Source organism: Solanum dulcamara, chromosome 6 (assembly GCF_947179165.1).
Source record: "Solanum dulcamara chromosome 6, daSolDulc1.2, whole genome shotgun sequence".
Lineage (NCBI taxonomy): Eukaryota > Viridiplantae > Streptophyta > Magnoliopsida > Solanales > Solanaceae > Solanum > Solanum dulcamara.
The window spans coordinates 27745182-27817270 of NC_077242.1; the positions used below are offsets into that span (position 1 = coordinate 27745182).

The window sequence follows — 72089 nt, forward strand, 5'->3', positions numbered from 1 at the left end:
GGTATTTTAACATTATTTTCTAGATCACATCTTTCTTTGATGAACTGTATCATCGATCTCAATCACACACATTCTCTACTTGCTTCATGAATTGCTATTATTTCAGCATGATTTGAAGAAGTAGCAACAATGGACTGTTTTGTAGATCGCCATGATATAGCAGTCCCTCCGTGTGTAAACAGATAACCTGTCTGAGATCGAGCTTTATGTGGGTTTGATAAATAACCTGCATCTGCATAACCAATAAGGTCTGCGCAACCTTTGTTAGTATAAAACAAACCCATATCAATAGTACCCTTCAGGTATCGCAAAATATGTTTGATACCGTTCCAATGCCTTCGCGTTGGGGATGAACTATACCTTGCTAGCAAATTAACAGAAAATGTTATGTCAGGTCTAGTTGCGTTAGCAAGGTACATAAGTGCACCAATAGCACTGAGATATGGTACTTCAGGACCAAGAATTTCTTCATCCTCTTCTGGAGGTCGAAATGGATCCTTTTCCACTTCAAGTGATCGAACAACCATTGGAGTACTTAATGGATGTGCTTTGTCCATGTAAAATCTTTTTAAGATTTTTTCAGTGTAGGCAGATTGATGGACAAAAACCCCGTCTGCTAAATGTTCAATTTGCAGACCTAGACAAAGTTTTGTCTTTCCAAGGTCTTTCATTTCAAATTCTTTCTTTAGATATTCAATTTCCTTTTGGACCTCTTCAGGGGTTCCAATGAGATTTATATCATCAACATAAACGGCGAGTATAACAAATTCTGATTCCGTTTTCTTAATAAAAACACATGGACAAATGACATCATTTATATAACCTTCATTTATTAAGTACTCACTAAGGCGATTATACCACATACGCCCTGATTGTTTCAGACCATATAATGATCTTTGTAGTTTTATTGAGTACATCTCTCGAGACTTATTACACGCTTCAAGCAATTTTAATCCTTCTGGAATTTTCATGTAAATTTCATTATCAAGTGAACCATAAAGGTAGGCTGTAACTACATCCATTAGATGTATATCAAGATTTCTATGTACAGCTAGACTGATGAGATATCGAAATGTTATTTCATCCATAACCGGTGAATATGTTTCTTCATAGTTGACTCCGGGTCTTTGAGAGAATCCTTGTGCAACAAGGCGTGCCTTATATCTTACAATTTCATTTCTCTCATTTCGTTTTCTAACAAAAACCCATTTATAGCCAACTGGTTTTACACCTTCAGGGGTTTGGACTACAGGTCCAAAAATCTCACGTTTAGCAAGTGAGTCTAATTCTGATTGAATTGCCTTTTGCCATTCTGGCCAATCACATCTACGTCGACATTCTTCGACGGATTTAGGCTCAAGATTTTCACTATCTTGCATGAGGTTAAGTGCAACATTATATGCAAAAACATTATCAACCGTGATTTTAGATCGATCTAAATTTATCTCATCACCGAAAGAATTTATTAAAAGTTCTTCATTTACTTGAGTCTCGGGTTCACTGATTTCTTCAGGAATATCAGGATTACTCAAATCTTGACCTTCTTCAGGAGGTTCTATTGTAGTATCATCTTTATTATTTTTCACGCTTCTTTTTCTAGGATTTTTATCCTTTGAACCCAACGGTCTACCACGCTTCTGGCGTGTTTGGGATTCAGAAGCTATGATACTTGTAGATGGTCCTTTTGGGACATCAATCCGGATAGGTACATTCACTGCAGGGATATGTGACTTAGTTATCCGTTTTAAATCAGTAAATGCATCTGGCATTTGATTTGCTATTTTCTGCAAGTGGATGATCTTCTGGACATCCTGTTCACATGTGCGGGTACGTGGATCAAAATGTGATAGTGATGAAACTTTCCACGCAATTTCTTTTTCTTTTTTGGGTTCCTTTTTCTCTCCCCCTAATGGCAGGAAAATTGTTTCATCAAACCGACAATCTGCAAATCGAGCAGTGAATAAGTCTCCAGTCAACGGTTCAAGGTATCGAATTATGGAGGGTGAGTCAAACCCAACATATATGCCCAACCTTCGTTGAGGGCCCATTTTTGTACGTTGTGGTGGTGCTACAGGCACATATACCGTACAACCAAAAATTCTTAAATAGGCTATATTTGGTTCATGACCAAATACTAATTGCGATGGAGAGTATTTATTATAATGTGTCGGTCTGAGACGGACAAGTGCTGCTGCATGTAAGATAGCATGACCCCAAACAGTAATTGGTAATTTTGTTTTCATTAGTAGAGGTCTTGCTATCAATTGTAGGCGCTTTATAAATGACTCTGCAAGGCCATTTTGAGTATGAACATGAGCAACAGGATGTTCAATTTTTATCCCAATTGATAAGCAATAATCATTAAATGCTTGGGATGTAAATTCTCCAGCATTATCAAGGCGAATGGCCTTAATTGGATAATCTGGGAATTGCGCTCTCAATCTTATTATTTGTGCTAACAACTTCGCAAACGCCAGGTTGCGAGATGATAACAGGCACACATGAGACCATCTAGATGATGCATCTATTAGGACCATAAAATATCTAAACAACCCACTAGGTGGATGAATAGGACCACATATATCTCCATGTATACGCTCTAAAAATCCAGGAGATTCGATGCCGATCTTCAGGGTCGATGGTCTGGCAATTAATTTGCCTTGATAACAAGCAGCACATGAAAATTCATTATTTGTAAGAATCTTCTGGTTCTTTAACGGATGTCCAGTTGAATTTTCAAGAATTCGTCTCATCATTATTGATCCAGGATGACCTATTCGATCATGCCATAGCACAAATATATTTGGATCAGTAAACTTCTGGTTTACGATCATATTTGCTTCAATTGCACTAATTTTTGCATAATATAGGCCAGATGACAGAGTTGGTAATTTTTCCAAAATATATTTCTGGCCTGAGACACTCTTGGTTATACCAAGATATTCAATATTCATTTCATTTAATGTCTCAACATGATATCCATTTCCGCGGATATCTTTAAAACTTAATAAGTTTCTTGGGGATTTAGAAGAAAATAGTGCATCTTCTATAACAATTTTTGTCCCCTTAGGCAGAATTATAGTAGCTCTTCCGGAGCCTTCTATCATTTTTGAATTACCAGAAATTGTAGTAACATTAGCTTTTCTTCTAAGTAAATCGGAAAAATATTTCTCGTCTTTAAATATAGCATGAGTTGTTCCACTATCAATTACACAAATATCCTCGTAATTTATCATTAATCCAAACAAGATTTGAGGCATTTTCATATTTTCTTCAATAAGAAATAAAATACGTATTAACACATGGTATATTACATAAATTTTTATTTATTTACATTGATTAGAAAAATACAAACATCATATTTAATACAGATAAAAAAAATATTTACATATTATTAGTCCTGTCAATATTCATATTTTCGTTTGGAAAATTAAAGAAATCAGCTACATCCAGATGCATAGGCTCAATATTATCTTCAGAGATAAAATTTGTCTCTAGATTATTTTCTGCCCTTTTTAATGATGTCTGATATAGCTGAACCAGACGTTTTGACGACCGGCAAATCCGCGACCAGTGCCCCACACCTCCACATCTATGACATATTGTTTCTGAATTATTCTTCGGTAAAGCTTCAGGCTTTTTACCCTACCTTTTATATTGCTGGTTATTTCTCGGTGCCAGTCGAGCATCATGATTAAAATTTCTTCTTTGACTACGACCACGACCACGACCACGACCACGACTGGGGCCATGGCCTCTTTCTCGTTGGTTATAATTTGCCTGATTCACTTCAGGGAGTGGCAAAGAACCAACTGGCCGACTATCATAATTTTTCATTAATAGTTCATTATGTCTTTCAGCAATAAGAAGGTGAGAAAGTAATTCAGAATATTTTTTAAATTCTTTTTCGCGATATTGCTGCTGCAGGAGCATATTCGCAGATGGAAATGTGGAGTATGTCTTTTCAAGTTTATCTTGCTCAGTGATCTCTTCTCCGCATAAATTTAACTGAGCTATAATTTTAAATAAAATAGAATTATATTCAGTTATATTTTTGAAATCCATTAATCTCAGATTTAGCCAATCATGACGAGCTTGTGGAAGCATGACCAACTTCAGGTGGTCATATCTTTCTTTTAAATTTTTCCACAATTTAAGGGGGTCTTTTAATGTAAGATATTGTAATTTTAGCCCCTCGTCAAGATGGTGACGGAGAAATATCATGGCTTTAGCACGGTCTTGATTGGATGCCATATTGTCATCTTTAATGGTGTCTGCTAGACCCATTGATTCTAAATGAATTTCAGCATCAAGTGCCCATGATGAGTAGCCTTTTCCAGAAATATCAAGAGCAGTAAATTCAATTTTGGAAATATTTGCCATTTTATAAAAATAAAATTAAATAAAACTCTTACCACTTTTGTTACCTTGAAAAATTAGCCGGAGCCTCGTGCTGATAACGTGTTTTAAATATACTACCTTGAACAAAATAAGGAAGAGAAAATAAGGGAAAGAGAGAGAAGGATAAATTGAAAGGATAATTGCCGTGTATTGTTTTTCTGTCTATCCATAATTCTTCACATCTTGCCTATATTTATAGGCATATAAAGAAGTAAATACCAAGTGGGCAAGTTGCCCACTTTGAGTGGGGCCCCACTTGGGATTAAGACATCCACCATATCCACTATAATTTAACAATAAGTACTTGCTTTTCATTTCCTTTTATTTGATTCTTATATTAAAAAATATTTTTTTTTCTTTTTTACTTATTCAATTTAACAAATCAAGAGAAATTTATCATTTTCTTTTAATACTATCCTTATCATTAAATGACATAAAATACTGATATTAAAGTTAAATTTTTAAAAGTATAATAAATGAAGTTAATTTAATAAAATAAATCTCTAATAAATATTTTTTTGACCAGAGTGAGTATATAATATTGTTCAAAGTACGTTATTGTATTTATAGAGTAAACTACTGCTAATATATGCAAGTAAAATAGTAGGATATATAAGATATACTACTAGGATGTTGCTTGTACTATGCACGAGTCTAACGTCTTAGCCTGTAAGTTGTATTATGCAAGGAAATGAAAATATGGATAAAGACACAAAAGAGAATAATCAAATACTAATCCTGATGAAAGCTATACATGTTGGAGATGATCATCATCGGTAACAAAAATGACCTATTTAATTAGCCTATAATTGTGATTGTAAAGATCCTATGAAAAGTACAGTAGCCAATATTACAATTTTAAATGGTTAACTTTTTCAATTTCAAGAAATTGAATATGTCAAAAAAGAGAACGACCTTTTTTTGGTATTAACTAGACTATTTAACTAAATATAATTGCAGAATGTGAAACCCATAATTTGTTGTATATAATGAATTTTGAAGAAAGAATATTCAGCAAAAGAACATATATGTTATAGCAATGTTCACAAGAAGGAAGAAATAATATTCAGAGTAAAGAACATATATGATATAGCATCATATTTTATAGCAAAGTAATAAAATAAAACAAATACATCATTAGCAACTCCAACAAATAAAACCCAAGAAAATATTCAAAACTTATTATATCAATCTTTACGTGCGAAACAATTAGATTAGTCAAAACACAATAACTATGGAGAAGTGTTACCCGTATTGCCAAGAAGTTTTCTTTAAAATTGGAAAGAACAAATTATATATCAATCAAGAAAAAAGATTTAAAAAATTGCAAAATTTTGTTGCATAAGAAAGGAATTGGGGGAGAAGAAAGATTAGGGAGCTGTGGACCAACAATTGATTTTGGAGTCTCAATTTGCTTCTCCAAATGACAGCAAATGCATAAATGCTAGTTTTACAATATTAATAAACCTTGACATGTTAGCACATTTCGTTTCACCAGAAACCACCAACTACAAACCGAACTAATGTGTTTCATGGACAATTTACACAATAGCACCAACTGGCTGTGTGTATGATATTCAAATAAAATCTTCTCTGTGTATCCAAGGAATAAAAAGATTGTGCTTTTATCAGCACATGACAATCAGGAGTATTGGTATAAAGATATACTCTTGTCATCAGATACACTGGCAAGGATACAAGACCTAACATCAATCCTTGATGGTGGTCCAAAAGCCACAGACCATACCTGGTCTGTGTGGTTAGTTAATGTCTGCGTAGCTGCTCTCATTTTAAGATCCCACAGCTTAACGGTCTTGTCACTTGAACCTGTTGCAATGGCTGCCCCATCTGGAGAAACATCCACACTCAAGACCCAACTCGCATGACCTGACAAAGATGTGAGCAAAGTCTTTCCCTCAGCATCATACACATGCACATGGCCATCATCTGATGCTGAGAAAAGTATCCTTGAATCATGGAGTGAAGGTGAAAACACAAGAGAGCGCACAGGCATGCAATGGCCTTCCAAGAAGTGGAGGAATTTCGCACGAGCTACATCAAAAACAGAGATTGTTCCATCAACCGAACCACATGCAAGAAGCCTACCATCAGGATTCCATGCAACCGAGAGGACAAATTTCTTGGTGCCACTTTTCTCAGATGGTTGCGAACCTCCTTGACGTGGAATTGACAATGTGGCAACGAGTTGCCACTGAGTGGTGTCCCATAGCTTGACTGATGAACTACCACCTCCAGCTGCTGCCAAAGTGCTACCCTGAAAAGTGTGGAGAACTATAATGCGTCTGCCTAAAATTGATCAGAGAAATGAAAAAGTAAAAATCTACAAAAATGTTTGTTGTATAACCTTGAGCACATGACAATGAGTCAAGTAGCACACCCAGGGAGAGAAAGAAATCCCTATTTATGATGAACACAAAACTGAAGACAAACAAGAGAAAAAAATAAGGAAATAGGATGAACGAAAAATATTTTGCGAGCCCCTTCATGAACCAAGGAAAAGAACCAATCACTGTAGCCGTTACACTACCAGAAAACATATTAAAACATAAAACAACAAATTTCTGCATCTTTCACTTCCAAGTAAATAAGTTACAAAGATCACAACAATTCATTATCAAGAAATATAAAATATTCCATAGGCAACATCAGTCTTACCTCTTCTCTCAGTGAAGTCTAACAACTATCATACACAATTGCATAAACGAATCAAAAAGATGATTATAATTCAGTACTGTTCCAAGTATGAACAAAATCTTAGGCACCTCACTACGTTGCAAAACCATATATCCAAAACCACCAAGATATTTTTAAAATACATTGATGACAAAACAGCACATCAACTCTTTGGTGAGAATTTTTATTAATATCTAGCACTTGATTTAATAGATATACTCTTCATTTCAACGTCAAGTGCTAGACCTGCACTATATTCATGCTAGGAAACCACTCTGAGAAGACTTCGATCAAACTGTTTTATGCTAAGTAACCTATTCTCAGGAAGGGCTTTGGTTCCTAGATCTTTTTAAGAGATCGAGCCTTTTTTAAAGGTAAGAGTTATCCAAGATACTTCATTTTAGTTCCATCCATGCAACTGACTATTCATAAAATATCGCATTTGCAGCAATGATGAATTTAGCAACCAGTGAGCCTCATTAGGTGATAAATTTAAGAACAGTTATTTCTATTCTAAAATCATGATAGTGAAGGAAAAATATATGATGTGATGTTGACTCCAGGTATTCTAAAGTGAAGGTGGCAAGGCATTCAACTATCAGACCTAACTTTTCACGCTAAATCCTCAACACAAGATCCTTGTAGCAATGCAAGATAGATGAAGTAAAACCATTAGCTACTAACTCTTCTAATCCCATCTGGTTGCTCCTAATGCCAAGTTATTATCATCTTTGTTTTGCAAATCAGTAAAAACAATTTCTAACTTCAACTAGTGAAAAGGATTTGATTTCGTTATATTATGAGTATGTTTGGTATGGAGGATAATATTTTCTAAGTTTTCCATGTTTGGTTGATCAAAATTTTTGAACATCATCTTCAGAAAATAATTTCCTTGAAAATGAGGAAAATGACATCCCTAGTGAAAGCAGGAAAAACAAATTCCATAAGTGGCCTGCCACTCCTCACACCCTACATCCCATCTCCCACATCCACAACTCCCACTTCCACACCCCTACCCCACACATCCACCTCTCCTACTCCCCTATCCCACCCACATAGTCTTTGCCTAGAACATATATATATACACTGTTGGGACAATTTTTTCAGCTTACCAAAATAAGTAAGAAAATAATTTATTTTTAAGGAAACCATTATTCTTCCTACCGAACACACCCTATATAACTAGTAACTTAACAAATTAACCTTTCAAGACAGTTGTTCATTGATTATTCATTTGCTAGGTATATTAATCACAACTCTAGAAGCCTATCCTTAGGAAAGAACAGAAGTTACAGAACCTTAAAACTCATTCCTTCCCCATAAACCAAAGCTATAATCCACTTTTACTGGTCATTTCTTACCAAATCTCAACTCCTCGGACAAACATTACTTGCTACTTAAAAAGCAAACCGTATTTCCTGACAAAAATAAAAATGAAAAAATTAAGGAAAATTATCCCGCTGCCAGTGAGAATTAAAGTAGACAAAATGTCCTAACTAAACAAGGTGAAGAATCAGAATATTATTGGGCTACACCTTGAAGATTCCACAAGTACAAAGAAAAAAGGAATTGGATCCATCTTCTTGCTTATTTGATTTTTCACTATATTAGCATTACCATTTGTAATATCATCATAGAGTTTAATCATAAAATATTTACTTCTATCTTCATCTACTTCTTCTTCTTTTTTATATGCATCTTAAGAGAATTTTTTCTGCCTCAATAGGATTAGAAAGGTAAGACCTAGTCCGCTTGTAGTACTCTTTACTTTGAGATTTACTTTTATTTGCTCCTCCTTCTGTCCCAATTAAGTGTCTTACATCCCTTTTTGGCCTGTAGAAGAAAGAGTGGCTTTTTTTTTCTTTATTTAGTAAGTTTTTCAATTCCAACCTTCTACATGGCAAGTTTATAAGACCACAACTTTATAGGATTTCTATAATTTAAGATTACAAGATTCAAAAGTTTCTCTTTGTTTCTTAAACTTCGTATCCAGTTAGTTAAATTGGAAAGGAGGGAGTAATAGAAAACTAGCCCTAGGAACTGGTACTGGATTCGCTCAAGAAAAATAAATAGAATGAACAGATTTGTTGAGCAAGATTCCAAATTTACAATAGAGAACAAGCTTCCAGTTTTCTGCCTCAGTATTCTAAATAAGACATAAATAGGTATATGGATAAAAGTTGAACAATTTGCCCACATTTATAGACAGCCGAAAAAGATTAAGCTTGTACTTCTTCTTTTGGTATGATCATGATATCTCTTTAACTCATTTACTAGACATAAAACAGCATCGCTATTAGAACGCAAAAACAATTTAATTTTTCAAAAAAAAGGAAATTTGTTCCTTACATCGGGACTAAATTGCAATTGCCAGACTTCAGATGGAGGAGCTTCGAGAGTGGCGATGGTGTTATTAGTATCAACCTCAAACACTCGAATGAAGCTGTCTATAGAAGCAGAGGCGGCAATTCTCTGATTCGGATGAGCAGTGACTGATACAACGCCGAGGCAATGACCGGTGTTTGTGTGAAGGCAGGTGAGTTTGGTGGGGTCCCATAACCTAACAGTTTCATCAAGTCCTCCGGTGAGAAGTAGCGCCGGTTTATCGCTGTCCGATCGGACCCACGTTGCTGTCCAAAGTGAGTCTTCGTGCGCGTTTTGGATACTGTCTAGTGAAGCTAGTTTCATGGTGATCCCCTATGATTAAACCCTAGAACATTGAAGGTCTCTGTTGTCACTTTCTCTGATAAGGGAAATCTATTTTGCGGAGGCACCCTTCAAATTTCAATAATTACATATTTCCTAAAAAATATTTTCTTCCAAAATAAATTGATTTTCCACTATTTATTTATAGCAGTTAATGTCTCTTTCTTTCCATACTATTCTACCATGACTTTCTCACTTTTGTTATTCTTTGTTTTTATCTTGTTTTCAATATGCTTGTCCCTATCTGACCTTTTATCTTGTTTTTCTCTCTTGAGCTGAGGATCTTTCGAAAACAGTCATCCTACCTTTCAAGGTGAGGGTTAGGTCTGAGTACACTCTACCTTCCTCAAACCCCACATGGTGGGATTATACTAAATTTGTTGTTGTTGTTGTTAGTGAGCGGAAAACATTTTTTAATGTTTGGTTGATGAGTAAGAAAATCTTTTTAGGAAAATAGATTCTTATGCTCTTCCACCCACTTCCCTCCACAAAATCCTAATATTTTTCTATGCTTCCCTCACCCGCCCAAATAGTAAGTTTTCCAAACGTATCATAATAATATAATTCTAAATACTTTTTCTCAACACTGCCTTGGGCATACAAAATTCTTGCAGTAAACTAATAGTATTAAGTCCTCTTGCAGTAAATTAATAGTAGTAGAAGATATACTATCTAGATATGTTCTTCCGCCCACTTGTGTATTCTATTTACGTTGCCGCTTGAATCATTCCAATCACACCTTACGGAGATTTTAATTTTCCGCCATGAATGCCTTAGTTAAAGAATCACTTTACACCAAATAATCAAAAGCATCACCTAAGAACTCTTCCTCATAACCTTCCATTGCCATAATTTCTTCGTACAACCTTGCTATATCAAAGCGACTATCAACTATTTTAGTTATTACCGCTGCCACTTCTCTAAGTTTTGTTGAAATATCACCGACTACATCTTGCACATCAGAAGAACGATTTCTTTTACGATTTGACTTGACTTGAGAAGTTTCACTCACATCTTGCACATCCTTCTCCTTGGATGGTCCTCCAATATCATCATCATTACCTTTCTTTAAACTACAATCCAAGTCTATATCTTCAAACGACTTGGCACAATCACCCCTAGATCAATCATTCCCACACACAAGAGACATTTCTTCAAACATATCAATCTTCTTATTGATGAATTTATCATGATTAGAATGTGCCTACAATATAAATGACAAAAAATGGTATTAAACAATAGCAACTTATAAAGTAAAAATGCTCGGATTATATGATTTGTTTGATGTTCAACCAATACTATGAATCTAGCTAGCAACCAATACTACGAAAGGGCAATATATTTACATGATCTTGATTTTCTACAATTTTTGCATCATCAGACATCAGCAAATGCTCACCCTTCAGAACTCTTCAAGCTTTGGATTTCTATTGGTTTATAAACTTCTCCTGAATCAAAAAACACTGGAGTTCTTCCTCTCATAAAGGTGGAGTCTTAATTAGGCTTGGAGTGTGTTTCTCCTTTCCAGATTCTGATGTCTAGTGACTGAGCCTCCAGATACCAAATGCTTTACACATACGTCTAGCATGAAAAGCTCTTAAGAATTACTAAAGTCTTGGACTAGTCATAAATAATGCTTTCTGAACCAAGACTGATGTGTACACAATTAACTATCTTTTTGAATGATTCTTCGAGTATGCATTGAAGTTTATGATGATTAGGAACAACTATTTCATTGAAAAGAAAAAAGTGACAATTTTAACAACCAATACTAAAACAAGACAAACCCAATATACAGAGCTCATCTACAAAGCATTTAGCGTTCCAGTGATGTGCGAAGAGATACATCCATAGAGAGTATCAAAGTTAAACAAGATAATATGGTGAATCCAAGAAATCAAATTCGAAACTTCTAAATTATTTTCACTATTTCAAACTAAAAGACTTCCTTCAAAGCATATAACCACAAAGTTTAACCATTACTTTGAGAATCTACTATTGAATTAGAGTTTGTGACAACTTTACCTGAATATGTATTAGCATACACTCTGGGACTGGCAGTAAACATCTTCAAGGCTTCATCCCATTCAAGACCACTTTTGTTTAATAGAGTTTGCACTTTATTTCATGTATTTCTTAGCGTTTTAAGATGGTTCTACACATGCTTAGGTGAACAATCCATTTCGAAACACGATTGAATGAGATAGTCTTAAACTAATTAGTTGATTTGTTTTCCTGCTTCACTTCATCAGCTAGGATCTCCAACATCAAATATTCCATTGCCTTTGACCACCTAAATTGCTTCTCTCCATTTATTCCATTATTTATTGTTACAGGAAACATTCAAACATAAGAAGGTTGACTTCACACAAGCATATAAGAGGTGAAATCATAACTAGGCAAGCCTCTTTGGAACACAATTAAACAACTAAGGCAAATAATGAAATAATAGTCGATTTAACAATAATTTGTAGTCCAAACAAGGTTTCCATTACTAGGATTAGATTCTTAATACACTAAATTGTCCTATTCCTCCTCTTGTCATAATTTGTGAACATAGCATGAGCAATGTCATCTCTTTTTGACGACCATTCTCTAGCTTCTTCACGTCTCACTCTTTGGAATTGATAGCTTTGACTCCCTTGAGAACTTTGAGTAATTTAAAGGTTGAATTTGTGGTTCCACATCTACTTCTTGAATTACCATGTCATTAAACTCCAAATCAATAATGTGATTATGTAAAATACATGTAATGACCTTGAGGATGATTTTTAAATTTTTTTGCAAAATACGCGTGAACAGTAACTTTTTGGGAAGAAAATGCCCCTTTCTTCCAATTTCAATATTTTCATCATTTGTTTGAGTTCTTAAACTCCTTGAGGTGATTTGAGAAGAAAATTTTAAGGCAAAGTGTTAGGTAAGTGATTTTTGACCTAAAACCTTTCCTTTTCATTAAGTTTTTGATGATTTTAACCCCTAAAGTTTAGTTTCAAACCCCAAAAATCTTTGTTTCTTCCCTAATTCAAATTTAAGGAAAATGGTGATTTCTAACTCGTTTTGAGCTCTATTTTTATGGATTTTTCAACCATGAGTTACTTATTACAAGTAGAATGTGATTGTTCAATAAATTTTCAGATTTGACCTTTTTGAGAAATAATTAATTTTTGGACCATTTTACCCCCGGTTCCGAAACCTATCAATATGGGTGTCATTGGACTCCTTGTAATGTGTATGTTTTATTGTTGATAGTGGATTGTCAGTCCGGGCATTGAATTCGAGAGTTGCTTGTTCGGTGGAGGTATTCGAGTATGGTTTCAGCAATTGAGATAGATTTGACTATCCTTCTTTGAGATTGAGATGGGGTAATTAGTCATTCATATGTTATAGACTTCGGGATGAGGTTTTAATATGAGTTGAGAATGTTATATATATATATATATTATGATGCCGTGTGAGGGCTTATTTATTAATGTGTTGCCGTGTGGGGGTTTATCTATATTACATAGCTTGTGTGGGGGCCTTATCTGTTATCTTATTTGTTTTGAGAGCATGTGATTCATGATTTGCCTAAGATAAAGGCTTGAGTATATTATTTGACTTGTGATGCCCGCCTGAGGGGTTGAGTTGGAGGTTTTGAGCATGCTTGAGTATTGAAATATTATTGAGAAATAGGTGAATATTTAAATGGAAGTATTTCCTTCCCATTACTATTTATTGAGGGTGAATATTATGTGTAGGTTAAGTTTTGAGAAGTTTGAACCTTGTACCACATATGAGTTGAATATTACTTCGATGCCATATGTGTTTTGATGCATTCATCCTCATTCATCATGTCATGAAATATGGAAAGTTGAGAAATATGGAAAAAAATTTTGAGAAAGAAAATGAAACACCTTTAAACCTTTGTATCTTGAGTTCGTGACTGAGGTAGTTTTCTGGCAGGGTAGTGGATGCATTGTGATCCCAACCTTTGTATCTTGAGTTCCTAATCGAAGCAGTTTTCCAGCAGGATAATGGATGCATTGTGATCCCTTGACCACGAGGAGGTGTCAAGGATAATGAGATATTGTGATTGAGGTATATGGTCTGCGAGACCCCCATGGGTCCTATTTGGTAGCACAGCTCGACAGATGTATACGACAGATTGTGCGACAGTCTTGATTCCACTGTACCACCATATTATTATATCATCATATTACATTGCATTGCATTGATATCTATGCTACTTGAATTATCTGATTAATTGTGATTATGAGCTGTTATTACGGGTCTACTTTACTCGCGCCATTATATATATAAACTAGCGGCACCGATGCCGAAGTGGGACTTTTTTGTATGCATATGGAAGCGTTCCTTAGTTTATTTTATATGTTTGATTAATTTCTTATACGCAGTCAGCTAAAACCTACTGAGTACATGCTAAAATCTACTGAGTACATGTGAATTGTACTCACCCCCACTTCTGTATCCCTTTTTGATGTAGATACTAGTTGGGGTACCTCACGTGGCAGTTGATATTCTAGCAGATTGTGTATTCTCAGATTAGTGGTGAGGTCCCAAAATTCGGATCGTCACTAGTTTATCCTTATTTTTCAATCTTTTGTATTATTTAGAGACTGATGTTGTATCTTTAGATTCGAACCTTGTATTAGATGCTCTTTATACTTATGATACCAGGTTTTGAGATAATTTTCTCTTTATTATTTTTCTTTTTATTTAAATTGTGGCATCACTTTCCTCTTTGGGAGTCTTGTATGAGTTTTATTTTTAGGGTTACACATCAGATTGGGTTTTGACATATGTGCCATAATGACCTCAATTTTTGGGTCATGACAAATTGGTATCAGAGCACTAGATTTATCGATCTCATAAGTTAAAGAGTAGGGTATCTAGTAGAGTCTTGTGGATCGGTACGTAGACGTCCATACTTATCTTTGAGAGGCTACAAGATACTTAATAGGAAGATTTCCTTCTTTTTACTCTATTCGTGTAATTTATTCATATCAAGTATTGTATACCTCTGATCTATTCCTTCTGTATAAATTGTAAGGACTAGAGCCACAATTACTTAGGGTGAGGCTGCACCTGCTGCCCGAGCCCTAGTACACGGGCGAGGTAGAGGACATGGTGGAGTCAGGGGATGAGGACGAGCGAGGGAAGCAACACCTGCTCATGGACGAGCTAGAGAGCCATCACTTGAGCCCATGTATGAGTATGAGGATGACTTAGAGTAGAAGAGTGAGGAACAGAGGCCATCCCAGCCTCTTATGGTTCCCGATAGTGCTCTGATGCTTCAGGAGCTACTGGTTCGATTATTGGCTAGACTGGATGGTGCTACTACCTCTGGTATTCTTCCTGGTACTGTAGGTTCTCCTATTATAGTTGGTGCTACACCACCAATTCAGGGGCCTAGTATAGGATTTCATACTCATGGTTCTTCTTTAGTGCCTTCTATTGCACCTCCGAGATTTGCAGCTCCGCCAGTTTCTGCTAGTGCTACCATGTTGATAGTTGAGCAGAAAAGCTTTTAGAGGTTTGTTCGATTGGTGCCTCCAAGGTTTGATGGTACAGCCGGAGAGAAAGCCTATGACTTTTTGACTGAGTGCCAAGACAGGTTGTTTAACCTAGGCATCTTAGAGGCACATGGAGTAGCTTACACTTCATATTAATTTGTGGGAGTAGCCAAGGAGTGGTGGAGGTCTGTTCTTGCCCGTGGACCTATTGGTTCTCCTATGATAAGTTGGGAACGGTTTATTGAGATATTCCTTGAGACATTTATGCCTTATAGCCTCCGTGATCAGCGCAAGGATGGGTTTGGCAGACTAGAGTAAGGCTCCCTATCTGTATCTGAGTACGAGACTCGCTTTTATGAGTTATCTCGTTATGCTATGTCGAGTATTCCCACTGAGTTCGAGCGGATTCGTAAGCTAGTGAAGGGATTCGTCGGTTATCTCTAGGAGGCTACAGCCTTTCTTGTACTATTTGGAGGTATATTTCAGAGTATAATTGATCATGCCAAGATGATAGAGAGTATCCGACGTGTTAGACAGGGCGGGGCCAAGAGGTTCCGTCAATAGGGTCAGTTCAACAGTCATTCCTCCTAGGGTAGAGAATATTCGGGTTCAAGAACCCATGGTTATCAGGGCAAACCGGTCTAAGCAGCTATTCAGGGTTCTTCGGGCTCCGGAGGCCATTTTAACACTTCTGGTTATCCCCTACGGGGTTCAGGTCCTCGAGATTGTTATGTGTGTGATGAGTTTGGGCATAAGGCCCAAGATTTCCCCAAACGTGCTCTTTCTACTAGACGGTCTAGGGCACCAGTTGTTCGTTCTACAGATGCTCCAGCTATTCGGGGTTCTTTGCAGAATACTAGAGGTGGCACCTATGGTGCTAAGGGTGGAGCACGAGGTGGTGCTCGAGGTGGTTCGCAGGCTAAAGGTGACCGTCAGTTATGCTATGCTATACCGGGTAGATATGAGGCAGAAGCCTCTGATGCAGTTATTACATGTATTGTTCCAGTTTGCCATCATTCTGCTTTAGTATTATTTGACCCAGGGTCTACCTATTCTTATGTGTCGACTTATTTCGATGTGGGTATTGATTATGTAAGTGAGTCCCTTATTGTGCCTATTACTATTTCTACCCCAGTAGGTGAATCTTTAGTGGTGGATCGAGTATACAAGGGATGTTTGGTGATATTTTCGGGTAGAGAGACCCGTGCAGACTTGATTGTATTAGACATGCTTGATTTTGATGTGATACTGGATATGGATTGGTTATCTCCTTATCATGCTATATTAGATTGTTATGCAAAGACCGTGACCTTAGCTTATCCCGGTTTACTTAGCATGGTATGAAAGGATAATCCGAGTTCGTATCCTAAGGGGGTGATATCTTATATTCGTGCTCGTTGCTTAATGGATAAGGGTTGTTTGTCTTATTTGGCTCATGTACATGATCTCACTACAGAGTCATCTCCTATAGAGACTATGAGGGTGGTGAGAGAGTTTATGGATGTATTTTCTACAAACTTGCTGGGAGTTCCTCCTGACCGTGATATCGATTTTGTGATTGATTTGGAGCCTAACACTAAACCCATCTTTATTTCTCCTTATCGGATGGCTCCGACAGAATTAAAAGAGTTAAAAGAATAATTGGAAGATTTATTGAAGAAGGGGTTTATTAGACCTAGTATATCACAGTGGCGTGCACTGGTTTTATTTGTGAAGAAGAAAGATGGTACTATGAGGATGTGTATTGACTATCGACAGTTGAACAAAGTCACTATAAAGAACAAGTATTCTCTCCCTCGCATAAATGATTTATTTGACTAACTTCAGGGTGCATCAGTGTTCTCAAAGATTGATTTGAGGTTGAGGTACCATCAGTTGAGAGTTCAGGAATCTGATATCCTGAAGACTGCATTCAGGACTCGTTATGGGCATTATGAGTTTGTGGTTATGTCCTTCGGGTTGACTAATGCCCCGGCTGCTTTTATGGAGTTGATAAACCAGGTATTTTAACCTTATTTGGACTCATTTGTGATCGTGTTTATTGATGACATCTTGGTTTATTCCAAGAATGAGGTGGTTCATGTTAGGCACCTGAGGACAGTCCTTCAGAGATTGAGAGAGGAGAAGTTATATGCAAAATTCTCTAAATATGAGTTTTGGCTTGAGTCCGTGACATTCTTGGGTCATATAGTGACCAAGGATGGTATTATGGTTGATCCAGCCAAAGTTGCAGTGGTTCGTGATTGGGTTAGGCCTACTTTGGTTACTGAGATTCGGAGTTTTATTGGGTTGGCAGGCTACTATCGTCAGTTTGTTCAAGGATTCTCTTCTATTGCAGCCCCATTGACTAGGCTAACTCAAAAGACCGTGGCATTTCTGTGGACTGATGAGTGTGAGGCGAGCTTTTAAAAGCTCAAGGAATTATTGACTTCAGCACCTATTCTAGCTTTACCCGAGGAGAGTGTGACATTTATTATGTTTTGTGATGCTTTGGAAGTCGGCTTGGGTGGTGTATTGATGCAAAAAGGTAGAGTTATAGCTTATGCTTCTCAACAGTTGAAGGTACATGAGAAGAACTATCCTACCCATGACTTAGAATTAGCAGCGGTGGTGTTTGTTCTGAAGTTGTGGAGGCATCATCTCTATGGAGTGCATTGTGAGGTCTATACTGACCACCGTAGCCTTAAGTATATCTTTTCTCAGCTGAATCTGAACATGCGGCAGCGTAGGTGGTTAGAGTTATTGAAAGACTATGATATCACCATACTTTATCATCTAGGCAAAGCTAATGTGGTAGTAGATGCCCTGAGTCGCAAATCAGTTAGCATGGGTAGTTTGGCCTTCCTTAAGGCTGTTGAGAGGCCTTTGGCGTTGGAGGTTCAGTCATTGGCTAGACAGTTGGTCCAACTTGATATTTCTACACATCATGGTATTTTGGCCTTTGTGGAGGCTAGGTCTACTTTGATGGACCAGATTCGTACACACCAGTTTAAAGATGACAAGTTGAGGGCCATTCGAGACAAAGTGTTGAGTGGTGAAGCAAAATCAGCCTCTCTTGATCCGGAAGGAGTTTTGAGGATTAATGGTCGCATTTGTGTGCCCAAGGTGAGTGAATGGGTACGTATGATATTAGAGGAGGCTTATTGTTCCAAATATTCGATTCACCCGAGAGTGGCAAAGATGTTTCATGACTTGAAACAACACTATTGGTGGTGTGGCATGAAGAGAGACATTATTGATTTTGTGGCTAAGTGTCTAAATTGCCAACAAGTGAAGTATGAGCATCAGAAACCGGGTGGTCCTATGCAAAGGATGCCTATTTCCGAGTGGAAATGGGAGCGTATCACTATGGACTTTGTGTCTGGATTACTCATGGCATTGGGTAAGTATGACTCTATTTGGGTGATTGTGGATCGATTGACCAAATCAACCCATTTCCTTCCGGTGAAGACTAGCTACAATGCGGATCAGTTAGCTAGGATCTATCTTCGTGAGATTGTTAGGCTGCATGGGGTGCCTATCTCTATTGTGTCAGATTGGGGTTTAGTGTTCACCTCTCACTTTTGGGAGGCATTACAGCGTGGTTTGGGTACGCGGATAGAGATGAGTTCAGCATTTTATCCCCAAACTGATGGTTAGTCCAAGCGGACTATTCAGGTGTTAGAGGATACGCTTAGGGCCTATGTGATTGATTTTGGTGCCCGATGGGACCAACACTTGCCCTTAGCAGAGTTTGCCCATAATAACAGTTATCACTCTAGCATTCAGATAGCACCATTTGAGGCATTGTATGGTCGTAGGTATCGATCACCCATTGGATGGTTTGATTCTGTTGCGGTTGATACATTGGATACTGACTTACTTAAGGATGATGTGGAGCGGGTACGTTTGATTCAGGGTCGACTATTGACAGCTCAGAGTCGTCAGAAGAGTTATGCTGACAAGAGGGTTCGTCCCTTAGAGTTTATGGTGGGTGATTGTGTGTGGCTTAAAATATCGCCCATTCTCTAGCTTTTTCACGTCTCACTCTTTGGAATTGATAGCTTTGACTCCCTTGAGAACTTTGAGTAATTTAAAGGTTGAATTTGTGGTTCCACATCTACTTCTTGAATTACCATGTCATTAAACTCCAAATCAATAATGTGATTATGTAAAATACATGTAATGACCTTGAGGATGATTTTTAAATTTTTTTGCAAAACACGCGTGAACAGTAACACGCGTGAACAGTAACTTTTTGGGAAGAAAATGCCCCTTTCTTCCAATTTCAATATTTTCATCATTTGTTTGAGTTCTTGAACTCCTTGAGATGATTTGAGAAGAGATTTTTAAGGCAAAGTGTTGGGTAAGTGATTTTTGACCTAAAATCTTTCCTTTTCATTAAGTTTTTGATGATTTTAACCCCTAAAGTTTAGTTTCAAACCCCAAAAATCTTTGTTTCTTTCCTAATTCGAATTTAAGGAAAATGGTGATTTCTAACTCGTTTTGAGCTCTGTTTTTATGGGTTTTTCAACCATGAGTTTCTTATTACAAGTAGAATGTGATTGTTCAATAAATTTCCAGATTTGACCTTTTTTGGAAATAATTAATTTTTGGACCATTTTACCCCGGTTTCAAAACCTATCAATATGGGTGTCATTGGACTCCTTGTGATATGTATGTTTTATTGTTGATAGTGGGTTGTCAGTCTGAGAATTAAATTCGAGAGTTGTTTGTTCGGTGGAGGTGTTCGAGTGCGGTTTCGGCAATTGAGGTAGGTTTGGCTATCCTTCTTTGAGATTGAGATGGGGTAATTAGTCATTCATATGTTATTGACTTCGAGATGGGGTTTTAGTATGAGTTGAGAATGTTATATATATATATTATGATGCCGTGTGAGGGCTTATTTATTAATATGTTGCCGTGTGGGGGTTTATCTATATTACATAGCCTGTGTGGGGGCCTTATTTGTTATCTTATTTGTTTTGAGAGCATGTGATTCATGATTTGCCTAAGATAAAGGCTTGAGTATATTATTTGACTTGTGATGCCCGCCTGAGGGGTTGAGTTGGGGGTTTTGAGCATGCTTGAGTATTGAAATATCATTGAGAAATGGGTGAATATTTAAATGGAAGTATTTCCTTCTCATTACTATTTATAAGGTGAATATCATGTGTAGATTAAGTTTTGAGAAGTTTGAACCTTGTACCACATATGAGTTGAATATTACTTCGATGCCATGTGTGTTTTGATGCATTCATCCTCATTCATCATGTCATGAAACATGGGAAGTTGAGAAATATGGAATCTTTTTTGAGAAAGAAAATGAAACACGTTTAAACCTTTGTATCTTGAGTCCCTGATCGATGTAGTTTTCCGGCAGGGTAGTGGATGCAATGTGATCCCAACCTTTGTATATTGAGTCCCTGAGCGAAGCGGTTTTCCGGCAGGGTAGTGGATGCATTGTGATCCCTTGACCACGAGGAGGTGTCAAGAATAATGAGATATTGTGATTGAGGTATATGGTCCGCGAGACCCCCATGGGTCCTGCTTGGTAGCACAGTTGGGCAGGTGTATACGACAGGCTGTGCGACAGTCTTGATTCCACCGTACCACCACATCATTGCATTATCATATTGCATTGCATTGCATTGATATCTGTGCTGCTTGAATTATCTGATTAATTGTGATTATGAGTTGTTATCACAGGTCTATTTTACTCGCGCCACTATATATATAAACTGGCGGCACCGATGCCGAAGTGGGACTTTTCTGTATGCATGTGAAAGCGTTCCTTAGTTTATTTTATAGGTTTGATTAATTTCTTATACCCAGTCAGCTAAAACCTATTGAGTACATGTGAATTGTACTCACCCCTACTTCTGTATCCTTTTTTGATGCAGATACTAGTCAGAGTACCTCACGTGGCAGTTTATATTCTAGCAGATTGTGTATTCTCAGATTAGTGGTGAGGTCCCAGAATTTGGATCGTCACTAGTTTATTCTTATTTTTCAGTCTTTTGTATCATTCAGAGACTTATGTTGTATCTTCAGATTCGAACCTTGTATTAGATTCTCTTTATACTTATGACACCAGGTTTTGAGGTAATTTTCTCTTTATTATTTTTCTTTTTATTTAAATTATGGCATCACTTTCCTCTTTGAGAATCTTGTATGAGTTTTATTTTTAGGGTTACACATCAAATTAGATTTTGAGATGTGTGCCATAATGACCTTGATTTTTGGATCATGACAATACATGACGCTAATACCACATTCACTTGAGTATTCAAGTCCCAAAAAGGTTCATTATCAATCGCACAAAATCATCTCTTGAGAATAGCAAAGGCATGTTCAACCGAGGATCTCAATGATGCATGACTAAGATTGAATAAATTTTTTTCATTTTGGAGAGGACGATCACTATACTCTTGTAAGTGATAGAGTACTCCGTGATAAAGAGGAATAAATCCCTAACAAAGTCTATATCTCCCATCTCTAAGATAATATTTATCTACAAAGCAAGAATAAAGTTAATTAATATACATTGTTCACCCACTTCTTTCGATAAATTATTTTAGATTGAATAAGATACCTTGAGGGATTTGCAACACCTGTGGTCTCTCCAATGCATCATTTAATATGCGAGAGTCATGTGCGGATCCTTCCCAACTAGCAAGTGCATAGGTGAATTTCAAATTAAAGTTGATGGCAACCAATACATTTTGTGTTGTTGTGCCTTTTCGACAACAAAATCTATTTTGTTGTTCAACAGGAACAAATGCAAGCACGTGATTGCTATCTATTGCTCCTACACAGTTCTATATACAACTTAAGACTATTTTTCATTAAATGAATTAATTTTAAACTTTTAGTATGTCACTTACAGCAAGCCATGGATAATACCAATAATTATTCCTCATCTCTGGTTGAATATTACCATCTGGTGATTTTATTAGGATTGGATAGAGCTTCAAAACTACTTGAAGTACCATGTGGAAGCATCGATGAGTAGACTCAATTGACCAATAGAAGTGTGATCCAATCTTGCGAAACTGTTCATTAAAACCAATGATCTCTAAAAGTATTAATACTTGTTCTTGAACAAACATATTTTTGATTGAACACAACAAATTATTTCTTCTAAGAGCATTGCATATTTCATAAAACACATGCTTGCTCATCCTTATCTGGCCTATACAATGAACATCACTTCTATTCAAAATACTATTCATGTAAAATTCTCTTTCTTGATCTTTATTAGTACAAGGTTCTCTAGGAATACTTCTTTGATTTTTGAGGCTACATTAATTCAACCCTGAATGTTAAAACGAATGCAGCTACAACTCCAACTATTGCATCATCTTCATCTTTGTTTAGCAAATTCATCTGTTGCAATGACTAATGTAATTACATTTATGATAAAACAAAGAAAAAGAACCTAATAAGAAAATCTGCCAAGGCATAAAATAATGGTTGATCAATTTTGAGGAAATCACTTAATTTTTTATGGCTGATCACTTCTTGATTTATGCCTCTTGATCCTTGCAAGGATGCTCCATCATATAAATCAATATTCAACTATAGCATTATCCATACCAAAACCAACTAAGAATGAGCATGCCTATCCTTCAAATTACCCAATTACTCTTTTCAATTTTCCCTTAAAATACACAAACTAAAAACTAAAATCCTATTTCAGATATGCATATCTCTGCCTCAATAATCAAAGAGTGAACAAATAACATTGCACACAGAGACAATCAAATATACTTAAGCCAAATTCCAGAAAAACATAGAACAATCGAAAGCAAAAGGCCACAATTTCGATAAGAAAAAGGTTGCAATTCATAGATTTACAAAAAGTAACAAAAATACTCAATAACAAATCAAATTCAAATCACATGAAAAAGAGATTCACAATAAAAAAAACTGCAAAACTATAATTATTGAAAGCATACCTTTGAAATTCTTGCCGAAATAGCAATGAGAACAACGATGGAAAACCCTAGAATTGGAGAGAAACAATGATGGCGAAAAGATGAAATTCAGAACTATTGAGCAAGGAGTTGCGTTTGAGGGTGGGCTAGGCCGGGGGAGGGGAGAGAGTAATATATTCTCTTCTGTAGCGCCTAGAATTATTGTCCAAAAAATATTTTTTTCGCGTCTATGACGCCTAGAATTTTAATTCGAAAAATATTTTTCCTTAACTCATTATGAAAGTCACTTTCCACTAGTTTTAGGAAAACAAATTGCTTTGAAAAATATTTTCTCAAAATTTTAGAACAACCAAATAAGAGAAAATAGGAAAATATTTTCCTCCATACAAAACACACCCTTATTCTTATTTTCTTAGTAATATGTTTTTAGGTGAAATGGTCTAGTGGACTCCTATACTTGTATGCTTTTTATATTTTTGAACTCTTTTCCTTAACCCCTTATCAATTGCACCCTTAAACTCATCCGAACACAATATTTAATTTTTTTGACTATCAGTTATTCGTGTACCACAAACATTAGCACATAATATTAAAAATAAGGAAAAGATTCAAAAATGTCCTTAATGTATTAGAAATGGTTCAGAATTGCCCTTCTTCCATCTATTGGATTAAATTTGTCCTTCCTTCCACCTTTTGGGTCAAAAATGTCATTAACATCTTAGAAATGGTTTAAAAATGTCCTTCTTCCACCTATTGGATCAAAAATGCCCTTATCCTATTAGTAATAGTTTAAATTTGTCCTTCCCTTTAACTATTAGATAAAAAATTCCCTTAACATATTATAAATGACTCAAAAATTTACTAATTCTAATTATATATGTCAATAATTTTTTTAATAGTACTTTGACAATTATTTAATTTTTTTTATTTGTATTTATTTTTGAAAAATTCTTGCTTATATGTCTTACCTAATAGAAGTCTTTGCTTCAAATAAAATATATGAACTAACGTGTGAATTAACCCGAATGTATATTGTATAAAAATGTTGTCTTAGTCACGGAGAAGAGGAGTTTCATTATGTATGCCCATAAAAAGATTTAAAAAATCCTGAGTGTAAATACAGTATCAGTTAACATAGTTTATACAAAAATTTCAACAGTTTTAAAAGACTAAAATTGTTAGACAATGGAAAAAATATATAATTAAGATGCTAATAGAAGTAAAATAAATTAAAAAGTTGAGTTTTAATTTGTTCAAATTTGAAGGCTAAAATAAATTTTTAAAAATATTTTGATGTTATAAAAATATTATATTTATTGATAAAATATATTAAGATCGCACGAAATGAGGGCATATTAAATAGTATTTAATATTTGATAAATATACTTTTAGAAGAATGGATAATTTGAATAATTTATAATAGGTTAAGGACATTTTTGATCCACTAGGTGGAAGGACATTTTTGATCCAATAGATGGAAGGACAGAATTTCTGAACCATTTTTAATACGTTAAGGATATTTTTGAACCTTTTCCATAAAAATAATTGTAAGATAACACATGAAAAATAATGTGGGTATAGTCTTAAAAAAACCAAAACATTTTCATATTCTCATTCTCTCATTGTTCATATAGACCCTCATACTCTTTCTTTTTCATTTTTTCTTCATTCCCATGAAATTATTTGAGTGTTCTTGTTAGTTTTCTTCTATTTTAACTTATTTATGCAAATATTTTCAACTTATTTTCATATTTAATTGTTGCTTAGTATGGATTTCATCTTCTATTTGTGTCGTTGTTTGATTTTGGATTTTAGTCGATTTATATTAATTTTAATGGAATTTTAAAAAGGTTTTGCTTTGTTTCATGCCTGATGTTAGTGTAAGAAGTTTTTGTAGTAGGAATTCAATAGCAAAGGGTTACGTACGAGGGTCCATAACACAAACTCATACAAGTATAAGAGTTCATTAGATCATTTCAATTATGTTTTCATATCTTTGTCCTTACCATCCAACTTTGGCACATATTTATCCACTCACATTCACATGGCACAAAATTGCATTACCAAGTCTAGACCATCAAGTATTATACTTTTAGCTTAAGTACAGTTATCACACCAATATACATTCAATGTCATGCACAAATCCTCAACAGTTAATATAATCACAGAAATGCCCATTCCACACAAAAATTTGGAGGGTCTCCCTTTTTCAAAATACATTATAGCTTATAGACTGTTGTGCGGACCTATTGTTCCTTTACAGGCACAAATAAGAAACAACATATTTATAAATAAACTAGACTAGAAATAATCTGAACATGTCAATTCTATTAGATAGAACATTTGAAGAAAAGGAAACACGACAATTGAAATCCTTAGTTAGTGTGACAGATCCAAATGTAACCCATCCCCACAAAAAAACATGTAATGTCCCCAAATGCTTCAAATAAACATATAATACTGAAGTAAGGTATAACTGTGAAGCCCTAATCTTTTGGGTCTAGAATGTGAACGAGCTTCAATAGCCCTAGGAACATCAATGGTGGTCGGTGGTAATTGGAACACATAAAATGGGGGCTTTATTATCCCCGATAATCTTAATGGTAGTAACCTCAACAAGTGGCGGTGGAGTGATGTCAATCCAGAGTCTATATTCTAGGCGTGGCCGTCACTCAAAACCATTGCTGGCTCGAGCGAATCGTTGGCCTGGCATACTATCACATTGAATACTGACTAATGTGGAAACTTTTAAAAGATGAGCATACAATGCAATAACTTAGAAAACAATTCAATATAATTTTATAGTTGAAAATCTGATAACTATGCATATATTTGTAAAATAATGGTGAAATCCATAATTCAACTGACTCGTCTATAAAGCCTCTAACATATTAAAAATAAATTATCAGGACAAAACCGCAGGTTACCTGAATACTCTACCAGTGAAATATACAAACTACTAATTCTCAAAATAAATTGGCAACCTACGAAAAGGAAGGGGGTCTCGCTAAAGCTGGAGAAAAGGGATCCAATGATGCATTTGTTGTCCATCTTGAATCCTGTATCTGCATCATTAAAAGATAAAATATTAAATAAAATCAATGCATGAAATGTGCAACATGTAAAATAGATGATAAATAAATTTGAAGATAGACTAAAATAAGTCAACTGAGAAGCTAAGACATGTTCTATATCACAACTCAAAAATGGGTGTGATGGAATTCATTTTATCCCACTAAAACAAGTCAGCATAAAATCCAATATAAATAGGAAATGCGGAAGTCAATAGAATGAAAGACTAAAATAGTTTCAATAATACGGATAACATAATATAACTCAAATATGACCTCCAAAATCTGGTTATCACGTGTACAAGTCTATAATGTAATATAATAGATTCAAAAGAAATATAAGTCTCAATGTCATTATTTCTACAACAAAACAAGAATATAATAAAGGAGTACGAGGCGTCTGTTGAGATGATAAGCAACTATATCAAAATCTTCCACAATAAGCCTCGGACGTAGTAGAAGAAAAGAAGGATTAATCACGATGACCCGAACTCATAACCTACACAAGTGTAGAAGCAAGTGAGTGAGTACCAAACAACATGATATTCAACAAGCAAACAACTAACTCTAAGTAAAGTAATATGGAACAGAAATACTCCCAACACTTCAATCAAACCTCCACAACTACAAACAACCCAACCAAATATTCCACAATTTATAAAGCACACAACATGTATGGTAACACTTCAGCATAAACAAGACATCAATACAAATATTTCATATTCATCAATCGCAAATTCCATGACAAGCACTCACAAAGATCTCAATGATGTGCAATGCAATGAAATGAGCTGTCAAAGACAGTGATGCATGTCTTTCATAACAATACACACCCGCTGAATATCAGGCTAGGAACTATGAGGAATCCACAAGGTCCTTGTACCCGTTGGAACCATTTTCTATCAACATATTCATCAATTGCCGAAATTATTTTCTATTGAAATCATCATCAAAATAGATATCATCACAATATTTCAAAACCAATGCTAATAGGCATGTTAACACAAATAGTGAGAAGATGACAAATTCCATAACAATATACAATTCATATCAACAAAATCTTGATATATCACTAATAAAGAGTCAAATATAACCATTTAAATCATCCACCATACATCACAAATCAATAAACCATCAGTTTTCTTTTCATTTCTCTTTTTCATCGTTAGAATCATTCAATATGAACATGTGACCACAATTATCAAACCCTTCACCAACTTCCATTACTCTCCAACACATACATAAGAAATATAAGGTTTTATATACTTACCAAAGGATCAAAAAGTACACTTGCTTTAAACACATAATCAATCAATCTGATACTTGAGCTTTTCCTCTCCGTTGAGTCTATAAATCAACACAATCTATTCAAAGATGGAATCACAACAAGAATTCAAACTAACAACATTCATATCAAAGATTTTAGAAATCAGGGCCAAATTGACCCAAAAACTCATTTCCAAAAAGTAGGGTTAATTTTGAAAATTTATGTAACATCATGTTATCTAAAGAATTTACAACTCACTAATAAAAACAACTCCAAAAATTGACTTGAAATCAGCACTCAATCACCACTTATTTCGAACCTAGAATTGTTGAAAAAATTTCCAAACTTTGAAGTTCAAAACCAATAAATTGAGGTTTAAAATCATAAATAATAAGCGGAAAATGAAGATTTAGGGTTATGAATACTTACACAAAAGATTTATCACAAAAAAAACCATTTGAAATGGCTTCCCAAGAGTTCTCAAAGCTCAAAAATGGTGAAATAGGGTTGAAACCCCAACTCAAACATAAAATATTTCTTGAAAAATATCTTACCAAAGGCATAAAAAAGTTCAGATATGAAATTTCATCGAAAATGGAGTTAACATCGACTTTAAAATTCTCAATTTATTAAATTTTAACTTTACCGAAAAAATCCCAAATTTTACGCAATTAATATGAGGAAAAATAATTGATGAATCAATATATTTATGCCAAAATCAGTTTATCCAAAACATAAGGATCCTAATTATATCTTTTTTTTTATCAAAAATACAATCCAAATCAATAGAACCCTAATTTTTCCATGAAATTCACGAATACAGAAAGACAATCAGATGAAGAAATCACGAGAGATAGTTAAATTGAAGATCATATACTAACTCCCATATTAAATCGAGAAGAAAGCAACAAGAATCACTCCATTCTAAGCTTTAGAACTCTCAATATGTTCAAAATACCAAATGAATAGTCTGGAATTTAAATACCTGAATAACAATGTTTTGCACCAGAAACCATCACTTTAATTTTTTTACTAAAAAGGCCGTAACTCCCTCATACGATAGCGAAATAACTCAATTCTTTTTCTCAAGAATTTCGAATCATAATACAGACCTACTCGATTAATCAAAGCTCAATTTCATGCTAGTTTACCTAGTCAAATATTATTTCTGCTTGGTAAATAAGTTTTTATATTTTTTGATAAAAGTCCATTCTCGACTTAGCAAAAATTCCCCAAACTTCGCAAATCATTCCTATAATTCATGCTCAAACTTTTAAAAGTTTTGAAGTAATTTTATGATCTTTAAATGTCACAAACCAAGCTAGGCCCTAGGGGTGATACGACGGTTAGAATTCTGAGGGATCCCAACCAATCCTCTTAGCATACATCGCATAGATAAGTTAAGTAAAAGACATCAATAAAAGCATAAGCGAAAGATAAGTCTCAAACTGAAATCTCGAATAGAAATAAAGCTCAAAACAATACGTCTAAATAATCGGAGTTACATACTCAATGAACATTTAAACATGCCTCTACTAGTCTAGATGGGGCATAGGACATGCTCCTAGCTCACTAACATGAAAGTAAAAGTCATAGGAATATAAGAAGTCATGAAGTGTCACGTCCTCGAAACATGAGGACTTACCAACAATGGAAGTAGTACTCAAACTCTAGCTACAAGTGGGACGTGCGTCATGGTTGTCGGAGCCTACATTATGATACAGTATAAGTAAAAAACATGCGTTAGTCATGGAATGCACTAAGTATATAAAAAGTATGCATGAACAATGATAATAGGACATAGACAATATGAACATGGGATGCATGACTAATATCTTGAAAACATGAGTAAAACTTGAAAACATTTGAATATCATAATCTGATTTGGCGTACTCTCATAGTCTTTGAGACTTTAGGTACTAAAGGTGTTTTAAGGTTGAGGAGGTTAGCTGTGCTTTTAGCCGGATGAGGAAGGGGAGAGTGACAAGGCCCGATGAGATTCCGATAGACTTTTGGAAGAACACTGACAAGGTAGATTTAGAGTGGTTGACTAAGTTATTTAATGTTATTTTAAAGACTGCTAAGATTCCTGATAAATGGAGGTGGAATACTATGGTTCCATTATACAAGAACAAGGGTGATATCCAAAACTGTAATAATTATAGGGGTATCAAACTTCTAAGCCATACTATGAAGATTTAGGAGAGAGTGGTGGAGATGAGGGTGAGGAGAGGAGTGTCAATCTCAGAGAACCAGTTTGGGTTCATGCCGGGGTGGTCGACTACTAAAGCAATCCATCTTATGCAGAGACTGATGGAGAAATTTAGAGAAAGAAAAAAAGATCTCCATATGGTGTTCATTGACCTTGAAAAGGCTTATGACAAAGTACCAAGAGATGTTCTCTGTAGGTGTATGGAGGTTAAATGTGTCCCAATAGTATATATTATGACGATAAAGGACATGTATGATGGAACCAAGACTCGGGTTAGGATGGTGGGAGGTGAGTAAGAGCATTTTCCTGTTGAGGTGGGACTATATTAGGGATTGGTGTTGAGCCCTTTTCTTTTTGCCTTGGTGATGGATGAGCTGACACGGTCTATTTAGGAGGAGGTTCCATAGTGTATGCTATTTGCGGACGATATAGTTGTGATTGATGATACTCGGGATGGAGTTAATGATAGGTTGGAGGTTTGGAGACAAATGCTGGAGTCCAAAGGGTTCAGATTGCGCAGGAACAAAATAGAATACTTGGAGTGCAAATTTAGTGTTGTGATGGAGGAAGAAGGCAGGGAAGTGAGGCTTTCCATCTGCCCTATCCCCAAGACAGAAAGCTTTAAATACCTTGGTTCCATCATCTAAAGTAGCGAAGACATTGATAATGATGTCACACACCGCATTGGGGTAACATGGTTGAAATGGAGACTAGCTTCTGGAGTCTTGTGTGATAGGAAGGTACTGCCTAAACTTAAATGTAAGTTCTATAGAATGGTGGTTAGACCAGCGTTGTTATATGGAGTGGAGTGCTAGCCAGTAAAGAACTCCCATATTCAGAAGATGCATGTTGCGGAGATCAGGATGCTGAGATGGATGTGTGAACACACTAGGAGTGATAAGATCAGAAATGAGGTTATTTTGGAGAAGGTGGGAGTGGCATCCATGGTTGACAAGATGAGAGAAGCGAGATTAAGATCATTTGGGCAGTGCAGAGAAGGGGTATCGATGCCCGAGTTAGGAGGTGTTAGCGGTTGGATTTGGGGGCTATGCGGAGGGGTAGGGGTAGACCAAAAAAATATTGGAGAGAGGTGATTAGACAAGATATGATAATACTCTATATCATCGAGGACATAACCTTAGATAGAAAATAGTGGAGGTCGCGGATTAGGGTAGAAGGCTAGTAGGGATATAATAGTGTCTTACCGTATATCGATTTAGGGTAGTCGTAGGTCTAAGCGTGCCTTTATAGTTGTGTTGCTATTGCCTTTGATTATTGCAGTACTTTGCTATAGTTATTGTTCTTGTCTTGTAAATTTTGCATTGCATTTTATTTTTATTTTTATTGTTATTTCTATTTTTACTATTTATTTATTTATTTTATTTTATTATTTTTTCTTTTTTTCTTTTTTCTTTATGCTATATATATTATTTTTTTCTCTCGTATTTGAAACTATGACCTTTAAGCTGAGGGAATTTCAGAAATAACCTCTCTATCTCTATGAGGTAGTGGTAAGGTCTGCGTACATCCAACCCTCCAGACCCCATTTGTGGGATTCCATTGGGTATGTTGTTGTTGTATTTGAATATCATAATCATATGCTCAATGCATTATAAACATCATGAGAGCTTATACCTTACATATACCTTTGTGGGATAGGACCTTAACCGACAGTTAAGACCATGCAAGCTATAACATGAAATCCGATGTAACTCTCACATCGAGAAGAGAAAGGCTACTTACCAAGGTAGACTTCGTGTGAACATCTTTAACTTTGAGCTACCTATAAATCCACTATCTAGGCCATAAAGTCAATCTATGCGGGCAACGTAGTTAGGGACTAGAGGTTGCTACTAGGGTTCTCTTGGGTCTCTACTTGAGCTTTTAGACCAAACCCCACCTCAATGTCTCTTTGGTGCATAGTCAATACCCTATGGAATTCATAAATCATAGTCATTAACATCATTAGGAAATGCTATAATTAATACCAATCCAGCATCATATGAAAGTCATAAGAGTAGCTCATTAAGATGATTGATTCATACAAGAAAACCTTTGGTCTTTATGAATCGGTGAGAGTGAGAAAATCATTCACCATATTTAAATGAGTGTGTGAGAAAAACCCATCACAATATTTATACTTGCTTGAAATATCATTGAAATCATAATTCATCATCATTCATTACTTTATGAGTCATTCATAATTCCTTGAGGATCATTCATAAATCGTTCATAAAAAATCTTTATCAATCATAATTATAATTCTTAAATTCATACTTGAAAATAGCACAAGGCATGGGCCTATGAAAATCAACTTGAAATAATGTAATAAAATTTAAATCATGGATAATTATATCAATGATAATGAAATAAAATACAATTGAATTGACCTAATGCAATTTCATAAGAATTAGGGCTAGAGATAATCATTAAAAAAACTTGAGAGAAAAGCCTTTGGGACTTCATGAATGGAAAGATCCATGGATGAATTCCCACATACCTTGATAAAGCCAAGTAAGAAATCTAGAAAAGGACACTTGAATTCTTGGAGTCCTACTTTGCCTTGAAGGTGGATCCTTGGGAGAGTATTTTAAAGAGAGAAATACCGTAACTAGTGATTAGAGAAGGAATGGAAAAATTGAAGGGTTTGGGTAGTTATAGTCTTTAGGAATAGGCTTTAAATGACGTAGTCTAGGAATTAAACAAGCAGAAAAGAATGAAAATATCCCTTTTAAAAATATCGAAGTCCCTTTTTGCGAGGTCGGTCGAGCCCGCCTTCTTAATCAGTGAGTCACCAACCTACCTACTTTTCTTGCAAAAGTGCCTCAAGAATCTGATCAGAAACCTTTGAATATTTTGGTAAGAAGACATGGCTCGCTGACCCATTCCTCGGGTCACCCTTTACTTCCTCGACTCGCCAACTTGTCCGGCATTATGATTAAGAATCTGTGATGTTTTTGGTGAGAGCATTCAGCTCGTTAAGTCTGTTCGGTGAGTCAATGATTTGATCACTTCCCTCTCTTAATTTCTCTTTACCCTGCCAACTTCTCTTAACATTTTGGCAAGGCTACTAAGCTCGTGAAGCCCGTTTGGTGAGTTGCTAATATTATCCCTATCCTCCTCGAAGTTTTCCTTTCTGAGTTAAAACTCTAAGGGACTTTTGGCTAGCTCTATGTTCATTTTGGTGACATAGCGAACCATTTCGACGAGTCCTCAAGTACTTTTGTGAACTTAAACAGCCAAATTTCACTGTTTTCCTCTTCCAACTCAAAGTTTTAACTTTTCAACTTCTAGAGCCTCATAATATCTCCCCCTTGAGAATATTTGTCCTTGAATATTATCAACTAGAATGAAAAGAGTAGGAAACGGAACATAACAGCCCAACATGAATGCAATAACATAATTAAAAATGCATAAACCATGAGAATTTTAATTTTAACATAAATCATAATTTAAAATCAACTTTATGAGCATGTATGCATATGAAAACATGAGAATGACTTAGACACTTGATTTTGAAGGAGTGACCATCAAAGAACTTAATACCTCAACTAGGACTAGAAGGAAAGAGATGAGGATATCGTGAAATCATATCAGCTTCGGCCTCCCATGTAGCACCTTTAACCTTTTGGTTTCTCCACAACCTGGATGAAACGTCTTTGTTCCTCAACCGTCTAACTTGCCAGTCTAGAATCTCAACCGGAACCTCCTTATAGGATAAACTCTCTTTCATATAAATGTTGTCCAAAGTCATAATAGAGCTAGCATCACCCACACACTTCCTCGATAATGACATATGAAACTATAGATGCATCAATGCTAAATTCGAGGGCAAATCCAACTCATATGCCACTTTGCCAATCCTTCTTAAAATCTAATATGGGCCTACATATTGGGGACTGAGCTTCCCCTTCTTGCCAAATATATCACACCCTTCATGGGTGAGAGTTTAAAATATACCCAATCATCTACCTCAAACTCAAGTTCCCTTCTTCTCATATATGAGTAAGACTTATGTCGGCTCTGCGTAATCTTCAATATTTCTCTAATAAGTCTCACCTTATCTATGGCCTCATGTACCAAATCATTCCCAATAAAAGCTATTTCAACCACTTCGAATCAACCAATTGGGGACCTAAATATCCTACCATATAAGGCCTCAAATGGAGCCTTTTGAATACTAGAATAGTAGTTATTGTTATAAGCAAACTCGATCAATGGCAAATGATCAGCTCAATTACCTTTAAAGTTAATTACACAAGCTCTCAACATATATTATAATATTTGAATAGTATGCTCAACTTGACCATCGGTTTGCGAGTGAAAAACCATACTAAGCTTAACTTGTGTGCCAAGACCCCTTTGGAAAGACCTACAAAATTGAAATGTAAATTGAGTTCCTCGATCCGAGATGATAGATAATAGAACATCATAAAACTTGACGAATATAAAGTTTAGCATAATCCTTAGCAGAATATGAAGTCTTAACAGAAGAAAATATGTCGACTTAGTCATTTGGTCAATAATCACCCAAATTGAATCATGTTGCCTACGGGTATGAGGCAAATCCGTAATTAAGTCCATATTCAAGTCTTTCCACTTTCAAGTAGGAATCTCAATGTCTGGAGCCAAACCTCCCAGTTTTTTATGCTCAAACCTTCACTTATTTATAAATCATACATTAGGCCACAAACTCTGCAATATCCCTTTTCATGTCATTCCACCAATACACTTTCCTCAAATTTTTATGCATTTTTGTGGAACCCAAATGAATAGAATACCGTGAACTATGAGCTTCGTAAAATATCATTTCCCTTAGGCCATGGACATAGGGAACACACAAATAGACTTTATATCACAACACACCATCCCCCTTGGGAGAAAGCCTCAAAGGCTTTTTTGGCAACCGCTTTCTCCAACTCAATCAAAGTTGGATAATTATCTTGATTTTCCTTAAATTTTGCCACAAGAAATGATTTAGAATCATTTTGAACCACAACGCCACCATCCTTCTAATCAACCTAGCGAATACTTAAATGAGCTAATCTATGAATATCACGAACCAAATCCTTTTTCTCATCCTTAATATGGGCAACACTATTTATGAACAATATACAAAGAGAATCAACAACCATATTTGCCTTACCTGAAGGGTACAACACACTCATATCGTAATCCTTCAATAACTCAAGCCATCTTTTTTTTTGAAGGTTCATATCCTTTTGGTTGAATACGTATTATAAGCTCTTATGATCGGTGAATACACCAACATGGACACCATAGAAATAGTGTTTCCAAATCTTTAAAGCAAACACAACCACCGTCAACTCCAAGTCATGAGTCGGATAGTTCTTTTCATGTACTTTAAGTTTCCTAGAAGCATAGGCTATCACCTTACCATTTTGCATCAAAACACAACCAAGACAAACTCTTGAAGCATCACAATATACTACAAACCCATCAGATCCTTTCGATAAAATCAACACTGGAGCGGAGGTAAGCCTATCTTTCAACTCTTGGAAACTTTCTTCACATGCCTCGGACCATTGAAATTTCACCTTCTTTTGAGTCAAAGTAGCCAAAGGCGATAAGATGGAAGAGAATACTTCCATGAACCATATATAATAACCGGCTAATCCCAAGAAACTATGAATATCAGAAGGAGACAAAGGTCTAGGCAAATTCTTAACCGCTTCGATTTTCTTAGGATCCACCATAATTCCTTCTCTCTAGATGATATGGCCAAGGAAAGCTACCTTAACCAAAACTTACACTAGCTAAACTACATACACAATTGATAATCGTTGAGAATTTGTAAGACAATCCTCAAATGATTGGCATGCTCCTCTTCATTGCAAGAATAGACCAAAATATCATCGACGAACACAATAACAAATATATTTAAATATTGCTTGAACACATTATTCATCAAATCCATAAAATCTTTAGGAGAATTCGTTAGTCTAAAATACATAACCAAGAATTCAAAGTAACCATACCAAATTCTAAAAGCCATCTTCGGAATGTCACATTCCCTTACTCGGAGTTGATGATAACCCGATCAAAGATCAATCTTTGAAAAGTAAGTTGTACCTTAAAGTTGATCGAATAAGTCATCAATCCTTGGAATGAGATACTTATTCTTAATCGTGACCTTGTTCAATTGCCAGTAGTCAATACACATATGGAACCATCTTTCTTTCTAACAAAGAGAACTTGGAGAGACACTCGATCTAATGAAACCCTTATCCAATAAATCCTTCAACTGATCCTTTAGCTCCTTAAGTTCTGCCAGGGCCATTCGGTAAGGAAGAATAAAGATAGGTTGGGTATTGGAAAGAAGATCAATACTAAAGTCTATTTCCCTTTTGGGAGGGATACCTAGGAAGTCATTGGGAAAAATTTTGAAAACTTGTTAACAATCGGAACTAACTCAAGAGTAGGAGCTTCAGAATTTGTATCCCTAAACTGGAAAAGATAATAGATGCAACCCTTGAAAATTATTTTTTGAGCTTTAAGGCATGAAATAAATTGACCTTCAAACACAAAATTACTACCTTTCTGTTCTAGGACTGGCTCATTAGGGAACTGAAACTTAACCACACAAGTTCTGCAACATATGGAAGCATAACATGCATGAAGCCAATCCCTACTAAGAATAACATCAAAATCGGTCATATAAAGCTCACAATATCAATTGAGGTGATTTTTATGAAAATATGAAACTGGATAATTCCTGTCGACTCTTTTAGCCACAACTGAATCACCAATAAGAGTGTATACCAAAAAAGGTTCTAACATGATCTTGGGACTAACAACAAATTTCATAGCAAGATAAGGAGTAATTAATGATAGAGTAGCACCTGAATTCAATAATGCATAAAAATAAATTTCAAATACTTTCAATGTACCTATCAAAAAATCAACCAAATACTCTAACTACTGGCGAGTTTACAAAGCATAAAAGTTGTTTTGGTGCTGATCGCCACCCGAAGTACTACCCTGCTAAATTGGATGGCCTGTAGCCTAAGTTTAAGCCTGGGATCGGGCACCATCTCTATAATTATTAGCATGATGACCCGTCTTACCACATCTTTAACATGCAACCAATCCTGCCAAGCATTCTCCTCTATGGTTTCTTCCATATTTCTTGCACGGGGGAATGACTTGGCCACTCAAAGCTCCTCCTTGAACCTTAGGGTTAGGCATCCTATCCTTATCAAACTTTTAATCCAAAGTGTTTGAAGAATTTTGAACAGAGTACTTTTGGAAAAATTTAGGATGACCACTATTTCTGGAATTACCATATAAGAACTCACCACCATCAGTTCAAGCCCTCTTGGACTCCCTTCTAGACCTCTCTTTTTCACAACCTGAACTAGGACCAAGACGCAACATAGCATTAGGATGTGAGGGAACCCAACTAATATACCTTAGCATTCATTGCATTCATAAGCTAAAGAACATGATAATAAGAAATAAACAGAAGTAATCAACTTAAGAGAGTAATACTAAGGGAAATCAACTCAATAGATGTCCAATATGGACTACATCATAACATCGTCTAAACATGCCTCTAAGTTAATCCTTGATGGGGGTTTAGGACAAGCTCCTAGATCACCCTAATAAATGAAGAAAGTCAAGTAAACAACAAGAGAAAAAGTCATGTCCTCCTTAGAATAAGGACTCACCAATTACTTATGAACATGGAGAAACTTTAGCCATGAATAGTATGGTTGTGAGTGTCATCTGTCCCTATTATGAGACAATGTAGGAAAAATATATGTTAGTACGTTTGAATGTAGTAAGTAAGTGAGGTATTCATAAACAGTAAAGGAACGTAAACAATATGCTATAATATGCATGGCCAATAATAATGAACATAAGTAAGGCTTAAAACATTTGAAATCATATGAAACTCATGGTCAATGCACATCATAAAACTTCATCATTAACTCATAAATTTAAACTTAACTTGTGTGGGATAAGACCTTTAACCGACATCTAAGACCATGTGAGCTATTATATGGAATCTGATGGAACCCTCATCGAGAAGGGGAGGCTACCTTCCCAGGGTATACTCCATCATGGTAATCATCTCAACTCAACTCAACTGTGCTATATGTGGATCCACTAGCTAGGCCATAAAGGCAACCTACATAGGTAATGTAGTTTGGGACTTTAGGTTACTACTAGGATTCCTTTGGATAACTATCAGCGTAATCAGACCAAACTCCACCTAGAAGCCCTCTCAGTGCTTAGTTAATATCCTAACGAAAAACTCATAAAACATGATCATAACATAATAGGAAAAGATAGCAACTACCTATCAATCCATTTTTATAATACATTAGGAATAGCTTATTAACTTAGTGATTAATAAGAATCCATAACTTCGGTGAGAATTGTACTTATCACCATATTTAACATGATTGTGTGAGAATTGGACTTATCAAACCATAATAACTTCTATGATATAAACTTTGATCATCATCATGACTTTCATCATAAAATTATAATCTCCACTTTAGATCATAAGAACTTTCATTGAAAATCATTAAAATCATGATCAACTCATAAAATCGTCTTTGTCTTTCATAATCATAACTTGAAAGTAGCTTTATGCATGGACATTCATATTTTAACTTTTTTATGAGTCGTAACATGGACTCGTCCTGCAGGTCTTGAATCCTGTATATTTGAGAGCCTCAGGACTTTGGTTACGAGTCTTTTCTATGACTCAAAATAATTCCTACAAGTCGTTATATCAAGTCATAGACTTGACTTTGAGGGACCTATGAAATATGGCCATTGATGCTGAGTTACAACTGGTTATTACCATCTGTAGACATGCCTACGACTCATCCTATTGAGTTATATAGTGTCACTTGAGTTTGCTTCTGAATGAACCCTTGGGACTCACTCTATGACTCACTCCTATGAGTTTTAAAAGGACTCGTAAATATGTGTCATTTAGATATTTTGAGAATTTTCTCTTTGTATTAAACTTTCTGACTTCTGGGTCTTACAATATCTCCCTCTTGGGAACATTCGTCCTCGAATGAGATTAACTTATCATAGGAAGGACACGGAAAGAGGACTAGCAACCCAATATGATATTAATGACATCTTAAAATGCATGGAGCATGAGAAATTCAACTTAACATAAAATCATGACTTTAAATTCAACTTTCATGAACATGCATGTATATGAATGACATAGGAGGAAATAAATACGTAAGAGTTCAATTAAATTTGAATAAGAGTAACTTACTACTTTAGGCTTGAGTAGAGGGAAAGAGGTACAAGTATCATTTCATCATATCTACCTTCGCCTCCCAAGTTGCACTTTCTACTTGTTGATTCCTCCATAATACTTTGACGGACATAACTTCCTTGTTCCTTAACTTCTTAACTTGCCGGTCTAATATCTCTACCGGAACTTCTTCATAAGTCAAATTCTTTTCAACACTTACATCTTTCAATGGAACAATGAAAGCTGGATCACCCACGAGCTTTCTCAACATAGATACATGAAACATCGGGTGAACCATAGCCAACTCAAGTGAAAAATCTAACTTATAAGCCACCTTGATAACACGTCTTAATATCTTATAAGGTACAATGTACCTAGGACTCAATTTTCCTTTCTTACCAAAATACATTACACCCTTCATGGGTGAAACCTTCAAATAAACCCAATCATCCACCTTAAATTTGAGCTCTCTTTTCCTAACATCTGAATAGGACTTTGGATGAATTTGTGCCATCTTCAACCTCTCCCTTATGAGTATTACCTTCTCCATAGCATCTATCACCAAATCTGGACCAATCAAGGCCATCTTACCTACTTTAAACCATCCCACCGGGGATCTACATCTTCTCTCATACAATGCTTCAAAAGGAGCCATTTGAATACTAGAGTGATAACTATTATTATAGGCAAACTCAATTAATAATAACTGTTATGTACGTCTTTATGCCATTCCATCAATACACTTCCCTCAAGTTACGATACATCTTGGTGGAACCTGGATGAATCGACTATTTGGAGCTATGGGACTCATTCAATATTAACTCTCTCAACCCATCAACATTAGGTGCACATAACCAACCTTGATAACGAAGCACACCATCTCCCTCTTGGGAGAAAGCCTCAATGGATTTTTGGCAACCGACTACTTCAACTTAACTAACATTGGATCTTGGTCTTGCTTAGCCTTAACATCCACTACAAGAGAGGATTCCAAACCATTATGCATAAGAACACCTCCATCATTAGAATCTACCAAACGCACACCTAAACATGCCAATTTATGAACATCATTGACCAATTCTTTCTTATCTTTCTCAACATATACAAAACTACTCAATTGTGCAATATGTAGATCTATTAGCTAGGCCATAAAGAAAACCTACGCAGCCAACGTAGTTTGGGATTTTAGGTTGCTACTAGAATTCCCTTAGGTAACTAACTGTGTTACCGAACTGAACCCCACCTAGAAGCCCTCTCGGTGCTTAGTCAATATCCCAACGGATAACTCATAAAACATGTTCATAATATAATAGGGAAAGATAGTAACTGCCTATCAATTAATCTTTATAAAATACTGGAATAGCTCATTAATTTAGTGATTCATAAGAATCCATAACTTCGGTGAGAATTGTACTTATCACCAACTTTAACATGATTGTGTGAGAATTGGACTTATCACACTATAATAACTTCTTTGATCTTAACTTTGATCATCATCATAACTTTTATTATAAAATCATAAACTCCATTTTAAATCATATACACTTTCATCAAAAATTATTAAACTCATGATCAACTCATAAAATCATCTTTCACTTTCATAATCCTAACTTGAAAGTAGTTTTATGCATGGGCATTCATGTTTCAACTTATAATCATGAAATTTATCTGAAAACATGTATTTAATGATCATATATAACATCTAAAAACAAAATTAAATTAGCCTAATACAATTCATCAAAACTAGAGTTCATAATCAATTGAAAATTGAAGAAAACTTGGAGATCCTTTGGACTCCATGGGTGAAAGAAACCCTAGGATCAATCCCCACATACCTTGAGTGGATTCACTTAGAATTGAAGCAAAAACCTTGTAGAAATCTGAAAACCCTAGCTTGAGCTTGAAGAGAAACCCTTGAGAGAATTGAGTTCATTGCCTTAGTGAAATGTTAGAAGAATGTCTTATGAATGAGGGAATTTAAAAAATTATGTAGATATAGGGTTTAACTTGGCCATAATTGTGTCTAGGTTCATGGAACAAACCTTTGGAAAAGACATAATTTCCCTTCATTAAATCCAAACTTTTGACCCTATGAAATGTCTTTATGAGTCATAACATAAAGGACGAGTCATCATGATGACTTATCTTGCTGGTCTGAGAAAAAGTCTGATTTTGAAGTCTCTAAAGTTTGCAAACGAGTCGTGTCTATGACCCATAAACTTATCTGCGAGTTGTAACATAGACTCATCCTGCAAGTCTTGAATTCTGTAGATGTGGGAGCCTCAGGACTTTGGTTATGAGTCATTTCTATGACTTGTAATAATTCCTACAAGTCATCCTATTAAGTCGTAGACTTAACCTTGAACGACCTCTGAAACATGGCCTTTGATGCTGGATTACGACTGGTTATTATGATCCGTAGAACCCCTAAGGCTCATCCTGTTGATTCGTAGGATTTCACCCAAGGTTGGTTCTGAACGAACCCTTGGGACTCACTTTATGACTCTTTGATAACATCTAAAAATGAAATTAAATCAACCCAATGTAATTCATCAAAACTAGAGTTCATAATCAATTGAAAATTAAAGAAAAACTTAAATAACCTTAGGACTCCATGGGTGAAAGGAACCCTAGGATTAATCCCCATATACCTTGAGTGGATTCACTTTGAATTGAGGAAGAAACCTTATAAAAATCTAGAAACCCTAGGTTGAGCTTCAAGGGAAACCCTTAAGAGAATTGAGTTCCTTGCCTTAGTGAAATGTTAGAAGAATGTGTTGTGAATGAGGAAATTTCAAAGAATTATATAGATATAGGATTGAACTTGGCCATAATTGTGTCTAGGTTCATTGAATAGAACTTAGAAAAAAATACAATTGTCCTTCATTAAATCAAAACTTTCGACTCGATGAGTCATAGAAGAGAGGACGAGTGGTAATCGTCTTGTAGGACAGGGAAAAAGTTTAATTTTGAAGTCTCTGAAGTTTGTAAATGAGTCATGTCTACGACCCATAAACTTGTCTACGAGTCGTAACATAGACTCGACCTGCAGGTCATGAATCCTGCAGATTTGAGAGCCTCAAGACTTTGGTTACGAGTCATTTCTATGAATCTTAATAATTCCTATGAGTCATCCTATCAAGTCGTAGACTTGACTTTGAAGAACCTCTAAAACTTGGCCTCTAATACTGGGTTATGGCTGGTTATTACGATTTGTAGACATGCCTACGACTCATCTTGTTGATTCGAAGGGTCTCACACGAGGTTGGTTCTGAACGAACCCTTGGGACTCACTCTAGGACTCTTTGATAACATCTAAAAATAAAATTAAATCAGCCCAATGCAATCATCAAACCTAGGGTTCATAATCAATTGAAAATTAAAGAAAAACTTGAATAACCTTGGGACACCATGGGTAAAACGACCCCTAGGATCAATACCTACATACCTTGAGTGGATTCACTTAGAATTGAAGATGAAACCTTGTAAAACTCTGGAAACCCTAGTTTGAGCTTGAAGAGAAACCCTTGAGAGAATTGAGTTCCTTGCCTTAGTAAAATGCTAGAAGAATGTCTTGTGAATGAGGGAATTTCAAAGAATTATGTAGATATATGGTTGAACTTGGCCATAATTGTGTGTAGGTTCATTGAATAGAACTTGTGAAAAAACACAATTGTCCTTCATTAAATCCAAACTTTCGACCCTATGAATTGACTCTATGAGTCGTAGAAGAGAGGATGAGTCATCATGACGACTCATCTTGTAGGTCTGAGAAAAATTCTGATGTTGAAGTTTTTGAAATTTGCAAATGAGTTGTGTGTATGACCCGTAAACTTATTTATGAGTCGTAACATGGACTCGTCTTATAGGTTTTGAATCCTACAGATTTGAGAGCCTCAAGACTTTGGTTACGAGTCATTTCTATGACTTATAATAATTCCTACGAGTCATCCTGTCAAGTCATAGACTTGACTTTGAGGGACCTCTAAAAAATAGTCTCTGATGTTGGGTTACGACTGGTTAGTATGATCTGTAGACACACCTAAGACACATTATGTTAATTCGTAGGGTATCAACCGAGGTTGGTTCTGAACTAACCCTTGGGGCTCACTCTACGATTCACTCCAATGAGTCGTAGAAGTCCTTACGATTCATAAAAGGACTAGTAAACAAGAGTCATTTAGAAATTTTTATAATTTTCTCCTTGGCTCCAACTTTTTGAATTCCTGGGTGTTACACTCTTTCAACTTCTCCTCTTCTATTTGTTTAGCATGTGTTATAAGCCTAGAGATGTTTTCACTCCTTGAGCCTACACCCTGGATGTAGCTGGTACTCGAAAACCATCAATAGTCCCAATTGAACCACTTGGCCTGGATAACTCAATCAACAGAACGCTTAACTCATTAAAAGAGTGACATTAAGTGGGAAATTACATGCATTCTCATCAAGCTTTTAAGAAAATAACTTAAAGTACTCATGTACAAATATGAATCAATATCATAACTCAAAAATGAAAGTCATATTTTCAAAATAGACTTTGGTAAACTCAACATGACTTCACTCTATTCAGTCTATGAAGCCCCCTCTACTAACTACTAAGAAGGTTTCGAGACAAGCCAACAACTACCTCACAAGACTAGCGCAATAAAAGAAAAATTGAAAGTGAAGTTTCTTTTCTAAATGCAAAGAGATCTCATTAATATCTTGGGAAGATAGATCCTCAACGGTGCATCTGTGATGATCTCTAACACATGTATCTACATTATAAAATGATGCTGGATAAATGACATTAGTACAAGGAATGTAAAAGTGTGTAAAATGGCAAGGGAAACTTACATAAGGATTCTCAACTCAAGAACTCAATTGTAAATGTTGCTCATCTCAGTAAAGCATGCCATAAAATAAGACAGTTCTTTAAAATGTTATATAATAATAAATGCAACTCATTATATACAAATAAAATACTTTACTTCTTAGGGATATTCTCTAATCGACAACCATCCTTGGGGAGATTCTTTAATCAACAACAATCACTTATGAGTTAGTGATTAAACAACGAAGTGTTATCTTTGTCACAACTTTCCAATACCTTACCAGGGTAAGGGATATCACACCATCTCTGGATCTATATAAAAGACCTCTTTTGGGACTATGAGAAGACTCAAATAAATAACACTATCACGTCCTGAGAGGGTACCCTAGGCATGACTGATACTCGAAGACCATTGCTGGTCCCAAGCATACCACTTGATTCAATCATACATTCATTCAATCACATTCTATTAGCGAACGACTTAACTCAGCAAGATATTAACTCATAAGATAAGTCCAAGGGCCAACAAATCTTTCTGATCAATTAAATCAACAAGACTAGTATGAATGAAACTAGACAAAAGACAAAGTCAATTGATAACATCACAATCGAGCGTTTCCTGGTTCAAAAATGCCAATGACAGGTACATGGCTACCCAAAAGAAAATACTAAAAATAAAGATGGAAATAACATTGTCTCTCCAAAAAGTGAGGAGGTCTCACCACTATCAGGAAAGAAGTAGATCTTCAATAGGCCTATTGATGATCTCTATCACCTCTCTTTGTATCATGAAATAATGCAGACCCAAATAGATGTCAGTACATGAAATGTAGAGTATGTAAAATAGCATAATGAAACATTTATAAGGTAGAATAACATAAACTCAAGTAACTCAATCAGAATGTCATAAGTCTGAAACAAGAGTAAGATTTAGACAGAGACTAATTATATACAATTTAATCCAATCCAATTAGAGTACTATCAAGACTTATATGAGAGTTTCTCTTATCCGACAACCATCACTTATGAGGTAGTGTGTACAATAAGCCTATGTTGTTGCCACATCCATTCCATACCTTTCTAGGGTAAGAATGAATCAACCAATCATTGATCTAAAAACCAATCAACTCCTATCATGTCAGGACAATAAAATATGAATCATCTAACTTAGCAGTTCAATCCTCTTCTATGTTTGGCAACGTAATAATTGGGTTCAAGTTATTGCTTACTCTTACTTAATTCGGTGCTCGATACTCCTCTCAAGACTCAAAGCTTATAATACAATCATTCTTATCAAACCAAATCAATAAGTCTCAATTAGACTCTTATTGGTTTATTATTTCTATCAAATCAATCCTTTCAACCGATCGATTTCCTAATTGTCTCTAATCATTTATTAAGATAAGTTACAGCCATTTATGACAATATTCAGTTGGGAACATTCACTCGGGTTTAATTATGAAAATATAAGGGAATATCAAGTTCATCAACCCTACCATCATGCTCACATCTCAATAACAATCATGCATTCATAATTTCAAGGCTCTAGACTCAATCCTTAAGCATATAAATGAAATATCCATCAATGTGCCATTAGGATTTTAAAACAAGTAGTTTAAATTATTTGTTTAAGAAGTTAATTCATAGAAAAGCATGGATTTATCAATAATCCGTAAGACATGTAAATTTTAAGAAAAGAAATTCTCAAAGTACACAAATCATGGAGAATCAATCTACTCACAATCAATCTATCAAAGTTACGGGCACATGGAGGAATAAAGTCTATATTTTAGTTTAGCCTTACATACCTGGACTTTAAGTACAATCAAGAATTTGCAGACCTTGCTTGAAGAACTTGAACCCTAGCCCTCCTTCTTATCTCCAATTCTTGCTCTCAAATAATCTAACTGTTAATGAGAGCTTTATGCGTTTAGGGTACTGATAAGGGACTCAATTTAGTCCCAAAATGTCAAGATTTTAGTTTGGAAAGGATGGGAAAGAACCAATCTACCTTTTATTAAAATATGAAACTGGTTGTCTATGAGTCATCATTACAACTCATAAAAACTTTGATGAATCATAGAATCCAATTATAGGACTCGGTTGGAAAATGTAAGGGTCTACGACTCAGGTTTATGAGTCATAAGTTACTCGATGAGTCGTAGACATGACTCGTCTTGTAAGTTTTCAAAACTCTGAGAAATAATGTGTCACGACCCAACTCTGTAGGCCGTGATGGGTGCCCAAAATAGACACTCGCGTGTACCCTTGCTAACTATAAGGAAACCTATCTCCTATTTGAGTCATAACGTGCCAACATGCGAGACAATATATATAAGCCGATGAGGCTATCGTAACATAAAGGCACAATTGTTCACACACACATATACATCCACATACATGTCCACAGACCTTTAAGAGTAAGAAGATATATAAACATAAGGTGGGAAAAGGCCGTCGCCGTACCTCTGAATAAACAACTATATACATTATATGATCAACATCAAAAGCTAGGCTCCGAAATAGTGGAGCACTTCTGACATAGCTGAGTGGGAGTCCTAAGCTAGCGGATCTCCAAAGTAAGTATCTATACCTGCGGGCATGAAACATAGCTCCCCCCTAAAGAAAGAGAGGTCAGTATGATATATGTACTGAGTATGTAAAACATAACACATCATAGCTGAGACCATAATTGAAACATGGATGCAGGGGACAAGTGTAACAATTAACAAATTAATGTACCTGCACCTTAGGACACGTAGTCATATACATCATCATACACTGTGCCTAGTTCGCTAAGGAACTCGATATCATAACTATTTCCTCATATTACCATATCACCATATCATCATTCCCTCTCATCATGTATATTATTTCATCAAGTCATTGTATATGACATCATATCATCGTATACGGCATAATCTTATCGTATATGTCATCATAGTACATCCGGTCCATTATGGGACTCAGAGTCACAAGTGTATCCCTATATTTTTATATGCATACCTACATAAGTATCCATCCCTTTAGTGAGGGACTCGGTGAAAAAGTAGTGTACATAATGTACCATACCCGACCCCTTTATGGGACTCGGTGCCATTATCATATAGTAAAATATACCGAGGAACGTTTGGCCTGATCCTATAATAAAATATGCCGAGGAACATTCGGCCCGCTCCATATTTTTATCATATCATTATATATATATATCCGGCCTAGGACTCGGTGAATAACTTTATCACATACGACATCATCGTATGTTTCACTTTATCATATATGACATTTTATCATCGTATACTTCATACATATATATACATACCCGGACTAGGACTCGGTGAAGGAGTAATAAAGCTGCGCGCAATAATGTTCTCGGCCCATCATAGGACGCGATGAAAGAAGGGTTACCGTATGCACGAGTAGAGTAGTGAGAAACTATATGCAATTTACATCATCATCTGAGACTCAATGAAATAGTCAAGTGAACCATCACTCGAAGACCAGAGTAGTAATCGTCTTAAGTACCTTCTAAACATTGTTAGGGATTATATCAACTGGGGTCTCCAGAATCATAGACATGTACCGAGACAAGGTTAATCGGCTTACGGAATTAGAGACGTTTGACATCGTAGAGAACTTAGGAATAGGAGCTTATACATTCAAATACTATTCTTCATATAAAAGACTCAAGGGTAGTAGTTCTACTACTTTAGATCTTTAATATCACAAAGTGAATAAGAATTATAGTTCCTGCTTCCCATGCATCCGATTACTATTTCATATGTAGAAGGCTCGAGGGTGATAGTTCAGCTACCTTAAGAGACTTAACACTCAGAAGTGAACAAGAATTAAGAATAATGAATCATGTTCAGAGCTCAGGAATAGAATTAACCCAAGATTAATATACATATCATTCATAAGTTACATCTAAGACATGCTAAAAGAAAAGAAGGATAGCTCTACGTACTTATGCCAAAACATGCCAAGAGAAAGAAGGGCTTCACATACCTCTTTAGGGATTAATTGTAACCTAGCTTGCCTCGATGTCTCCTTAACCTATTTAACATGAAAGTAACATAGATTAATAACTTTTCATTTTCCAATTTCCAACTCTACACCCAAGTATCCATAGGAATTATTTCCTTATCCATTTCCCTCGACTAGTTTATTACTAGTTCCGAAGTTACCAACAATCGGGCAGCATCTCCCCTATAACTTGCCCTATCCAACTACTAATCTTAGAATCCATATTCTCAACAACAACAAGAAGATATATATACAATAAAATCACCTCAACATTACTCAATACAACTCCAATCGACTAGCTCAAAACTACAATACCGAAATAGAGTTTTTAGCCTTTATTACATAAAACCTTTAACCATATGAAATGGAGGTTCATATGGCTGAAACCAGAAGTACCCACACCCATTTTAGGACACTTTCCATCCCTGCAACACACAACCAAACCATATGCAACCGCAGCATCACAATCACAATACATTACTCAACTTCGATTTAACTATAACTACTTTAACTTAGTTTGTCTTTAACGTCAAGTATCCTTATGCAATTTTCCACCTCCATACCCTTTTTATACATTTAATATACCTCATAACAATATAATAAACTCCAATTTGAAAGGGAAAACCTTACCTTGCATGAAACTCGCCAAACTCGGCAAAACTTACCTCAGAAGTTCCTTTAGAGCAATTAAAACTTTGTGGCTGCTTGCTAATGTTTTGGTGCTGCTCCAAACCATAAATTTATATTGATAACATCTTCATAACATCTTTTTATACCCTAGATAATTAATTTACGAAACGAAATTGGAGACTTACCTCTTTTTTCTCCCCAAATCTGAGCTCTCTCTCTCTCTAGTTCTAAGTTTCTCTTCTCTTTTTCTTTCTAGAATTTTCTTGAATGTTTGTTTTTTTTAATGAAAATGAAACTTTAAGGATAATGATGATTAAAAGTCATCAACCATGTATAAATATAGGCCACCCTAGGGAGTGACACATGTCATCCCCTAATTGGTGACACATATCAAGCCCTAAGTGGTGACACGTGTCAAGCCCTCATTAGGCCAACACATCCCTTCCTCCTACCATAGGATGCCACATGGAAGGTGGGGGTCCACCCCCTTGCTCCAGATGCTGCCACATGGCACTCTCCCTTGCTTCCACATGGCACTCTCTCATGCCTCCACATGTCACTCTTTTTTCCTCCTTGTGGGCTCGTAATCTCATCTTACTTTATGAACCTATGTAATCCTTTATACGTAAGCTTGGTATGTACTCAAGTAGCTTAAGTATGTAGGATTTCCAAGTTGGTAGCTTACGTATGTAAGTCGAGTCCTATGACTCATTATTTGGTCTCAACTTCTTTCAGATTCTTACAATGCTATTTCCAATCTTTCCTATCATGAGGTGTCACATTCTCCCTTCCTTAGAGTTGTTTGATAGATTTATGGAATATCCGGCTCCCATGGTAACTTCTAAGAAGATTGAGAAGCTCTAAGAAGCTTTAAGAAACTTAAGAATCCTTCCAAAAACTTAAGAACCTTTCAAGAAACTTAAGAATCTTAAGAACCTTCAAAGGTACAAAAGTATGGGGTATAACATAATGAGTCTTTGAAGTTTCTCTGCAGGTCATTGTAATGACTCGTAGACACTTTGATGACTCATCAACATCACTCATGGGATTGACATTCAAGTTCTGAAGTTTTGTTTAAGTGTCAGTTATTTCTACGAGTTATTTCTACGACTCGTAGGAATCCTGAATTGTAATAGTAGTCGTAGGAAGGCTTCTCATAACCCAAAATTTCACCAAGTGCTGGAAGGGTCTATGAGTCATCCCTACAACTCGTAGAACTCTCTACGGGATGTAGAGGACACTCATGGTTTACTGTTCAATTTTGTTTTCTAAACTTTCCTCATGGTTCACAGACTCAGTCTAGGCTAGAATAACACAAGGTATTTTAATCTGTCCCCCTTAGGATCATTCATCCTCGAATGAAGATCAAGATAAGGGTTTACTCAAGGAAAAAATAAAGTCAAGAATCAAATACTCAACAAATCAAAAATCACTACTCGAATTCAAGAATACAAATCAATTATTCAAACTCGGAATAAACTTCAAATTGAAGATAGGAAAAGAGAATATTACCATCAACATCGTCATTATGAAGCACAAATAGATGAGGATATCTAGCTTTCATATCTTCTTCAGCTTTCGATGTAGCCTATTCAACAATTTAATTCCGCCATAGAAGTTTAACGAATGCTACCTCCTTCGTTCTCAATTTGTGAACTTGCCGATCAAGAATCTGAATCGGAATCTCCTCATAAATCAAACTCTCTTTCACCCCAATGCTCTCAGTCGGTACAAAAAGTGAAGGATATCCCAAGCACTTCTTAAGCATAGAGATATGAAACACCAGGTGAATAACTGCTAACTCTGGTGGCAACTCCAACTTATAGGATACATTACCAACCCTCTTCACAATATAGTAGGGACTAAGTTTCCCTTTATTTTTTAATCTCATCACAACCTTCATGGGTAAGACTTTCAAGTACACCCAATCATTCACTTTAAATTCCAAATCTCTTCTCCAAACATCAGTTTAGGATTTTTGGCAACTTTGAGTAATCCTCAATATCTCTTGGATGGTTTTCACCTTCTCCATGGCTTAGTGAACTAAGTATGGCCCAATTAACTCAGCTTCAGCAACTTTAAACCAACCAATTGGTGATCTACATCTTCTCTCATACAGAGCTTCAAAAAAGCCATCTAAATGCTTGAATGGAAGCTATTATTGTATGCAAACTCAATAAGAGATAAATGGTCATACCAATTACCTTTGAAGTCGATGAAATATGCTCTTAAGATATTCTCCAAAGTCTGTATTGTACGCTCTGCCTGACCGTCTATGTGTAGATGGAAAGTAGTGCTAAGGTTTACTCTTGAACTGAAACCTTTCTAAAATGACTTCCAAAACTGGGAAGTGAATTGAGCTCTCCTATCTAAGATGATAGACAAAGGAACTTCATGTAGTCTAACAATCTCTTAAAGATATAGTTTGGTATAATCCTCTATGGTGTCTGTAGTCTTAACCAGCAAGAAATAGGCTGATTTGGTCATCCTATCCATAATTACCCAAATAGAGTCATGTTGTCTGCGGGATCGTGGTAAACCTGTTATAAAGTCTATGTTGATTATCTCCCACTTCTATTCGGGAATTTATATATTCTGAGCTACTCCATAAGGCTTTTGGTGCTCAACTTTAACGTGTTGGCAGTTCGGGCACTTGGAAACAAACTCTGCTATATTCCTCTTCATTCCACTCAACCAATATACTTCTCTCAAGTTATGGTACATCTTTGCAGAACCTGGGTGGATGGAGTACTGGATTTATGGGATTCTATCATGATTCTCTCTTGAATTCCATCAACACTTGGAACACACAATCTCCCTTGATACCTCAACACTCTATCTCCCCCTTTGGAGAAAGCCATTACCTTCTGCTTTTGAACATCAGCTTTCAGTTGGAGGAGAATGAGATCTTGATCTTGATTTTCTTTCACCTTTACAACTAAAGATGATTCAGCCCCATTTTGAATAATAGAACCTCCAGCACTTGAGTCAATAAGTTGGACTCCCAAACGTGTAAGCTTATGTACCTCTTTAGCCAATTCTTTCTTTCCCTCTTTTACATGGGTTGTGCTCTCCATATATAACCTGCTAAGAGTATCAGCAATAACATTAGCTTTACCCGAGTGGTAGAGAATGCTCATATCATAATTTTTAAGTATCTCAAGCCATCTCCTCTGCCTCAAGTTTAACTCTTTCCAAGTAAACACATATTGTAGGCTTTTGTGGTCTGTAAACAGTCTACATGCACGCCATAAAGATAATGATGCCAAATCTTGAGAGCGAATACTACAGCTGCCAACTCAAGGTCGTGAGTCATGAATCTTTAGCTGTGTAGAAGCATATGCATTAACCTTTCCCTTCTGCATCAACACACAAGCAAATCCAACTCTGGATGCATCGCAATAGATAATAAAACTATTTTTCCCTCGGGTAGGGATAGCACTAAAGCAGTAGTCAATTTTGTTTTCAACTCTTAAAAACTCTTCTCATAAGTATCTGACCATTGAAACTTGGCCTTATTTTGAGTTATCTTAGTCAATGATGAAGATATGGATGAGCATCTTTTAACAAATCTATGGTATAGCTGGCCAAACCCAAAAAACTTTTTACGTCAGTCGGGGATGTGGGCCTTGGCCAGTTCTTAATCACTTTAATATTTTTTGAATAAACTCGTATAATCTCACCAGATACAACATTGACTAGGAATTCCATAAAAGCAAGCCAAAATTCACACTTTGAAAACTTAGCATACAACTCCTTATCCTTGAGAGTGTGTAGAACAATTCTGAGATGGTTAGCATGCTCCTCCTCACTCCTTGAATAGATCAATATATCATCTATAAATACAATTACAAATATTTCCAAATAGTGTTTGAACACTTTGTTCATCAATTCCATAAATACTGTAGGAATGTTAGTCAGACCGAAGGGCATAACAAGAAACTCAAAGTTACCATATCGGGTCCGGAAGGCGGTCTTTGGGATGTTGCATTCTCTCATTTTCAACTGGTGATAGCCTTATCTAAGGTATATCTTTGAGAAACAGATATCACCCTGAAGCTTGTCAAACAAGTTATTTATTCTGGGAAGAGGATACTTATTTTTAATAAAGACTTTATTAAACTAACGATAGTCGATGCACATTCTTAATGATCCATCTTTCTTTTATACGAATAGGATCGGAGCGCCCTAAGGTGATACACTCAGCCTAACCAATCCCTTGTTTAGGAGATCTTTTATCTGTTCTTTTAATTTTTTCAACTCAGCAGGAGCTATTCTATATAGCAAAATAGAGATTGGTTGCGTATCAGGAAGAACATCAATCCCAAAGTCTATCTCTCTATCAGGAGGGACTCTGGATAGATCCTCAAGAAACATTTTAGGAAACTCATTTACAATCGAGACAGACTCAAGAGTAGGAGACTCAATACTATTATCCTTGACTCTAATGATGTGATAAATACACCCTTTAGAGATCAACTTTCTAACTCTAAGGTAAGAGATAAATTTACCCTTTGGCATAGCAAGACTATCTTTCCACTCTAAGACAGTCTTATTTGGAAAACTGAACTTAACAACCCGAGTCCTATAATCGACAGAGGCATAACAAGCATTAAATCAGTCCATACTAAGAATTATGTCAAAATCAACCACAACTAAGTTAGCCATGGTGTCCTTGTGATAGATTGACATGATACAATCTCTATAGACCCTCTCAGCTAAGATAGATTCACCGACAGAAGTGGACACACTGAAAGGCTCATGCAGAAACTTAGGGAGTCTATTAAATTTATTTTCCATATAAAGGGTCACAAATGACAAAGTGGCACCTGGATCAAGTAAAGCATAACAATCGAAAAAGAAGACTCAGAGCATACCAGTGACAACATCTAGTAAGTTCTCCTGGTCCTGGTGATTTGCCATAACATATAGACGATTTACATCTCCACCCGAACCTTATGTAGTACCTCTCTGATTATCTCTAGTCGGTGGTGCCGTGGTAGAAGACTGGGCTCTGTTTCCCTATGCCATACACTCTCTCTGAAAGTGACCCACTTGGCCACATTTATAACAACCATTCTTTCCATCACTGAACTCTCCTAAGTGGAGCTTACCGTACTTGCCACAAGGTGTCTTTCCCTTCAAATCTTGAGCCACACTAGCCTAGGATTGAGAACCCTAGGCTCTGGAACTCAGGTGACTTTGCCCCTACTAATCATACCTATTATGCGGTGTAGGTGCACTTGCCGCTTATGGAGCATAGTTAGAAGATATCTTATGAAAGAAGGATATATTGCCCTTACTCTGCCTCTTCTCATTCTCATGCCCAACTATTTTTGCCTTTTTGATCAAGTGCTCTTCCTTGTCTTTCCTCTTAGCATCTTCTACCTACTGAGCATACACCATAAACCTAGAAATATCCATGTCAAAAATCAACAATGATGCTTTACACTCTTTCTTCACAGGTCTTCCCAATCAAGAGACAAACTTCTTTATCCTAGACTGCATATCTGGGATCATCTCCTTAGCATATTTGGACAATTGGATGAACTTTAGACTATACTCTTTTATTGTCAAACCCTCTTGCTTCAAATTTACGAACTCTTACATTTTAGCTTCCCTCAATTCTCTAGGAAAGAAGTGATTAAGGAATGCTCCCTCGAACTCATGCCAAATAGCAGGCTTAGCATCCTTACCTCTACCATCTTCCCATTGGTTGTACTAGACATTAGCAACATGTTTGAGCTAATAAGAAACCAACTCAACACCTTCAATCTTAGTGGCATACATAGCTTTCAGTATTTTCCACATTTCATCTATGAAGTTCTGGGTGCCCTCCTTAGCCTTAGAACTTGTGAAAACTACTGGGTTTATTCTCAAGAAGTCTCGGGTCCTCATCGAAGCGTACGACTCTTGAGAGCTAGAGTTGGGAGCCAGTGAACTCTGGTTACCCCTCTGCCACCTATTAATTGGGTGAGCATAGTGATAGCACCTCTAAATTCAATTTCTAAAGTAGAAGTTGGCTGAGTTGTAGGCTCTTGGGGTGCATCAGTAGACCTAACAGGTCGGCCCCTAGTTCTCACTCCTAATAGTGGAGGCATCTCAGACTGTGGAACCTCAATACTGGTGACATTTCTCTGACTAGCTGTGCATTTAGGAGGCATTATTTACAAATGTTTAATGCACAAATTAGGAAGGAACCTTTAGAGTTAAACTCTTTAGCACAAACTCAAAGTATGAAATAAGTGAAATAATTTTTTTATGTCCTATAGCCTCCTAATTATAAGTGTGGTGCACGACACACCCATAAGCAAGACTCTATAGACACCGCTTTACAGACTCCCTAGGACTCTTGAACTCTGTATTCTGATACAAAGTTTGTCATACCACGGGAGGTTTTTCTAGGCATGGCTGGCACTCGAAGAGTATTTCTCATCCCCATGCAGACCACTTGATTCAATCACACATATATTAAATCACATTCTATCAACAAAAGACTCAACTCATCAAGAAATTAACTCATAAGATAAGGCTAAGGGCCAAAAAATCTTTCTGATCAATCAAATCAACAAGACTACTAAGAATGAAACTAACCAAAAGACAAAACTAATCGACAATATTATGTCTAGTCTATGAAGCCTCTATCTACTGTCTAAGTGGTGCCAATGAAAGGTATTTATCTACCCAAAAGAAATACTCAAAATAAATATAGAAATAACATGATCCCTCTAAAAAGTGAGGAGGTCTCACCACTATTAGGAAAAAAAATATCTTCAATGGAGCGCTTGTTGATGATCTCTATGCACTGTTTCTGCATCATGAAATAATGCAAGTCCAAATAGGCATCATTACATAAAATTATGAGTATGTAAAATAGCAGAATGAAACATGTATAAGGTAAAATAACATCAACTCAAGTAACTCAATCAGGATGTCATAAGTCTGAAACAAGAGTAAGATTTAGATAGAGACCAATCATATACAATCCAATCCAATCCAATCAGATTACTATCAAGACCTATATAGGAGTTTATCTTATCTGACAACCATCACTTATAAGCTAGTGATAATATAACATGGTAATGTTGTATCCATGTCCGTTCAATTCCTTGCCAGGGTGAGAACAAATCAACCAATCATGGATCCTAAAACTAATCAAGTCCTATAATAATGACCCTCTAGGTCATTTCTCTTATCTTATAACCTTTTCAGCTTTTAGAGCATTCTTATAGTGAGCCTAGGTGATTTATGACCTATTAGTGCTGGTAGGTCGGTCGCTTGATCGTTCATTTAGATTTTAGGCCCATTTTCTTATTTTGGAGCTGTTATAACATGAAAAGTTTACTTTAGTCATAAGTTCAAGAAAATGATCTTAGAACAGAATTTTAACAGTTCCATCAGCTTCGCAATGGCTAAATTAGGCTAGTAGCATGATCAACATAAGTATCGAGACAATTGGTATAAGTTTGGGGTCATTTGGCATTTTTGACTTTGAAAGTTAGATTATGGATTTTGGTCAACATTCTAGGAAAACACGTTTGGATGAAAATTTCTAACAGCGTGATTAGTTTCAAAATGGCAAATTTGGTCTAGAATGACCCTTTGTTAGCTTTCTGAGGCTTCCGATCTAATTCTGAGTCCTATTATAGAATTAGGCTCAAAATAACACTTGGGTGTGGGATCCACTTTTCATTAAAATAACCTCATATGGGAATTTTGAATGTGCCATTAAGTCCACTACGTCGAATTTGGTGGGGTGGCATATCTCATTTGCGCGCACGGGGTTCCCAACAAATTCCGAGCACCCCGTCAGAGATTTTGGACTGTGCCAAAAAGAGACGTTGCAGCAGTGCTGGTGCAACCTATTTTTGGCCTTTTTGTCCAACTTCAAAATCCCATAACTTTAGTTCTAGAACTCCAAATTCGGTGGTTCAAAAGGTAAACTTGTTATTTTTTGAGGAGAATGCATTGGTGAGCTTGAAAACTTATATGAGGCATTCAATTGAGGTAAAATGTTTATTTTAGTTGATGGAATTGGTAATTTTTGGAGTGAAATTTTGAAGAACTTTAGAAATTAATTTCTTGGTCTATATAAATCTGATTTTGACGATTCAGGGGTCTTACTTCAAGAAACTTTCATGAAGAATCAGTTGGTGAGCTTGGAATCTTGAGAAGAGGCTTTGTGTGAGGTAAGATTATGAAATTAGCTGCTGTATTTGACATTTTCAAGTTGGAAGTATGTTGAATTTTGTGGTCCTATTTCTCGACCATTGTAGCTCCATTTTCAGCGGTTCTTAGGTCTAAATTGTGGAAGTTTTTGTAAGGAACACGATGGTAGGATCAGAAAGTGACTTTGGAGCTTCATTAAGGGCGAGTTTTTCAATTCTATTTGTTGCATTGTCTATTTTCAGATTGGAATTTGAGGGATTTTTGAAAAATCATATCTTGGTCAATATAGGTCTGAATTGGGTAATTCAAAGCTCCAAGTTATGGGGTTTTCCATGAGGAATGTTGTGGCAGGATTAGTTTTAAATATTGAAGCATTGTTTGAGGTAAGTTCCATCCCTAAGGGACTGCCGTCCTTCTTGAATTATCCTTTAATGGTGAAATTATGCACGGGTTGATTTTGGTATTTTTCGAGCATTGAATTATGCTAAATTTTGGAATAAAAGTTTATTTAGCTCAACTACACCTTTTCATGGAGTTGAATTCAGGAATTTTTGGTACGGGTTCCATGATTTCATTTTAGACTTAATTTTGGGTCTGTCTCTGAAAAATGTGAATTAGGTGTCAAAACATTCGTACGAATATCATGATCGATATTTTGTTACCTTGGCAGTGATTCGAAGGTCGAGAGCTTCATTTTGGTGGATTCAAAGAATGCGTGATTGGCTTTGAGGTAGGTTACGATCTCCCCCTTTAGAGTTCTCCTCATCTTATTTCATTTTCTTGTTCTCGAGTAAGCTTTAGGCTAAAATAGTCCTGCGAAATCCTTAGATTAGGTTGTGGGCCTTGATTGCAGTGTTGACTTAGCATTATTATCCTAGTTAGGATTTCTATTAATGGCCTTAGGCTAGCTTTTGGCCTTAGGTGCTTTATCAGGTATTTTATGCCCTCTTAGATAGGCATAGCTTTCGATAAGCTTATTATGAATAGGATACCCTTTATGCTAGTGTCTGAGACATCTGGGCTCATCATAGAAATAGGTTTGGCTTAGTTGTGCTCTTTAGGAGCTGAGATGGTATATTTTGGGGTAAGGCATCTATTCGAGAGATATTTCTCCCCTTATTTGATTCTGATCCATGTCTTGATTGTGCACTTTTGTATAGCATTAGGCTTATGATGCCAGCTTACATGCTATTCATTGTTGGTCTCGAGGCCGAATTCAATGAGCGATTAGATCCCAGGTTAGTTCCTTTGTCTTGATAGTTTGGTTTGACTCAATGTTACTCTTTGGATTGTGTGTGTCTTGGTTAGATGCTGGTGATGGCATGCTTGCATTGTTTGAGAATTCACTCATTTTGTGGTACGATTTGTAGCATCCTCTTTGGGAGGATGCCACTTATGAAGCAAAAGACATGTTTTTTTTTATAATCTCAAATAATCAACACATTTAGAACACTTGTTTTGAAATTCTATTTCCAATTCAATACTATTGCGGGTCCATAAAATACACAAAACTCCAACTAGTAATTATCACAAAACTATTATCTTCCTTTGTGCATAATGACAAGTCAAAGTATAAACCCAGTACATGGCATGACTTGAGTTAAAAGCACAATCCAAAAATAGCAAAACTAGTCACTTAGTTCAAGTTACAAGCATATGGTTTTGTTTCCACAAGCCTTCAAAATATCATACATAAGTGCCACATGTATCCTGTACAAGTCCCCAAAATATTTACAAAACTAGATGCATATGCAGGTGTGATCTTCACAAGGGCTTCAAAAGTCTACTCCAAATGACCATTTTCACATCTCGGCACATTACCTACGATATAAAATAACTATCGCTAAACATAAAGCTTAGTAGGTTATAAACTTTGGGCTTGGAGCTATTAAACTCTTCAATTCCCTTATTCATCGCTGGTGCCTCAATAAGGTAAAAGTAAGCCCAAGTGAACAAGTATATCAAAGTATCGAATACAAACCTTGAAGAGTTTCAAAATATCAATATTAATATTCGAAGATTCAAGTATCAAGAAAGCTTATAATTCAATTCAAAAGAGTTGTCAAATAATCAATTTCTCCCAATAAGTACGTCATGCCTTCACACTAAGCACAATCAATATCAAGACAGATCAAAACTCCAAAATCAAGAAGGGTCATCACCCAATATCAAGTGAATCAAGAACCATATTGAAAGTAGTTTTCCACTCGTACCCAAGAATGGATGAAACCCCATCATTAGGATGAAATATAAATCCAAAGTCAAGATGGACAAGATCCGAATTGAGAGGCATTCCAATATCGATGACAAGTCACCGTAAATAAAGGACAAAGTCCCAACAAGAATGAAAAAATAATCAAGCAATTCATACAAGTTGGTGGTTTAGCGAAGGTTTTGCAGTACTTGAGATAATACTTCAAATTTCTAAAAATAAAATATTCCAAGTTCAAGTTTATATGCGAACCTTGGCATTTTAGCACATAACAAGTTCTACCACAACTCGAGAAGCTCAATTCATCTACGCCATAGACCAACCAAAATCTACTTTGTAAAACAGTTCCTCCTAGCTGGTATAAGCGCATATACACCTTAAATACACAATCAAATATCTATTTAAGTTTAACAGCCTCATCATATCGAAACTAAACATGAAATCAATGAAAATCAGCCCAAACTATCAAAATAAGAGTTCTAGACAGCCTACTGTCTTATATTGTTGCTCAGTTTCGAAGGGGTAAATGGGGGATATAGGCTTTGTGGCATTAATGAAAGTTATAAACATGTGTCTTAGGGTCGCATAAAATTTTGAATCACCTCTACATCAATTCTTTACAAAACGATATGCCCAAAATACCAACAACAGTCCATATAGGATTTCCAAAATAAAATCTGGGCAGTACTTCCCCTATACTTCATCACCCTTTTTTGAGCAGATACAAGCAAAATTGGGTTCTAGAGCCTAAATAAAAGTTATATCCCGATGAAATATCTTTCCAAAACATATTGAATCACTTGAAACGAAGCTTTATACAATGGGTTATACTAAAATTACTAACAGAAGTCCCATCAAAAAATGGGTTTGCAACCAAAGTTTATCCCCCCAATTTCTACAGCAAAAACTTATCAACAACATCAACAACAATATTAAAAATTATTCTACATCATAACTTAACAAATTCCACTCATTTAATCCAACCAAAATAGCCCCTAATCCATAAGTCTCAACAAAGCAACAAACAAGTTTATAACGTTTTTTCCTCCATTTTAATCCGTTAAATCTCTAAACAAACTTGTTAAAAAAGAAAAAGGAACCTCAATCTTAACTTAAGTATAAATAAAATACCTCATTACACTCATTCTTCCCTGACTTTTATCTTAAAGTGAAGACAACGCAATGTGCAATGCCTTTTTCTTCATGAGCTTCGGAATCCGGGACTCAGATTTGGGTCAAAAATGGCTTCTTAGCCTAGAAGCTCTCTCTTTATCTCTTTATCTATGATGTTATGGAAATTTATGGTCTAAAATGAAATAAATAAGCTGAACTTATCCTTTAAAGGTTAGAGAAAATGGGCCTAACCCGACTTGGAATTGGGTTGGGCCCAAAATCACCACCCTGCTTGCCTTTCTGCCTTAAAACATCCATCACTTTTTATCCTGATGTCTCATATAAGCCCACAACCTATGGTTTGAAAGGTATTTAAATTATCTACAACTTTCATTTTATGAGTTTTTCCAAATTTCCAAATGCTAATGGGTTTATGGCCTACCGAAGTCAGATCACCCGAAAATGTAGCTAAAAAACATTTTTTTTCTTAAAAAAAATTAGGGTGTTACACGATTCTGGAGTTATTTATGGATTTTCACTTTTATTTTCAAGAAGGCTTTCTCACACTTTTACTATTTTCAAAACTAGTTTTAATGGGAGTCATACCACTTGGAGTACTTGGTCACTAGTTTTTAAATTTATGAGGTGTCGAGGATGCGCTCCTTTTTCTACTTGAGACGTTAGACGCACTTGGGATGTGCTCTAGTTTACTTGGCTATTCGGTGCGTCGACGCCCTTTCTTGACTTGCCAATGCCCCTGGGTTTACTCTTGCTAGCTGGGCCTTACCCTTGAGAGTATACTGGCTGGCTGGACGACCTCTTCTTAGGGTGCTCACAGTTTCAGGTTATTGATTTACTGATATTCGACACGGTGTCACTTTTTCTATATCAGTGTGGCTACATATTCCTCCATTACCATTGACAAAAATGACTTAAATAAGACCTAGTTTGGGCCCATGTAGTATATACAGACTTCCCACATCTCTAATGGGTCCCTCTAGCCGTGAGTACTTGTACTGAATGAGAAAGTTTCATGGGTCCCACTTAGCAGGCTGAGGGTTAGGGTGGGTCTATAAACTTTGGGTTAAAGGCCCTGGTTACAGATGATACTTTGGGTTAAAGGCCCTAGTTACAAACGATACTATGAGTTTTACTACAAACTTGCATTCATTAGCATCGCCTATCATCAGTATACTTGTATGGTAGGGTCCCCCAATTTTATGGGGCTCGGGGAATGTTTTCCATTATTTATACCTTTCAGGGGTATGGGCGTCCAGCCAGTTATTATTTGATCATACTTGTACTTACCTTGGATTTATTTATAGTCGGTATATGTGGTATTTTAGTTAGATTGTAGTTGGTACTTCTTGCAAGGTTCAGTCGGATTAGTTCTTAGGTGATTACGTGGTTAACATTGCCTGTTCATACTGTATCCTTGTTGACTAGACTCTTATGATGCCTACTTCCTGTTAATAGGTTGTTGGATTATGTTCAGGAGTGTTCGTTGACTCTGACTATGTCTCTAGTCTCTTTGTCTTATTTTTGGTCATTATTGTGATAATTCCTTATTTGTACTTATGCAGTATTTAGCTGATTATATATCAATTATACTTGCTTTATCTGTGTAGCTCAGTCAGCCTATGCCTATTGAGTACCATTCATTTGGTACTCATTCTATACTTCTTCCCCATGAGATCATAGTATGGGTTTTTTTCATTGATTTGGACTGGTGTGGAGCAGTTTTTGGTTTAGAGATTTGGTGAGCTCTTGGCATTCAGAGTTGCCAATTTTCATCTATGACGGACTAGGACTAGTTTTTACTTGCTTTCGAACATTGTTTGTATTTAATTTGTATTTTAAAAGCCTTGTACTCTTGTTTTTATTTAGATTCTTGATTATTTATTAATGCCTGGTCTTGGGATAGTTTCTTGTGTTTACTTGCTTTCCACTTTATTTATTCATCTTTCACTTGATAGTCCACTGCCTCTGGTTCAGGGCTAAGGTTTAAGGGTTAGGCTTGCCTATTGGGGTGTTAGTAGGTGCCATCACGGCCTAAGAAATTAGGTCATGATATGTTGGTATCAGAGCCTTAAGTTAACTGGCATCATTGGTATCAAGGCAATATCTAGTAGAGTCTTGTGGATTAGTGCGGAGACGTCCGTATCCTATCTTTGGGAGGCTATAGGGCATTTTTTGGAAATTCTATTCTTGACTCTTTATCCTGTGTCCTTGCTTTGAATAACCTCTAAACTGATCACTTAGAATCCATTCTTTATTAGATGGATAATACGAGTTTTCTAGTGGACATGATTTGAGCATCAGCAGGTTCTACCAGAGTTTCGATGGATGGTTCTCAAACCAGAGGTGGGTTGGTGGTTTCCCAATAGGTTTTATCATCAGTATCGGAGTATGTTATGGAATTTCTTTAGTAGACTAGGAATAACCCCATATTATCCCCTACGGATCTGGATATGAGTTGGGAGTTCATTAGGGATTATCTTTGCCACTCTGACTGACGTTAGAGCACTTGATAGAGTTGATTCTACCTTTTTTCAGGTTGTTAGTCATGCAAGAGACGTGGAGAAGGCATGTCTTGGGGCTTACAAAGATAGTGGCAAAAGGCCTCTCCATCAGCACAGTAGTAACATGTAATGGGGTGGTTCTCTAGGGATTAGAGATGGACCACATTTTTTAGGGACCGCCAGATGAATCGCGATGTTCTTCACACCGGACTTCAAACTTCAGAGGATGCTATGACTATGGGGAGTTTGACCATTGGTCCTGAGAATGCCCTAGACGAGAGTTGACATCTCAGACATTTCAGAATCTTCTTACTATCCAGGCTAAAGCCTTTGGACCTTTCCGCACCTGTGGAGAGATTGGTCATTGGTCTAGAGAGTGCCCATGGTATAGGACCAATGCGCAGTTTGCTCAGCCAAGTCAGTATCATGATTTTATGCCGCCTCCAGTTAGAGGTAGTGCTTAGAGTGTTGCTGGTGATGTATCAGGTGCTCAAGACGAGGTTGGTCATGGTCCATTCCATGCTTCTACGAGTCAGCCTGAGGTCAAGGATCTAGGTATCTTTGGTATTTTCTTGATTTCCTTATTTTGCTCTATATTGCTTATTTTGTGTGGTTTTGGGGTTTTCATACCCATACATGTCTATTTGTCTTATTAGTTACCTCCAGACCGATATGGCTTCCTTATCTGGACTTATGTGTGTGTGTCTTAGCCCCATTATTGATTTGTTTTAATAGTGGATTGACTAGGTCAATTTCTTGTGTTAAGTAATGGTGGTTGAGAAACTCCCCAAACCTTGCCTGGGTGGTATTATTTCAAGTTTGTGGTTGGGATAGTTAGCTTTCCATTTTGCCTCCCTTACCATTGATTTTGTTGTTCTACCGATCCTTGATAGATAGATGGCTAGACCAACTTTATTAGTTCTAAGAACCGTGGTGCTAGTGGATTTGGGTTGGATTAGAAGGTTGCCTTGGTTGCAGGTTGTCCTAGTGGGTTAGTGGTTGGATGACACTTCTTACAATTGTGCATACTAGCTTTGCTTTGTTTAGTAATCCTTATATGCCATTTTAGGTTTTCTTGACTTAGACGACTGTGTTCATTGCTTGGTATCATTTGATTCGTAGTTGAAATATTGGTTGTGGAGGTAATATGTGAATGGAGGTATATCATTTTTGGAGTCGTGGTAGATTCTAAATGTCGATTCCTCTTTATGCCTTACTGGTATTTTCAGCCTTTAGGTTGTGGAGTTGGGGTTTCCTCTCTTTTGCTGACCTGGTTGGATTCTTTGTAGTAATCCTAGATGGTCGTCTCTTTCCATTTGCGTTAGTCTTATTCTTAGTTGTAGAGTTATGGTCTGTTCGTTCAATATTTTAAGAGCGGTCTCTTTTGAAGGTTCTACTGCTTAGCTGCGATGAGTTGAGAATTTAGGATGTGTGATCTCCCATGTGCCTTGTTATGTTGTTATTAGTTCCCTCCTGTTGTGTTGGTAGCTCTCAAGGCTTGAGTTTCAGATAGAGTTGGAGCAGCAGTGTTCGTGATTGGCTCCAGATGTAGCCTAAGCTAGAAGATGGGAAGTTGGTTAGAAAGTTCATCTAAAAGATGGGACCAAAGTATTCATGGAGTCCGTGATTTTGAATTTGTTCAGGATGGAAGGTTTACCTTTGGCGTATCTGGTAGATTGTGGTACTTGAGAGTCGAACCTAGTACTCTTGGACCATTACCAATGAGTTGGTCATGTTTATGGGTTGATACCGGTATGGTTTTCCTTAGGCTAGGATAGTTACATCATATTTGAGGTGGTCGAATAGTTGGTAGGCATATGTTTCGGAGTTTCAAAAGTTCCTATGATAGGAGTAAGTCAGCGGAGCTTGACTCGGTGTGGCCCGGTCATTCCTAGGATAATCGTCTTTTGAAATAGAGTGTTCAATTTCATAAAATTGTGTTTTCCCATTTGAATTGTGGGCTTTGAAGTTGAGATTGGAGTTTTAGGCTTTGCTTGGGTTGTCTCCTTATTTTGGGTTGTTGTCATTAGCTGATATTCAGATAGAGTATGTAATTCCTTTGAGGTTGGTGTTGCATGGTTCTGTAAGAAAGTTTCAGATGGTGTTGGTAGCGTTCAGGATAACTAAGGACTAGTAGAATGCCCTGGATGGCTAGAAGAAAAGAGACTTGGAAGCATAAGATGAGTATGTGGAAATTTTAGTTGAGCTGTATTTGCCATAGTCCTGCATTGACCATTTCAGTGGTTTTGGCATAGTTTGGTCTTCCTTGGATGAATCTGGTGTTTTTGGTCGAGATCGGGCTAAGCAACCGAGAGTTGGAAACTAATAAGGAATAGAGGAGTTTTTGGAGCTGGAAGTGGATTTGAGGATTTCCTCTTAGCCCGATTCTATGACTGCGTTGTTCGAACCAAGATGGTGTCTGAGGGTCTGGCAAAGCATGTAGGCCTAGTAACCTCATCTTTTCGTGCCTCCAGGCTGTGACTGTACTTTTACTTTCGGATGAACTTGCATCAATATCTCAATTTCTATTCAAATATGGGTTTGATGGACAAAAGTTCTTTTAGTAGTAGATGTTGTAATGACCCTCCAGGTCATTTCTTTCATCTTTTGACCTTTTAAGCTTTTAGAGCATTCTTATAACGACCCTAAGTCATTTATGACCTGTTGCTATTAGCTCGGTCGCCTGGTCGTTCGTTTGGGTTTTAGGCTTATTTCCCTATTTTGGAGTTGTTATAACTTAAAAAGTTGACTTCGGTCATAACTTCATAAAAACGACCTCATAATGGAATTATGACGGTTTTATTAGCTCCAGAATGACAAAATTAGGCTAAAAGCATGGTCGGCACAAGTATCAATGCAATCGGTATGAGTTTGGGGTCATTTGATACTTTTGCCTTTAAAAGTTAGTCTATGGTTAACTTTGGTCAACATTTTGAAAAAACATGTTTGGATAAAAAATTTGATAGCGCGGTTAATTCTAGAATGTGGAGTTTCATCTTGAACGACCCTTCATTCGCTTCCCGAAGCTTTCGATCTAATCTTGATACCCATTGTGGAATTAGGCTCAAAATGATACTTCAGTGTGGGATCCACTTTTTATTAAAATGACCCTATATAGGAATTTTGAATGTGTCATTGAGTCCAGAATATCAAATTTAGTGGGGTAGCATATCTCATTTGCGCGCATGGGATTCCGAACGAATCCAGATCACCCCGTTGGAGATTTTGTACTGTGCCAAAATAAGGCGTTGTAGCAGTGCTGGTGCAAACCATTTTTGATCTTTTTATCCAACTTTAAAATCCTATAACTTGAGTTGTAAAGATCCAAACTGGGTGGTTCCAAAGGCAAACTTGTGAGATTTTTAACGAAAATGCATTGGTGAGCTCGAAAACAGATTTAGGGCATTCAATAGAGTAAAATCTTAATTTTAGATGCTACATTGGGTCATTTTCGGAGTGATGTTTTAAAGAACTTTGGGAATTAATTTCTTTGTCTATATAAACCCGATAATTTTGGCGATTCAAGGGTCTAACCTCAAGGAAATTTCATGACAAATCCGTTGGTGGGCTTGGAATCTTGAGCGGAGGCTTTGTGTGAGGTAAGATTATGAAATTAGGTGTTGTCTTTCATATTTTTGAGTTGTAAGTGTGTTGAGTTTTAAGGTCCTGTTTCTTGACCATTATAGCTCTATTTTTAGGGTCAAAATTGTGGAATTTGTAGTGAGGAACACGTTGGTAGGATAGGAAAGTGACTTAGGAGCTTTGTTGGGGGTTCAATTCTAGTTGCTGCATTGTCCATTTTCGGATTAAAATTTGAGGAATTTTTTGAAAATCATATCTTGGTCAATATGGATCCGAATTGAGTGATTCAAATCTTCAAGTTGTGGCATTTTCCACAAGGAACGTCGTGGTATGATTAGTTTCTATCCCTAAGGGACTTCCCTCCTTCTTGAATTATCCTTTAATGGTAAAATTATGCATGGGCAAATTTTCATATTTTCTGAGCATAGAATTGTGCTAAAAGTTGGAACACAAGTTCTTTAAGCTCAAATACACCTTTTCATGGAGTCTAATTTGGGATTCCCGATGCAGGTCCTACAATCCCATTTTAGACCCAATTTTGGGTCCATCTCCAAAAAATATGAATTACGTGTCAAAACATTCATACTGACATCATGATTGATATTTTGTTAGCGTGGCGGTGATTGGAGGTGATTCGGAGGTCGAGAGGTTTATTTTGGTGAATTTAGAGCTTGCGTGATCGGCTTCGAGGTAGGCTACGATCTCCCCCTTTTGACTGTACTCTATTATATATCGTTTAGTATAGTTTACATATGACTTAGGTGAGTATTTTCCGAGATTAGCGTTCTCCTCATCCTATTTTGTTTTCTTATTCCCGGGTGAGCTTTAAGCTAGTATAGTCCCGTGAAATTCTTAGATTAGGTTGTGGGCCTTGATTGTGGTGTTAACTTAGATCTATTATCCTGGTTAGGATTTCTATTACTGATCTTATTCTAGGTTTTAACCTTAGGTGCTTTATTAGGTAGTTATTTCCCTCTTAGCTAGGCATAACTTTCGGTAGGGCTTATTATGGATATGATACCCTTTATGCTAGTGCCTGAGACCTCTAAGGCTCATCGTAGCAGTAGGTTTGGCTTAGCTATGCTCGTTGGGAGCTGAAGTGGCATATTTTGGGGTAAGACGTCAACCCTAGAGAAATTTCTCCCCCTATCTAATTCTGAGTCATGTCTCGATTGTGCACTTTTGGATAGCATTAGGCTTATGATGTCGCCTTACCTGTTATTCACTGTTGGGCTCGAGGAAGTATTCGAGGAGCGATTGGATCTCAAGTTAGTTTTTTTGCCTTGATAGTTTGGTTTGACTCAATGTTACTCTTTGGACCGTGTGTGTCTTGGTTGGATAGTGGTGATCGTATGCGTGTACTATTTGAGCATTCACTCATTTTATGGTACGATCTCATGGTTATTTATGGATTTTCACTTCTTCTTTTGAGAAGGTTGTCTCACGCTTTTACCATTTTTGAAACTGGTTTTAACGGGAATTGTTCCACTTGGATTACTTGGTCACTAGTTTTGAAATTTATGAGGCGTCGAGGACGTACTCCTTTTTCTACTTGAGACGTTAAAGACATGTGGGATGTGCTTAGTTTTACTTGGCTATTCGGGAATCGATGCCCTTTCTTGACACACCAATGCCTCCAGGTTTACTTATGCCAGCTAGGCCATGCCCATAGGAGTTTGTTGGCTGGCTGGGCGGCCTCATATTGGGGTGTTCGCGGTTTGAGGTTACTGATTAACTAATATCCGGCATGGCATCGTCTTTTCTATATCATTCTGACTACACATTCCTCTAGTAATATCGACAGACATGACTTATATAAGACCTAGTTTGGGCCCAGACAGTATATATAGACTTCCCGCATTTTTCATGAGTCCCTTTGACAGTGATTACTTGTATTGGATGAGGGAGAAACATAGGTCCCACCTGGCAGGTCTAGGGACGGTGTGGGTCTATACACTTTGGGTTAAAGGCCCTTGTTACAGATGACACTCTGGGTTAAAGGTCCTAGTTAGAGATGACACTATGGATTTTACAGTAAACTTGCATTCATTAGCATCGTTTATTACTAGTATACTTGTATGGTGTGGTTCCTCGATTTTATAGGGGCCGGGGGTATATTTGCCATTGTTTGTACCTTCCGGAGGTATGGGTATCTAGTCGGTTATTATTTGATCGTATTGTACTTACTTTGGTTGTATTTATAATTGGTCTATGGGGTATTTTAGTTGGATTGTGGTTGGTACTTCTTGCTAGATTCAGTTGGATTAGTTCTTAGGTGATTACATGGCTAGCGTTGCCCGATGGTACTCTATCCTTGTTTAGTAGACTCATATGATGCCTCCTTCTTGTTAATTGGTTGGATTGCATTCAGGTGCGTTCTTTGACTCTGCTCCTCTATCTATGTCTCCAGTCTCTTTGTCTTATTTTCTGTCATTATTGTGATAATTCCTTATTTGTACTTGTGCAGTATTTACTTGATTATATGTCATTTATACTTTCTTTATCTGTGGAGCTCAGTCGCCCTATGCCTAATGAGTTCTTTGACTCTGCTCCTCTATCTACACTTCTGTGCCCTGCAGATCATAGTACGGGTTTTCATCGTTGATTTGAACTGGTGCGGAGTAGATTTTAGTTCGAAGATTTGGTGAGCTCCTGGTGTGCGGAATTGTCGATTTTTATCTATGACGGACTAGGACTAGACTTTACTGGCTTTTGAAGACCGTGTGTACTTAATTTGTATTTTAAAAGCCTTGTACTCTTGTTATTTTATAGCTTTAAAGCACAACTTTTTACGATATTAACTCTTTGTATTGATAGACGAACACGTGGGCTTATATTTAAACAGCTGGGAAGTTAGTGTCGCACAAAATTTACCATTTTCTACAAAGTTCCTCTTCTTACCAATCTCTATTGTACTGTTTTTCCAAGCGTTTCATGTATTAAATCTCTGCATTAATTGGTTGAACTTAACATTAATTATTTTCTCATTAGGTGATTTTTGTATCATCTATGTCATCTTTGATAGCATGATATAAGTGGCTAGCTTCTTTATAGAAAATCCCCATAAGGGCTGGCACTATATGTGCTTTTTTCTTCTTCTTTAAATTGGTTTAATTTAAAAGTTCATAATTCTTTTAACTTGCTTTTTCCACTTGTGAAAGAGAAAGAACCACATCTTCTGGAAACCAACAGGTCCATATATATTTGAATTTGAGTGCTCAAAACAAACAAACAAACAAACAATATATATATATATATATATATATATATATATATATATATATATATATATATATATATATATATATATATATATATATATATTATTTTCTTCTAAAAGTATATGTTAGGTTATTTTTGGTCCACCTTTTATAGTGTCTTTTTCTACTTTCATTATCCAATGAGAACTGTTGTTAGAAACCACTTTAGATATAAATATACAAATGGTCACCTTCTAAATTAAAGTATATGTGGGATGATATGGTACTCTTTTAAAGGTTGATGGTTTTGGACATATTGGTGTATGATTAATTGTTACATGCCCACTATATAGTATATATTAAAAGCTGTCGATCCATTAGTGTTTTTTTTCAAAATGTGATGCACATTGTATATATTATTAACTTAGAATGGATGATCAAAACTCGATTCAATTATGTTAAAAGTGTTACATCACATCATTTGGTGCAATATCATTCCTAAGGGTGTATAAAAAAACAAACATGACAAATGAAAGGAAGAGTAGAGAGTATTAGATTAGAACCTAATTAGTTTGAGGAGTTCGAATCCATTAGTGCTTAATGACATGCAATCGAACATCTCAAAAGGTGCAATTCTCTTTATTTGTCACTCATGTGATAAAATAAAGATAATAGAGTACGTAATTAATACCTTTTTTCAACACGCACAGCAACAATAAAAAAATATTTCTTCATTTGTCATTGTCTTGTATTTATTTTCTTGCCTCAATTATTTCAATGAGAGTTTCTTGAAACATATTTTTGCCAATACTATAAGTCATCACCACCTTAATGAGAATTAGCATGTATCTTATGATCAGTTATATTTTAAAGGAAAAATTATACGAGACGACAAATATTACTAGTTTATTATTCCATATAAATATAGTTTAATTTTATTATCATTCGTGGGTATATTTTGTTGAGATTTGCTATAATTCGTGGGTATAAAGTTTGTATAATTCGTTATGCAATTCGTAGTTTTTATATAGTGTTTGTAAAATTCGCTATATAATTCACAGTTTTTGTATAACGTTTGTATATTTCGCTATACAATTCGTGTACAATATTTGTATAATTTCTTAAACAATTCGCAGTATTTGTATATTTCGGTATACAATTCGCGCACAACGTTTGTGCGTTTGTATAATTTGCTATACAATTTGCATTTTTGTATAATTCGGTATATAATTTGCGCACAATATTTGTATATAATCGCACATCATTTGTATAACCGCGCACATTAGTCATCTTTAAAGGAAAGAAATTTTGTATACATTTTTACTTAAAATTTCGTTTATACAAATTTAAATGGACCATAGCAAACATAAATTTGTCATTATAAGTAATTAGAGAAACTATACTCATATGGAGTTATTATACTTAAAAGGTTTGTCATATATGAAATTTTTTCTTTTTTAAAAGGGTTATTTTGTATTTTACTCGAATATAGCATAACATATAGCACTAATAATATAGCACAACACATAGGCATAGCACCAATCCATTTTGGTCAAGTACTAATATAGCACAACACATAGTACAAATGACAATTATAATTGCAGTCATGTCAATTATTTTTAACTAATTGGTTTGGAGACGTTTGTGGAAAAAATGTGTTTGATAATTGTATTGTTTTGATGATTTAGAGTTTTATAAGTGTCATAAAAATTTTGTTCGAAACATAATTACTTTATTTGATATAATATATACATGTGTCGTAATCTCTTATTTATATGAATTGAGAGTAATACCACATGCTTGTGCCATATAATCTTTGTTCGAAACATAATTACTTTATTTGGTATAATACAAAAATGTGTCGTGACCTCTTATTTATATAAATTGAGAGTAATACCACATGCTTGTGTACATTTTATACATTTACGAAACAATCTTTGGAAAGCACATTCGAACCACAACCTCAAACCTAAAATCAGTTTTTGCAAATTAGATAATTTCAAGAAACGCTTCATAAAGCTTAAAATCAAGTTGAAAAAATCTTTTGCAAGTTTTGAAATAAAAATCCATGGACTATCATTTATCACCATTAGTTTATTCAGACATAATACCCGCAATTAGGGCTGTACAGGACAAACCGATAAACCGCACCAAACCGACAAACCGAACCAAACCGGAAAAAAACCCCGACTAGTGGTTTGGTTTGACTTGGTTTGGTGTTTGAAAAAAAAACCCGACCATTATAGGGTTGGTTTGGTTTTAACTAAAACAAGTCAAACCGAACCCAAACCGACCCGATTATAGATATACCACTTTTAAATTATGTTATACATAAAAATATTTATTAAAATGTAATTTATAAATATTTTTTTAAATTTTTTTCATAATTTTTGTTTTCTTTCTTACATTTAGATTTGGACTTGAGTAGCCCATCTAAATAATAGACAAAAAAAAATTATCTTATAAAGTTATATTATAAAGTTAAAACTTCAAACAGTGTTGTGCCTCCATCTTATATGTTGATATTTTGTACTAGAACTCTTTTTAAGAAGCACTGCTCTGTGCTTTTTATTTGATACTATGAGAAACCCGAAAAAACCCAAAAAACCCGAGAAACCCGAAAAACCCGAAAAAACCCAAAAAACCCGAGAAAAATTAATATCGAAAAACCCGACTTTTATTGGTTTGGTTTGGTTTATAGATTTAATAACCCGACACAAATGGTTTGGTTTAGTTTGTAAAAAATTCGAACCAACCCGGTCCATGTACACCCCTACCCGCAATAA

General features: G+C 36.0%; 1 protein-coding gene and 1 pseudogene across 1 annotated transcript; both read right to left on the reverse strand.

Moving 5' to 3' along the window:
• Window positions 1–5784: 5784 nt before the first annotated feature.
• LOC129893329 (WD repeat-containing protein VIP3-like) lies at window positions 5785–9876 on the reverse strand. Its single transcript, XM_055968837.1, has 2 exons — window positions 9445–9876; window positions 5785–6676 (listed from the first exon to the last, which is right to left on the reverse strand). Exons 1-2 carry the CDS (start codon window positions 9781–9783, stop codon window positions 6044–6046), a joined length of 972 nt encoding a protein of 323 aa, XP_055824812.1. The 5' UTR covers window positions 9784–9876; the 3' UTR covers window positions 5785–6043.
• A 628-nt stretch (window positions 9877–10504) lies between these two features.
• Window positions 10505–12105, reverse strand: LOC129891722 (uncharacterized; annotated as a pseudogene).
• Between the last annotated feature and the right edge of the window lie 59984 nt (window positions 12106–72089).

Excerpts from the sequence above, each read along its gene's own strand:
- LOC129893329 (XM_055968837.1), bottom strand. The coding sequence starts at position 9,783 with ATGAAACTAGCTTCACTAGACAGTATCCAAAACGCGCACGAAGACTCA. Across the intron at positions 6,677-9,444 it reads AATTGCAATTTAGTCCCGAT|GGTAGCACTTTGGCAGCAGC; the intron begins GTAAGGAACAAA and ends CACACTTTTCAG.